The sequence below is a fragment of the Rhinolophus ferrumequinum genome, chromosome 23 (assembly GCF_004115265.2).
Source record: "Rhinolophus ferrumequinum isolate MPI-CBG mRhiFer1 chromosome 23, mRhiFer1_v1.p, whole genome shotgun sequence".
NCBI classification, from domain to species: Eukaryota; Metazoa; Chordata; class Mammalia; order Chiroptera; family Rhinolophidae; genus Rhinolophus; species Rhinolophus ferrumequinum.
Window position 1 is genome coordinate 38,288,175 of NC_046306.1, and position 63,143 is coordinate 38,351,317.

General features: G+C 41.9%; 2 protein-coding genes and 1 non-coding gene across 7 annotated transcripts; 1 reads left to right on the top strand and 2 right to left on the bottom strand.

Annotated features, from left to right (window-relative positions):
* Window positions 1-6,103: 6,103 nt before the first annotated feature.
* On the bottom strand, window positions 6,104-28,767 carry SNX5 (sorting nexin 5). Of its 4 annotated transcripts, none has more exons than XM_033094644.1 (14): window positions 28,630-28,767; window positions 28,311-28,393; window positions 19,158-19,262; window positions 18,075-18,185; window positions 16,999-17,120; window positions 15,577-15,700; window positions 14,783-14,878; window positions 13,637-13,742; window positions 13,476-13,551; window positions 12,694-12,733; window positions 12,515-12,601; window positions 11,067-11,226; window positions 7,633-7,718; window positions 6,104-6,297 (listed from the first exon to the last, which is right to left on the bottom strand). In XM_033094644.1, exons 2-14 carry the CDS (start codon window positions 28,359-28,361, stop codon window positions 6,247-6,249), a joined length of 1,215 nt encoding a protein of 404 aa, XP_032950535.1. In that variant the 5' UTR covers window positions 28,362-28,393; window positions 28,630-28,767; the 3' UTR covers window positions 6,104-6,246. The 4 variants fall into 4 exon arrangements, with proteins under 4 accessions (XP_032950535.1, XP_032950536.1, XP_032950537.1 ...); XM_033094645.1 differs by having other exon boundaries at window positions 28,661-28,679; XM_033094646.1 differs by lacking the exons at window positions 28,311-28,393; window positions 28,630-28,767 and adding an exon at window positions 22,115-22,357.
* LOC117016377 (small nucleolar RNA SNORD17) lies at window positions 23,447-23,681 on the bottom strand. The gene has a single exon (XR_004421900.1). It is a non-coding gene; the product is annotated as a small nucleolar RNA SNORD17 (small nucleolar RNA).
* MGME1 (mitochondrial genome maintenance exonuclease 1) lies at window positions 28,684-45,127 on the top strand. Of its 2 annotated transcripts, none has more exons than XM_033094649.1 (5): window positions 28,684-28,813; window positions 29,680-30,257; window positions 33,362-33,578; window positions 43,497-43,629; window positions 43,967-45,127. In XM_033094649.1, the coding sequence occupies exons 2-5, from the start codon at window positions 29,747-29,749 to the stop codon at window positions 44,126-44,128; spliced, it is 1,023 nt and encodes a 340-aa protein (XP_032950540.1). In that variant the 5' UTR covers window positions 28,684-28,813; window positions 29,680-29,746; the 3' UTR covers window positions 44,129-45,127. The 2 variants fall into 2 exon arrangements, with proteins under 2 accessions (XP_032950540.1, XP_032950539.1); XM_033094648.1 differs by lacking the exon at window positions 28,684-28,813 and adding an exon at window positions 28,911-29,035.
* Window positions 45,128-63,143: the final 18,016 nt, after the last annotated feature.

Below are 63,143 nucleotides of genomic sequence, written 5' to 3' on the forward strand. Positions count from 1 at the left end.
GGAGGGGCGTAGATGAGGGTAAGGGGGATCAGATATATGTTGATGGAAAGAAATGACTGTGGGTGGTGAACACACAATGTGATATAGAGATGATGTAATACAGAATTGTACGCCTGAAACCTATGTAACTTTACTAACAATTATCACCCCAATTTTTTTTTTTTAAGGAGGGCTCAGCTCACAGTGGCCCATGCACCAGCAACCTTGGTGTTATCAGCACCACACTCTCACCAACTGAGTTAAACAGCCACCCCTACACCCCAATAAACTTAAAAAAACTCGGTGTGGTGGGAATGGCTTGTCTGTTATACAATGTCTGGGGCTTCAGCTGGGAAACATGACTGTCTTGGGGTGACAACAATGACTGGATCTGGAATTCTCTAGAGTGCATTGTCCAATACAGTAGCCACAAGGTATACGTGGCTATTTAAATTTAATTAAACAAAATTAAGTGACCTCAATTACCCTAGCCACATTCCAGGTGCCAGACTTAGCAAATGAAAATGCAGAATGCCCAGTAAACTTGGATTTCAGGTAAACAAATAATTGTTTTAGCGTAAGTATATCCCAAATATTGCATGGGACATACACTAAGTGTTTATTGTTTATCTCATTCAAATTTACCAGGGTGTTGTTCCATGTTCTAAACCCTAGCTAACGTGACTAATGGTCACTGTGTTGGATAGCACAGATAGAGAACATTTCTCTCACACAGAAAGTTCTATTGGGCAGTGCTGATCTAGAGACTTCTAGCGTCTGGTTCCTGGGCTGGTATAACTTGAAGGTTAGCTGGGACACACGACCTCTCTTAAGTATGGTTTGGCTTCTCCCGGTGTGGCAGCAGGAGATTGGATGGATGGATGGATGGACTTGAGACAGCAAGGAGCACCAAGTCACTTGTCCCATTCTGTGGATTACAAATGTGTCACTGAATCCAGCCCAGATTCAAGGAGAGGGAACAGAAGAACACATGGGATTGAAAAAACTATCATGGACACCTTGGGAAACCATTCAAGTCAAGGGTGAACAGCAAATTGGTCAGGTCTTGTAGTGGTTGGAAGGACTTAGGGCTTTTATGTTGCAACAAATGGGGTCATGGAAGGGATTTTTGTAGAGAAGAGTCATGATCAGACTTAGGTTTTAAAATGAAACTTAAGGGGCAAAGATAGTGATTGGGCACTTATCTCGGTGTGGCTAGGCTGGAATCAGACCGCCCTGAACTGGTGATGCAGGAGTGCCATAACCCGTGTCCTGCCCCCTCCCTCTCAGCTTGCCCAACAGGGACACTGCAGTAGTCCCTCCATCTGGCCTCTCTGAGGTAAATCACATCCAGTCAGTTTCACATCCCCTGCCCCTCCTAGTGAGACAAGCACTTCCACAGTGCAGAAGGGGTAAAAAGTGCTGCCGAAACAAATCGAACTTTAGGAAAACCTTTTGTACAAGTCCTGTAGCATTCACAGCAGGCGTTCCCAGTATTTCCCTCTGGACCACCCAAACTCAGGATTTCCTGTCTTCTGGGGTGTTCGCTGAGCAGGCCCAAGTCAGGTTCACGGAAGGAGTGAGACTTCATGTATTGTCTGTTTGCTCACTGGCTCCCTCTGTAGTCCCCCGAGGATCCTTTTCCTGTATTCCTCCTCCTGCCACTTTCTGTCCCCAAATACATGCCTGGACCTGCTGCCTGCCTCCCAACATGACCGAATTGTGAGCTCATTATACCAATCAACTCCAAGGAGCAGAGAGGCCCTGGGAGCTGAAGCTGAGTCTCATAGGCTGACTCTAGCTTTGTTTCCACAGATTAGCCGCTTTGCAGAAACCTCCCTTATCCTGGCAGGACAGGGCAAGAGTTGGGACTTCCATCAACTATGCCAAAAATGACCGTATCAGGCCCGAATCAGGAGTAATTAGTACTAGCCTAATGTCCCAGCAGCACTGTTTTTATTTGCTGTTCCCAATCCTGCCTTGGCTTAGGTGGGGCATGAATAGTCCCTTCCGTGGTTTTGCAGTGTGGAAGCAACACGGCAAAGAACAGACACGATATCCATTCCATCTACAATTACACCAGAATGACAGGAAAGAATCTGCTACGTGGCAGTTAAAAAATAAGGCCAGTAATAAACAGTTCCTGAAACCTAAGCAGTTGGCCAGCCTTCCAGTACATAATCTTTGCAGTAAAGTTCAGCGGAAATCCTGCACCCTGCCCCCCAAACCCCCCATTAACTGAGAGTGTACTAGGTGAATTAACACTCATGGGCAAGAGCCGAAAGGCAACCGTCAGAAATAAAAATGGCTGTGGGCTGGGACCGTGGGCTCTCCTTTTCCTGAGTGTTTTGAACATTAGAAGTCCCACAGTTCAACAAGTTTCAAAGTTGTGTAAAGCATGTAAATAAAGATGAAACTAAGACACAATAGAAGGAGGGGGGCAGGTTTGCTGAAGGGAAGCCCAGGATACCTTCTGCTTCCTCCATTGTCTCCTGCACTTTCTGCTGGGATGGGCACTGATAAAATGCGAAACAGGTGTTCTAGCCTCCGGACCATGGAGACCACTCCAAGGGCAAAGACACTCAAGAGCTAGGAAACTCCAGAAACCAAAAACACCAATTTGGGCATCCTAAATCATTTTCTGTAAAAGATGCCACATATATGGATAGGGAAAAAAAAATTAGTAACTGATTTTATAGGATGTTAAAATAGAGAACTTTTACTTCCTAGTTTATATGTCTGTATTGTTTGAATTCCTTAAATATATATTGCTTTTATGGTTCAGAAATAAAGATTTTTTTAAATGCCTTTTAATGTTAACAGACCAAACCTCTAAGAAATCTTTGGGCGGCCGGATGGCTCTTTTGGAGCCATTGTGAGCACAAGCTCTCGATAAGATTGCCGGTTCAATTCCCGCGTGGGATGGTGGGCTGTGCCCCCTGCAACTAAGATTGAAAATGGCAACTGGACTTGGGGCTGAGATGCACCCTCCACTAGATTGAGGGATGACTTCGAGCTGATGGGCTCTTTAGAAACATTGTTCCACCAGGCAAGGGGAGGTCCCCCCAGCTTTCCTTTCAGATTTTGGACTTTTTTAGGAGGGCACAGCTCACAGTGGCCTATGCAGGGATATAACTGGCAACTTTGGTGCTACCGTTTCCCTGAAAATAAGACCTAACCGGAAAACAAGCCCTAGCATTCTTTTTCAGGATGACATCCCCAGAACATAAACCTTAATGTGTCTTTTGGAGCAAAAACTAATGTAAGACTCAGTCTTCTTTTCGGGGAAACACCGTAGCACCAGGCTCTAACCGAGCTAACAGCACCCCTCCCCACCCCGCACTTTCCTTCCAGGCATTTCACATGGACCAACTCTGAAACTCCATTCCTTTGCAGCTGTTTAACACCAATCCCAGAAGTTCCCGGAACAGGAGCCAGAGGTTGTCCTGAATCACCAGGAATCTGAGGCCTACCTGAATGCTGGAGGACTGGTCTGGGAAGACACCATCCAGAGTAACTTGAAACCTCAGATCCCATGACGTGCCTCTTCCTGTTCCGAGGCTATCAATCATTTGAGCAACTCTGCAGCGCCAGGCTTACCCTCAGTTGCTCCCCGAGGACCAAGCAGAGCACATGTGGCTGCAGTGGGGGCGTCTGCTGCCTACAGGCAGGTTGATGGTGCAAAGTAACCCCATGTCTCCTGGAAACAGCTTCCAGCAACTCAGAGTTGAGTCTAGGCATGATCTCAAATGAACCTCACCACTCCAAAACGTGGGCAAGACAAATGTTGAGTAAACAGACCCAAGAAGATGGTGGCGAAACAAGTGAACACATGGGCAGGTAGCTGGCCCACTGCTTCGGCTGTCACCACTGATGGCAATGAAGTCATGAGGTGACCTGGACTTTCTACCAAAGCTTTACAGACCAGGCCGGGGTGGTCATCCCTTTACTCACCTGTGTCCCCTATCTCCCTTTAGGGAAAATGTGTTACCTGTGAACTGTGGTTGTGTGTTACAATGCAACTTTCCTAGTATGTCCAGTTCTCGAGTCTCTCAAAACAATCCTCAACTTAATAGCACTCTTGCTGAAGCTTTAAAAGATATCCCGACAAAAGCCTCCCCGCATCATTCAAGTAGCCCTACTGGCTTTAGGGAAAACATTTCAAAATGTTTTACCTAAGCCCACCTGCAACCTTGGAAGCTTCATCAGCTGTAGTTTTCCGCTTGGCATCCTCCTAAAGGCGAGACGCCACCTTCCCTTTGATCTGCACTCCATCCACAGGCTGCGGCACTTTGGACAGGACAGCACCTAGTCTCACAAACATCTAGTGCCTTCCCATTTCAGGATGTTGGTTACCTCTACCTCTGCTGGTTTCTCAGGAACACAGAACAGAAAGGCAGTGGTTGCACTGTTAACTGACATGGGTAGGAAAGGGAAAGGACCAGTAATTTTTTTTAAGTAACTAGGTCTGAAGGTTATTCGTGAAACCCCATGTCATTCTGAGTGGATGAAGGATGTTTCTATCCTTGACACCAATAGTGCAGAAGGTAAATACACCTAGAATTGTGCCAAATTTGACACCACTGGTATAAAATTAACTTGTGGGGCACGTGACAGAAGGCTGTCTGGCTCAGAGGGGTACCTGCTTAGGCCACTCAGCAAGCAGGGCCAGCACTCAGAACACAGCACCCCTCTTTGACATCTGGCAACAGGCCTATTCCAAAGTGCAGCAAGGTTCCAGTCAAGGCTTGAAGCAAAGCAGGACTATCGCCAGCTCCTTGGACTAGCTGTGACCCAGGTACACTAGGAGTTGCTTGCCCCAACCACACAACGCCTCTGCTACTACAGACAATACGTATGAGCGTGACAGGAGAGCAGACAGAAATGCGGTCAGGAACTGAGAGCAGTACAACTTCACTCGTTTTGTATACCATGCTACCCAAATATATAACAAAGGGAGTAGAAGCTACTATGTCCAATCCATTTTAGTAAATTTTAGCTACCTATCTGGCTGGGGAGGTAAGACCTCAATATCACTTTAAGGAAAAAATGCTCCCTCAGAGCATTCAAAATCAATGTTTTACAACCCTCATACCAGTTACAACTCATTGTGATTAACTATTAGAATGATACTGAGACTGTAAAAAAATGTTTGTTTACCCACCATTTTAAGCCTCTATTCTTGTTTTAATCAGTTGAAGGTAAGATGTAAAACTTCTCAGGGGAGAAAACCTGGGAGGAGCACCTTAATTGCTCAGTTATTGCCAATGATGAGACAGACACATCCTGAGGACACAGCATCACTTATGTTATTTAAAGCCTGTCAAAAATGCAAACCAGAATCAAGTCAAAAGTAGACAAACCCAAATCTTAGGACCTTCTAAAAGACTGGCCTGCAGTCTTCAAAAACATTAAGACTAGAACAGAGGCCAGAAAGACTGGGTAGACGCTAAAGCACCTCACCACTGCCAAGGCTTAGCTGCAAATGCAGACTTGGATGTACTTGGTTGGCCTTGCTTTCCACAAAAACACTCCATATGGTATCATGGTTTATCATTTTATTATACACTTTATAAAAAAATCCAAACACTAACATCCGCCCCATTAGGGAGCATGATCATATCTTTATTAATGTAGATCTGGCCATTTTCTAAAGATGCCATATTGTTGGGTTTTATACCCTATCCTCTCTCAAATATATCCCAACTACAAAAATGGAGCTGCAAAGGGTGTATAAAGGTGAGACTTTCTTGCTCTTGTTACGTATAAACACTTAAGATGACTAAAGAACTATGAGTGTTAAGAAGGGGGGAAGTCATCTAATTAAGGAACGGAATGTCTGTCGCCTGTTAACAAGTAGCTGAATTTATTATAACTGGCACCTACTCTAAAATAACTGTATATGAGCACATGAAACAATGAGACTACATGTGCCAGGCAATTGCTTATACTTGTTTCCAGAAGGCACATGTTTCCTGCACCCTTTTTTAATAACTAAAGACAAATTACAGGAGAACCCAGTATTTAGATTCTACCCACTGTGAGCTATTAAATGCATAAGGAAAAGATTAGTTATGTCCAAGTAGCACGTAATAGAAAATTTTTAAACCAACATGGTTAAGTGTTAAGATTTTTAGAAATCAAAATATTTATTAACATAATTTTAAACTAAAGTCAAAGGTAATAAATCTTCTGTGGTAATGATTTAAGTGCAAGTGATGCTGGCTTTCTTTCACATTCGTGTCCTTCATTCAGAGAAAAGGCAGATCAGTTGTTCTTGAACAAGTCAATGCAGCTCTGCAAGAGGGAGACATTGTTCTGGAAGAAAAACAAAAGTCAACATAGACCAATGAATCGTGCTAGGTCTAAGACTTCCTATATAAGAATTAAACTCAAACCCACAGACCTAGCCAGAAAACTGGGTTGGTGCTTTTCTTCATTAAATCACTTCTGAACCATAACCTACACCCCTCACCCCATTTTTCATGTTGGTGAGCTCCTCTTAGAGGGTCTGGGGCTGCTGCACATAACAGGCTCCCTCCAGCACCTCCACCCCCCCCAGTTTGTTCCCTACACAGTCATGCCTATTCTGCTTACTGTGAGTTAACCTAAATATTACATAAACGAGTCCTTCTTTGAAGTTGAAGGCCTTGAAAGATCAGATAAAATGTTGCTAAAAATTAGTTATGGGTGAAATTTTTATATCAGATTACAAATGATAAATATTTAAATAGGACTTCACACAAATTGCTTTAAAAGTTCTCACTTTAAAGGCATTAAAAAAACTTAGAATACCCAAAACATTATGGGTATAATTTATGTATAAATGATACTTTAAAACTCCAATTGAAAGGGACTTGGGCTTAATCAAGAGGCAAGTGAATAAACACATCTATGCTGTCCCAATAAAGGAATTCAAAACATATACCCAATGTTCAGTCTTTCTGCTTTAACTAATGCTAATGGCTAGTGACAATTCCCGCCTCCAGTGGCTCCCTACTGACCCAAAGGCTGACCCAGCTGCCCTAGACCAGATAGCCACTCTAGCGGGGCTCAATCTCAGCTACACCCAGGAACCACTCAAAGAGCCACCCCCAGAAGTTCCGAGTGAATGGGTCTGGGCAACAAAAAGTCTTCAAAGCTCCGTACTAGATTCTAATGTGTATCCAGCATTGAGAACCACTGCTCTTCAACTTTTCTGTGCAAAATTAAGCTGGACAGTAAATATAAAAAGTTTTCTTTCTTTTCCAAACCAAAAAGGGAATATCAGAAGACACTTCATAAAACTAGAAAACATTTTTAAAAATGTTCTCCATGAACTCCAGATAATTAAGACCTTATAATGGTATGCTGGATGTGTCCCAATTATTAGAACGGGTTCTTCAAAGTGTGGCCTGCAAGGACTTTGAGAAGGAGGCAGGGTAGCTGCCACCAAGAATACTCTTCTCAAAAGCAGTATTTTATCAAGACATTCCAGATTTTTGGTTTGCAGTAGAATAAATACTCTAACAAGTAGCTCCCACCTATACTACAGGGGATTAAAACTATAGCGCAAACCCCTCTGCCTGATGAGGAAATAACTTAGGAGATAGTAAATTGGGAAATACCTTAGGAGAAAAAAAGTTGTTGGCTTAATTTGAAGAAAATACTTACCCTAGCATGCTTTATTTCCAGTTCAGACATTTCAATTAGATTTTTTCTAAATGCTGCCACTCTCTTTCGTTTGAAATTGCTTAGTTCTACAAAAGAGAAAGTTTACCAAGAAAAGTTGAATACTTTTCATGTTTAACTTCCAAACATCATCCCTTGATGCACCACCACATCTCACATTTTCATCATCTCTGCAATTGGTACACATACCATTTTACGGACACTGCAGTGATGTGCTTGTCATTGATGTTAAGTGAACAATACCACCCGCCCACAAAACACCAAAATTCAGAGAACGGCTACTGACTTGGAGAATCTGAGTTGAGTGGCTTTGCCTTAACCTCTAGGTTCCAGTGTTTGTGGAGAAAGCGCTGGGGAGGTGGTGAACCATACGCACTTTAACCAGTGACTTTTTTATGGATTACTTTTAAACTGTGAAAACCCTCCCTAGCTCAAGCTGGTGCACTAGGGTACTCAAACTTACCCTCCTGTATCCTGTCTATACAGCAATGACCAACAGAGATATAATGCAAGCAGCCACATTAAAAACTCACACAAAAAATTTTGTGCTGATGTGTTACTAACAATACCTTGGATATACGAGGCTAAATAGATCTTCCCCAGCTGTCAAAATAAGCTCGCCTCCTTCATCTGAGACTCGCACAGAAGACCAGGACTTAACATTAACGTCTCCCATGCTGCCTGCTCACGCTGTATTGTTTTACTATGTTCACTTGATTGACTCTAATCAGTTCAGCCACAAATTTTACAAAGAACTGGGACCAAAGGCAAACAGGTTAAGATCAGTTCACCTCTGTATTTTTCAGAATAGTTTATACTTTTAAATTATCATACATTCAGGCTCACAATTTGAATGAAGAAAATAAAATCTAGCAACATAGGGACAAATCTCAGGCAATAAGGATAGGCATAAATTGGCCCCATTTTAAAACTTGGTGGTTTTCTTTCATCCCCTCTAAAATTGTCAGAGCCTCTAAACTCTGACTATATAATAACCTAAGATTTCAACTCAATACTTTTGAAGTCAATTAAAATTCGCTGTTAAAAAATTTATTTTAATAGGGCAACAAGGAGGTTCCTTTGAAAGAATCCACATGACCATGATAGCCACATGAGCATGTCTGCATGTCATTTGTAAAGTTTTTGTGCAGAGCAGCTCTGTCCCTTATAGTTCAAACATTATAGTCCTAAATAGACACAAGCCAAGACAAAGGAAAACTCTACTGTCCATTGCTATTATTAGGATGTTTCCAGATATGCCTAGATTTTGAAACTACGGGGGAGAAAAAGTTTTTGGAAAACAAAGTCTTAAAATGAAATTGGGATTTCTCACGGGAACCTGAGTTTTGAAAGGGTGGGAAAGCGTTGTGAGGGTGAATCAAGTACAGAGTTCCTACTATAATTACATTTGTTCTGAAAGACACATTCTTTACTTTTCTCCAGCTTGTTCCATGGCCCCTACAAATTATCAGCAGTGAGGTCCCTTAAGGAAAAGACTATATTACATTCATGTTCAATGGAAATGGTGCATCATCTCCCTAAATCTAAGCTATATTAAAAAGGAATAAGGGAAGGCAAGAAAGAACCCTGTGGACATGGACTGGAATTGAATCATCATCATGGGACACGTGATTCCTTGGGAGAGAGAGGGAGAGAAGGAATGAGACAGAGAGGGAAAAGGAAGGTGGAGGAGAGGGAAAAGGGAAGACAAAGGGGGGAGGGGAGTGAGGAAGGGGGAGGGAAGAGAGAAGCTATGTGCACCTGCACATACCCCTACCATTTCCTCACTGTAAGCAGAAGGGCCCAGAAGCAGAGACCCCACAGGAGCAATGAGTGTATTTAGCACCCAAACCTTGTTACTAATCTTTTAAGTAACAAGAACCTGGGCTTCTGGAAGAAATGGAGACTTCCAGGCCAACAGTAGAAAAGAGTAGTAAGATTAGTATAGAACATCTAACTACTTAACAGAATGGGAAGTATGTCATAAGGGTAAGTCAGCTTAAAGATACTCCCCACTGGCTAAGTTTGGACAATTTGAGCACCAAAATAACTTAGTACAGTGATGAATTTAAAAACTATTTTCAAAAATAGGAATCCATGACTAATAAAAATAAAGAAGGAGAGAAGAGAAGGTTTGTGCTTAAAGAATAATGTCAAGTGCTGACTTAGAAAGGGAATGCGAAAATTGGGAGAGGAGGAAAATCACCTTTTTGCAACCAAGAGAATAATGGTTGGCTCAGGCAAGAATCATCCACACAGGCTATACTTAGGGAGAAAGTTGAAGAGTAGGAAACATGCAGTCTTAAATTTTCTCCCCATGGATTGCTAAGTAGTGGCATGAGAAAAAAATATTAACTATATAGTGGAGAAATCAGGTAACTCCTGATTGGGTAATCAAAATTAACACCACAACACTCTAACACTGCTTAGGCGAAGATGGACAACATGCCTTCAGATAGCATACCCTAAGAAGGATGCATTATTTATATAGTTGTTTGTTGGAAATGTGTATCTGGAACCGAATCTTCAGAAAATAGGCCAATCAAAAATGAGAAACATTCTATTTGTAAAAAAGAGATTATGGTCTTCAAAAGGGCCAACGTTGGGGCCACCCCAGTGTCTCAGGTGGTTGGAGCGGCGTGCTCCTAACACTGAGGTCGCAGGTTCGATTCCCACATGGGCCAGTGAGCTGCGCCCTCTACAGCTAAGATTGTGAACAACAGCTCTCCCTGGAGCTACAGCTGGGCTGCCGTGAGCAGTCGGAGGTTGGCCTGAGCTACCACCGCCCACTGCTATGTGCTGCGGCTGGTGACCAGGCCGGTGACCATCGTGAGTGGCTGGCAGCCCGGCAGGAGCTGCCATGAGGGGCTGTGAGCGGCCAACCAACAACTGGCGAACGACTGCCTCATCCGTGGGGAGTGCGAGGCTCATAACACCAGCAGGGGCCAGGGAGCTGTGTCCTACACAACTAGACTGAGAAACAACGGCTTGAACCGGAGTGGGGGGATAGGGGAAAAGGCAAATGTCATTAAAAAGAAAAAGAGGCTGAGAAGGGTTCCTTCCAAATTAGACTTAGGAGCTATGAAAACTGAGATTATTGAGACTAAGAATAAAGACAGTAGATTGTATTATATTGCATCAAAGTTACCAAAGTACTACTGTATAGAGGTAAGGGAAATGCACAACAAAGTTCTTAGAAATAAAAGGACCACGATATATAAAACTTACAGTTAAAAAAAAAACCCCAATGTGTTTATAAAAACACATACGGTAGGACATGTGCCAAGTGACAAAGCAGAAGGGTCAAGTGACCCCAAGTAAAGGATGTAGGAGTATTCTCTGGTATTTGTGCAACATCTCTCTGTAAGCTTGAAATTATTTCCAAATAGAAAGCAAAAAGAGCGACCCCGCTCGACCTTCTTTTGCAGACTCAGAAAGCTGTTCAAATTTCTGGCAGCATTCCTGCTGGTGTGCCTCAGCCAACTTGACGTCTTTGCTTTTTAAGCGGGCCTTATCCAACGCTTTATTTGAGTTTTCATAGTCAATGAGGGCTTTGGTGCGTCTGTATAAGAGATCCTGAAAAGAAAATTAACAGATATGACACAGTAATTCACTCTACCCTGAAAAATCTCTAGAGAACAAAATAGGAAGATTATCTAAAATACTCTGAAACATTTTTATAACCCTATCCTGTAAACCTGCCTCTAGGGATCTGCCCTGAGAATCTAATCTGAAATAGTCTCTGCAATCTTACAGCAAAATAAAGTTACCTCATTATCTAAAATGGGATATTATGATGCATGTATATGACAGATAGATAAGGTTCGGTTTTGTGTATACTCAAAAAATTTGTGTTTACCATCAGCACTTAAATCCATTATAAAGACAACAGTCTAATGTGTGTTAAAAAAAATCAAGTAAAAGACTAAGGAAACATGCCAAAGGACAAATTAAAATAAAACTAAACTATGGGGAAAATAACAAATTTCTACTTCCTGATGACATTTTCCTGTTACATATTTTCCCTATCTAATTTTATGTTGCCTGCTTCAGTATATTTCATATAAAAATAATTTAAACATTTTGTTCAGGGGATTGGAGATAGTGAAGAATGCATGTTTCATTCCAAAAGGTCATTCTGCTTGCCCTTTAGTCTCGCTTTTGGTAAGTAATGCTTTTATGATTCAAAGTCTTCAGTGACAACTGCAATTCAATAAAAACTCACAAATCCCCAAACCCTTTCTACCTCGGAAATAGACCTTTTGACATGTCTTTGGTTATGTCCCACATCCAATAACTGAGAATCCCCCAAACTAGTATCTGTACTCAGCACCACCCCTACTGCTTCTGAGCCAATACAATCTAAGTATACAATGCCACGTAAAGGCATGTCACCATGAAAAGATTTCAACCAAAATGCAATTGGAGGACACGAAATGAAGAACTTCATTATGTGTACGCCCTCAAAAAAATAGAACTTAAGAACTAAGAGGTCGATTTGCAGAAGACCCAGAAAAATCTCCTGACTAATGAACTTATGCTTGAATTCCGGCAGGACTTCAACTCTTTCTACTCCTTTGCCCATAAATACAGCCCACCCTGAATCCTCAACGGACTCACCTATAACTTGTCACAGATGCTTTTTAGAATTGTAGTTCTGCTATTCCTCAATAAACTCAATTTCTGGTAACTCAAGCTCATCTCAGTTTACACCTCTATTTATTTAGGTCGACATCACTTAAACAATCCTGACAAATTCCTATCTCCCTTCATTTTTATCAAGAATACATCTCTAACATCCAACCTCTTCTGGGTCATGGCCAGGTGGTCTTGCACTCGTCTGAGGACTTAAAGAACTTCTTACCTTAGCAGCCTCTATATTGAGCATGTAGTATCGAAGAAGCTCTGTCAGCTTTAAATCTTCGTCTGAGGAGACTCGACTCTCTACTTTCTATTTAAAAAATATAATAAAGATCACCATCATCTAAGCAGAAATCTACAGATTATAAAGCATTTAATGAAGATCAACATAAAAATCCTTACCCTAAGTTTTTCAAATAGCTCAGCAACCTTCAGTAGGTACCTGAAAATATACACATGATTTTGGTTTAAGGTCTTGAATCATGTATGATGTATGATTTTATAAGTACTCTAAGACATGAAAGCTGTGTTAACCAAAGTCAGGTTCTAATGAACCACCACCATGGGTGTCCCAAAGCAATAAACATGTACTATTGCATCTTGGTTCTGCCATTAGCCTGACTCCATTTTGAAATCAGAAATACTAGTACCTGTGATACCAAGCCTAAGTGTTAAGTAGAATACTATCTCACACTAAAAGTGGCCAGGGTAGAAAAACTATGAGAAATTCATATTAAAAAAGAGCTCCCAATAAATTAAAAAAAAAAAAAAAAAAAGCTCAAGATCAGACCGGGGTCATTACATTATCCTTATGATCACCTTAATCAAATCTCTTCAAGTCAGTCCAGGGTATTCAGGTAAATGACAAGCACCACACGCCAAAGAACACACAAGGCAAACTTCACTCAAAGACAACTCCAAAATTAAAATAATCTACAAGAAACAGACATGTAATAAAGGCTTTGATGACAGCCACCATGTTGGATACAGAAGTGCCCTCTGAGTGCCCTACAAAGTGTCTGTTCAAGGATGTGTAAGACTTGAGTTCCTGGAATCTATCGACTACCCTTGATGAGCTTGTACTCCAGAGCACAGCTGAAACTATGTAGTCACTGTTCATAACTTTAATTAATTAAACCACCTAGTTTTCAATTAGGGGAAATGCTTTTCCAACAAAAACTTACTTTTTGATGACTGTGGGCTCTTCTAAAGCCAGGCTATGTAGGCAGGCTGCAGTGTGGATATAGTCATCTGAAACATCTGCAGAAACAAGAACAGCCCTTTTTATATGAATATAGCTGGCACATTAACAAAGCTAAGTGGCTAGTGGGTGAATGGTATTTACTTTTATGCGATCTGGTCATTTTGTCAGCTTTTGCACATGAATCCTTGATCCTATTATAATAGTTAATGAGGAAATTCTTCTCTTGCTCAAAGAAGTCATCTACCTCCTAAAAAGGGAGGAAAAAAGAAATTTAAGACGCAAAACTTTTAATAAAATGAATGTGTATTTATTTTCTATTATCTAACAATTACGCTAGACTAGTGGTTCTGCCTGGTGGGTTGCTACCTAGCCTTGGGTGTAGGTGACGTGATGAATTTGGTCAGTTGCAGACTAAGAGGCAATACCAGTATCTGGTGGGCACCCCCAGCAACACCAAACAGGACCGTCCCACACACCTTAAAAGCGATGCCAATGAGATAGTTACAAAAGTTTCCAAATTTCTGACAATGCCCCCTCTACTCGGGTGCTTACTAAAGCCCTCAAGTGAGAAAGTTAGGTATCAAATAGTAGCTGTTGAAGTAACTCACTTAAAAAGGGAGTGGGGGGCTGAGGAGTGAAGAAATAAACTGCACCTATGAGGGTAATGAGAGACTTGTATATTAATTTGATTTTCTAGAACAGCACTGTCTAGTAGAAACGTGTGAGCCATATGGGCCATTGAAAATTTTTCTAGTAGCCACGTTATTTTTTTAAAACTAGGTGAAATTACTTTTAATATTTTACTTAACTCAGTATATCTAAAACAAAAACATCAGTAAGATATTTTACATGATTTTATTTGTATCCAGTACTTGAAATCCAGCATGTAAATCAAAATTTGGTTCCTTAATTACACACAAGTTCTCAACTGCTACTTGTGTCTGGGGCTACCAAAAGGGACAGTATAGTTCTGGAGAATGGCATGAAATACTGATCTTGTAGCTTATTTTCTGTTTAATAATAATCTAAGCTCTCTCCTTACAGAAAAGCAGAAAATGAAGACTTAAGTGTGGGTAGGTTTATTTCCTCTCAGGGAGAGAACAGGGTTATTTGGGGAAAATAAGTGAACATTAAATGAATATATAAAAATAACCAAAAATTTATAAAGAAATTACTACATTTCTGAGAAGTTACTACCATTTGTTTCACAAATATGTTTTCTGAAGAAATAAAAGTTCACATCCTCATGAAGTCAAGAATTTTCTTTAACAGCTAAAAGCAACTTACCTTAACTCCAGAAAAAAGGACTTCATCAGCACTTTTCACCACACTTTTGAAAAAGCCACCAAACATCTCTTTGGTATTCTTTCGCCTAACACTTAGCTGAAAAAAGAGAATTCCAAAAGAATAGTTTATGGTACATACATTTTTCTAGGTTCTTTTAAAGAAGTCCTGAATACATTCCAAGTAAGTGTTCAATTGCATAGGCACACACCTTAAATTCCATCCCAACCACCAGATTTAAAATATCCAATAAATGACTAAACCACAGGTCAGAATTCTAAAAGTATGACTAAAGAGATATTTTGAAAAACTAGGCACCAAAGTCTTAGTGGCTTTTAAATTCTTGGTAAAATTACTGTTCTGTTCTATTAAATTTCACTGGTTAGAAGACACTGAGGAAATTTCTAAGTCAGGGACTGCCTCATACATATTAAAAGAAAATTAACATGTTAGAGGGAAAAAAAGGCACGCAGGTATCCTTTCAACAAAACGGTAGCCAGGGAGAAAACAAATGTGGATCAATTCAAGTTCCTTCTAATAATCCCAAAGTAACTGAGGGAAGAAAACTAGTCTTTAGAATGGGAAAAGGTCAAAATCTTTAAGTAGCCTTTTATAAAAATGTCTTACATAATACATCTGTGGGGAAGGGAAATGGCATCTAAAAAAGGTTTCTGGTGTGTTGGTAAGAAATTCAGAATTTTAAGTCAATTTTTCAGAAAATATATCGAGTGCATTTTTAAAAAGTATAGTCCTGTACATTTTAAGTGGATCACAGAAATGGAATTAAAATGCCTTACATCCTGATCATATTCCAGGAAAACATGAAAGTTGCGATCCTTATTGAGAATAGGGTGAGAAGATAGCCGCTGAAGAAAGACTTCATGGGAGGATACAGTCTTCTTAAAGACAGCAAGATATTCACTGGAAGAGAAGCACACAAGGCATTGTGTTGGCATTGCTTAACTGATGACCACTACTGCTCCCGGTGAGCATCACTGTTCTGCTCATGCCTCTAAGCGAAATATCTGAATTGGACCAAAACATTTTGGTATAACCTCTTATCTAATTAGGTAGTAAGGTAGTTGTCATTTTGGAACCTGTGGAATGAGCAAATGAAAGGGGAAAGTGATTTTTAACTGGGGTTGATGGAGCAAGTCTGCAAAGCGCAAAACCTACAAGCAAATACTGCTGGTACTTGGCAGTCACAGAACACTGGTTTCTTTAAAATAATGAAAACCCTTTAATTCCGCACCTATGTACACAGCATTGAGTCTAACAAGACTTGGAATTGTCAGAAACTGTAAAGCAGCTTTATCTCCATCTGTATATTAAAGATCACTGTAAACTCCTCTTTTTTGGTAGGAACTTGAGTCTGTTGTGTTTGGTGCTTTATGCTCAGAGTTGGTCATGACAGGCAGTCAAGTGTGTGCTGAATGATTCAGGACCTGGAGGTACTTGAGCACTGGCCTAGATAATATGGTCTTGGGGGCAGAGCACTAAGAGAACTGCTGAAATGAGCACATGAATTCCAATACACTGATGGTGGAAGAGGGGAAGGAGCCAAGATGTAGTACAAGAATGGTTTCATAAGAAACTTTCATGCAACAAAAAACCCACTTTTGCTTGAAATAATTAAAATACACTTCCTACGGACCTGGGCTTCTTTCAAACCATCAATGTGGTTATTATTCATAATGCTTCTTTGTACCGCATTCACAGCAATCTAGTTTCAACTGTATTTCTAGTAATTAAACTTCAGGGAAGAAAGCTTTGTACATTACATTATCAGCAACCTGAAGAACTCCTCATATATAAAGACACAAAGGTTTACTTCACTATGCCAGACCAGCATCCCAAAAGAAGTATGATCTACACAGGGGAAAACAACTAATCTATCCCATGTTAATGGCCCCCAGGAAGTCAAAGCATAAAGTTCAAAGACTGTGCCCCACACTCTGCAAAATGTAGTTTTAGAAGACAGCGCTAAGGGATGGCCTGTTAGCTCAGTTGGAGTGTGGTACTGATAACACCAAGGTTGCCGGTTCGATCCCGGCATGGGCCACTGTGAGCTGCGCCCTCCTTTCAAAAAAAAAGACAACAGTAGGCAACTAATTAACTACCATACTTAAAAAAAATTAAATTAGTTGTCAGGTTCTTATTTCTGTACGTTACCACTTTTTTTCTCCACAGATAGAGTCCCATTAAAGACACCCACTTACGCTTCCAGCTCTTGCTTCATCTTGGCAAATTCTTCTTTGGTCATAGACCCTTCACCCTCTCCCAGTTTCTGCATCTTCTCTCGAGGGCCATCAAAGTCAGGCTTCGTAGGAGCAGGCGGAATCTGCAGCAGAGACAGGTAACTTGTGAGCATTCTCACCCAGGCAGTGATACTCTAGTTGGGGGCTGCGCCTGAGAGGTGGCCAGCCCTGCTGGTCAATCTGTTTTTCTCTTAACCTTAGTCCTTTTGGCCACTGAAAAGAAGTGTCCTGACCACAACTGGGCGCTCACTTTGAGTGTTATCACTTGTTCAGTTTACCCAGTCTGGACAATTAGCAGGGAGGGTACAATAGTATCTATCCTGCTTCAATGTCAGTTTAAAGTTTATATATTAATATTACAATCAGGGATAAAATGAAGCTGATGAAGAACCACCAAGATTATAGTCACTGACTACAAAAGGAGTTTTTAATTCCCGAGGATAATCAAAAGATTCTAATTTTGAGTGAAGAGAACATTCTTAAATACGACCTTCAGTACTAATTTTGTTTAATTATTTGGCCAGATTCTTCAGTCGGCCTGGCAGGACAAGCCACTTAATTCTCCTTTAAAATCAGCTAAGACTCTTCCTGCAGCCATACATTAACTCTAAAAATCTGAGCACAAAGACAACTACCTCCTTTACTTTGAGCAGACTAAAACCCTTTTGAGAAATGTACTGCATAACGTCACCAATACTGAGGTTTTCCTAAAAATCAATTCTACTTGATGCCTAAAGAAAAATGCCAGAAACGCCAAACCCAGAGGTAGGTAAGACTTAAATCATGAAACTGTTTATGTTTACCCTCTCATACTGTACAAAATGTAAGACTGTATGTTTCGTTTCATTCATAACTGTTAACACTATTCTCATATAGTTTAGACTAACAGTAATGGTTAACACATACTCTAGCTGGAAGATGAAATCAGACTATTTTCATAATCCATTTGAAAAGTGGGTAAAAGTCTCTTTGGACAAAATGAGCAGCAAGGTAGAAGAAACTAGCTTCAGTTATTTGATTTTCCAAAATGCACTTACAATAAGCCCAGCGTAGTCTGCAGTTTCAGTGAGAGTGTCATGTAGCCATACAAAGTCTTCATGTTGCCTTGTAACAGAAAACTCTGGGCTCTGAAACGTGGGCAGCGTGGTCTGTAAAGAAAAGTTAACCGTTAACAACCACTTTTAGATAAAAATGGTTTGAGTTTTCTGGGCTGTACTATGGGAAAATTCTACATAAAAAACATCACAATAAGATCCAATAAAGAACAAAAAGCAGCAACACATAATCTCCCCCATCACCATAAAGTCATAGCTAAGATTCAACACATTCTTTAAATTATTCTTTTCACAAAACTCCACCTTTCAGGTCAACTCAGGCAGGTATTATCATGTAGTCTTCACACTGCCTCCTGAATAACAGAGGTATGGTAATCAAGCCACCAAAATATTAAGAGAAAACCATGTGGGAGAGGACCTTTGCTTTATTTAAACCTGTGCCTCAGTTTCCTCACCTATAAAACAGGGATACTGAAACACTATAAGGTTGTTATTAAAAAAAAAAAAAAGATCAAATCCATGTAAACCCTTTATAACAGTGCCCGGCATAAGACAAGCACTCAAATACCTTTTAACTGGTATGGAAGGAGAAATGAGGCTGAAAAATGGTCCTGAAAGGACTAATTCTAAGAAACTAAACTTACTTTCTACATATTCCAGATTGCCGTATTGCTTTTGTCAAATTAAAAATTTGGAGAAGGAAAGTCTTTTTTATCACAAGAAATAAGTGGGGCAAAGGACAAGAACTTAGTAAACATGAGAAAGCAAGCACCTCCCATGCAGACAAATTAAAAAGACAAAGTGGAAGAATTCAACTGTAGGTTTAGCTGGCTCCCCTACAGCACTTTGCCTGGTTTTAACAGCAGCAATACCCACAGCCCTAGGGCTCCACCGTAGTGGTAAAAATCCTGCAACGAGTGAACTTATCTGAGTCTCACTACCAGGAGGATGAGGGAGGTGCTCCACTACAAGCAGATGGCAGTCATTTCAGTTCTGGAAGTCTCTTCTCAGAGCCAAGGCTGCAACCTAGCACTGTTTTATTACTGAAGGCATGCTGTCACTTACCTTGGTGTGTACTGTAAACTTGACCTTATCTCTCTCACTGAGTGCATCAGGTATGTCAATCTGAAGCGAGGGATCAACATTCAGGTCCACAGATACAGATCTCAGCTGAAATACATTATTTTTTTTTTTGGCTATTAGTCTCCAATTCATTTTAGTTCTAAGAAGTATCTTTCCAAAAATGGTAGCTAGTAAGTAAAAGCAGTCTATACAAGATCATTTAGAACAAAGTCAGCTGAGATAAATCTAAGAATCTAAGTTTATTTGAAACTGTGGGAAAATGTGCTCTTAAATGCATGAATGGGTCCAAAGTATTGCTGTAATTTGAACAAAGCAACTAGGATTCTAATATCATGTACATTACTTGTTTTATGTCACATGAAAAACATACTTAATAGTCGAAAAATTGTACTAAGAAGGCTTGAACTAGATAGGAAGAAATCTTGAACTTCTTACATAAGTGCCCAAACTACAAAGTACATTCAAGAGGCATTATCAACTAGACCATACATACCATACATATATCTGAAAGAAGTTAGAGGCTAGGAAAACAGAGAGAAGGCACAGAGAACAGTCATGTGGTGTGGGATCCTGGATGAAAAGATAAGAAAAATCCAGTTCAAGAGTGGACCTATTTATATTCAGGGACTGTTTTCAAGGAGAATAAAAAATCTAGACACAAGCGATGAATTGTAAAACTAACAATGGTCTTAATTAGTAGAATCCCACTATGGTCACACATAAGGGACAAGTGTGAGCACTGCCCTGGAAGCAAAAGTAACAGATTTTGTGAGTTAGAAATTCAGAGAATATGCAACTCCTTTTTTGCCAGTTTAAAAAGAATTTTTGGAAGAACTGGACTGTTAGGAAAAAGTAGTTAAAATTGTTTCGTTCTAAATTTAATACGACAAATTCCCTAATTCTTAAAATAGACAAGCTGACGATCAATCAGAAGGCCTGACCCAAACAAGACATGAAACCGCATGAATAAACATCTCGTCTTCCCACCCGCCTCCTTAAACAATGAGCCTATGCTAAAGTAAAGTTGTCCCAACACTCTAGATTACTGAACAGAGAGAATGCGAAGTGAAGACTGGAGTCAAGAAGATGAGAACGGAATGCTGAGGTTATTTTCCCTTAAATTTCACTTTAGATTCATTTCTTCAAAATAAAAAGTTCAAGACCAAGGACTGATGAACTTAACTATCGAAACTAGATAAACTGATTCAATCAGGTGTAAAAAGATTAACTACATTCATCACTAAAAATGCATGAATTACTTCTCTGTATTTTAGAAGCTGTCAGTACCTCCCTTTTCCCGTTAGCACTAAGAAAAAATTTCAATTGCAAAAACCAGAGTTAGCCCTGTTAACAATGGCTTTTCTCTAAGAAACATGCTTAAATTTCTGTCATCATAACATTAGGTATTAGTAAGATCACAATATCCTTATTAGTCCCTGACATCTCAACCTAAAGACTTCTCTCCCAAAGGAATTCTTGATGACTCCTATGAAATACTTGCTTGTTTGGCTTACTTTTCCTATGCCCATTTATGAGCTCTTTACAAAAATAAAGCTTCAAGGTCAGAGATACTTCATTTTATCATGTCCGTGACTCTAGCTCTGACATCTCTGATAAAAGCTTCCTTCCTTCTGGTAACTTACCACTGGGCAAATGAAGAGTTCAAAAAGATCTCAAAATATACACTAAAACTTGACTGCAGAGAACACTGAACACCCTACATATCTTATGTTTGTAGCTGCCAGAGTCAGTACAGGAATAAAGTGGGCAGGTGTAAAAAGGGTAACAGATACTAGTGGAGAGATGGGGGCAGCTTACAGGACAGGTCTAAGGTGCATTTCCCTGAGCTCAGCAACAACTTCCATGTTTCCTGAGATTCCATTTCCTAAAGAAGTCACAAATCCTGGTTTCTAGCCATCTCTCAATTTCTGAACATGCTGACAATTCCATTTTAGCTCACTACAAGCCAAACAAATTCAATGAGCCTGCGAGCTCCACATGGACTAGCTTTGGAATTAGGGGTTGGAGGATCCAAGGGGAATGTTATCTAGTAAATGGGCTCATTTAATAAGCACCGTAGTCAAATTCACAGCGAACTTTACCAACTGCTTTTTGTCCCAATGAACAATTACCTTCTGGTTTCCTCTTTTCCTATGCCCCCAACCATACAGAGGTAATAGCCCAGACTATTTACCGTATCACTAATTTTCCTTTCATGCCACCACAAAAATATTTTTTGGTGTAGTTTTTTGGTTTATCAGTGCAATGAGGATACATGTAACCCATACTGTAGCATAACCCTCCAGATAATGAAGCAGATAAATCATCAGAAAGTTAAATGTTGTGAAATGTTTAAAACTTCTAAGTCAGCACTGTATCCTTACTCAGGAAGCATTAAACATCAAGTGTGATTAAAAGCTCAGCTTTCCTTCTGCTTAGTCAACAAAACCAACACCCCACAGCCCCATGCCACAATAGCTGCTAAATAAATCACCAGAATGGAGAATATAAGGGGTGGGTTGTATCCCTCCATATATTTTTCCCCATTCACCCACCTCTATCCCCACCCTAAATAAGCATCCAGAATACTGCTTAGCACTGCTGGCCAATACTGTGAGTCTCTGACTTGGGCCACAAGAGTCAAAATGCCTAGAATGGCTGTTTAAATCAGTGGGGAAAGGCAGGCAGGTATCAGAACGGAGTCATGTTAATTTTTCCATTGTAGATTTCTACAGAAACCACTATATCACATACCCAAAGTTTTAGGTAGAGTTTCAGTCCCCAATGTACTTCCTGTCAGATTAATCCTTATAGTAAAGATTACAATGATCTTTGTGACAAGAAAAAAAGTAGGTGTGGGGGATAAACATGCACTGCTTCATTTAGAAAGCAAAATTTTGACTGTTTTACTGATACAGAATCCCTGCGCATTTTCTCACCTGTTCATCAGCCTCCCAACTGGGGCACATGACAATGGCTGCAGGACAACTGTAAAGCTCTGAACTGAGGTTTCCCACTTTTGGTCCAAATCTCACTTATGACTCGCTTTGGTACTTAGTACCATCTGCTACGCTCCCTCTTCAAAAGGTTTAATGGCTCACGGATGGCAAAGGACACAACACAGAAGGTTAGGTTCTCAAATTCAGAGCCCACAAGGGAGAACAGAAAAGATATATACAGAGGATGTAAGTGCTGTTATGGTGAATACAGACTCCAGTTACACTAGTGCCACACAGCCAAAATAGTAAGACACAATGAAAAGAAATCTCCATAGTAACTCTAACCTGCTAGAATGTGAGCTAGTTGAATAGCCATGTAAGTTTAATCAATTTTGTATGCAATGTAAAGAAAAATTGAATATGCCCACCCCTATATTTCCATCTTAATTTGAATGTTGCAAAGAAACAACAGATAGAAAAATACTAGTTTATTTTTAAGTAATTTTCTGGTTTCCATTCCCAAAGCAGAAGCAATGTACTTAGTAGCCAGCACATGTTAGTTATATCAGTGAGTCTTGCCTTCAAAGTGTTTCTCTCCTCTCTCTCCTACGGATTTTTGCTTTGTTATCCTTCATCCCACTGCCTAAGGAACTAAGAACTCTACCAGGGACACAGCCAATATGACAAGTCATCCATGAATGGTCTGTTGACAGCATAGAGCCAAAATAGGCAAGAAGCCTCCCACCCGGATCACATTTTCACTTTGATCACAGGAAACAAGAAACAGCGTATTTCAGTTAGAAAGGTATACATCCCTTGCCTAGTCAAACACTCATTAGTGAGGAAATAAACCCACAAAGGTTCTGCTGCACACACTAGATGAATTTCTGAAACCAAGACTCACATGATACATACTTATGAAACATGTATTACTTTGTTACTGTTTCAACTCACAGGAAAAGAAGTGCCGTTTAGAAATTCTAATAACTATATCCTTCTTCAAATCCCTCTTTGTGGTCCCAGACTGGTGTGCATTATGTGTTAGTTTTCTCCCATCTCGCAGGTAACCAAACCCTGTTCCGTCCCAGCTTTTGTTGTGGCACCGGTGTACGAAAACCGAACAGACTGCAAGCAGTGTATTTGTTTCTCGTGTCTTACCTCCCCTCATCTCGCCCCTCACCAATTGGTTCTTCCCTTCCTGTAATTCAGGCCTGCCAATATCTTAGTCTTCCAGGACAAAAGAACCAAAGGCTTCTGAAGATCTTAGTCTACTAACATAGGTAATAGTTATAGAAGTTAGTCATAAGCTTCAAAACTAAAGGGCTACAGCATGTGATCAGATTTCCACCACTCATCTTGGCGAGACAGGACCCAGAGGGACCATCTCTGCCGACACCAACCCCTTTCCGGTAGTCCACCAAACACACCAGCTGTCCACGATAGAACACCACAGACTGCAGGGCATTTGGAGGCTACATGGCCCCAAGTTCCTAGAACAGGAACAGAAGCTTGGAAGAAGGTCAGTGCAGCGCACTCAGCGAATGGATAAACTGAATCATCATTTCACAAGGCTGCAAAGCCCATGAACTCATGAACTACCAACACAGAACCAGAAAGATTAAGTTGAATTACTGGCTTAAATATTATTCATTTTGGAGAACTGACTCCGGGTGGTGAACACACAATGGGATTTATAGATGATGTAATACAGAATTGTACACCTGAAATCTATGTAACTTTACTAACAATTGTCACCCCAATAAACTTTAATTAAAAAATAAAAAATAATATTCATTACAAGAAATCCATCTAATTATTAGATACCTCGATTACTTTCAAACGAATTCACAAAGTGAAAGGGTTGAACTGTATGATCTCTAAGGATCTCCCAGCACAGAAGTTCTACTGGGAATCAACAAAGCACTGCTACAGAGGAAGGGCTGGAACAAATGGAAAATTTCTTCCACTCAAAGCTAAAGCCCTTCATTTACTATCGAATCCCATCAAGGCTCCCTCCCAAAAGTTGCCTGGTTTATCAAGTCCACAACCCTCTGCTAACAAACAAACCTGCCATGTTACACATTACTCAGGTTGAGGGTATTTAAGAACATCCACTGCCTGACCTTTCTGAGCAAACCAAATAGAAATAGGTTTGGAAAAAAAAAAATTACCTTCACCACCAACAAAGATTCAGCAACATGGAGAACCATCTGAGCTTAAGCTTGTGTTATCTGAGACAATGGCGGCACGGAGCAGGCTGCCTGCTTCATGGTGAGGTTTCTTCTGCTTTGATCCAGAGGTTCCACGTATTTCCCAGCTCACTGAGATGTAAATATTCCAGTACTTCATTTCATCACTCACCAGCAGCTTTGAACTGCTTTTCAAGAAAGATCAAGTGAAAGCCAAGAGGTTGGCTTCTGCACACTGACTAGAATGAAGATTAGGGGTCTGCCCCTCAAAAATAAGTAAGACATAAACTCTCTTCCTCAGGCAGAACATGTATTCCACAGGTTAATATAAGCAGCTGTTCTAAGAAAATTACTCCTCTTCATACTACATAGTGGTGCCTGAAAAAGTTTCACCAAATTTGTAAAAGGGAATGCGGGAAGGTGACAAGCCAAGGACCCAATATCTGAACTGAAGAAGTTCAGGCCTTTCTAACTGCAACTTACACACTGCTCCGTTATTTATGGTTTGCCTTTGGGGTATGAAACAGTTGACAAGTTCCATGTCCCTCTTTTAGAAGGGCCATCTCTTAAGAGTAACTGAATGACCAATCAGAAAATAAACAGATGTGGAAGTGAAAAAGTAGCTTTTTAGAAAGTAAGATCATGCAGAGAAACTTCTCCATTTGTATTTGTAAAAATCAACTTTGGCACATTCTTGTGAGACAAGATGTCCTCCTGCAGCCATCTTCCTTCACTCCTTCACAAAGAAAAGGTAGAACTTATAATGCTCTGAAAATACTTTCCTTAAAATAATTGGGTTCATTAAAAGGTTGTTTCCCTAAATACTACCTAACTTCACTGCATGCACCCTCCACCACTATTTGAAGAGTACTAACCTGCAGAATTATTCGTCTCATTTCCTCAAGCAAGGCCTTGACAAAAGAGAGCAAACTGAAAAGCAGGATTTTAAACCAAGTTCTACCCTGTGGCACATTTCTTAGTGAGCTTCAATTCTAGCCCACAATGTTTTGAATGCTGTGGCATCAGAGGGCACTGAATTCCAACACAGTAAGTCTTTTTGTAATCCTAATTGCCCAGAATAAAGGTTCCTCAATATTGGGGGGGTGAGGGGGGCCTAATTCCAAAGATAGTCAATGGTGCTTATGTTTTATACAGCATGTTATTTCCTTACAATTCATCAATCATAGATTTGAAAAATATTGAAATACACGGGCACACTCAAGATTAGCCTCTGTAACACAACCTGACCCACACATCACACTTTAGAATGCAAAATGTAATAAACCAGTGATTTTCAACCAAGGAACATCTGACAATGCCTGGACATATGTATTTTTGACTGTCACTACTGGAGGGAAGAAAGCTACCGTTATCCAGTAGAGACTAGATATACTGCTAAACACTCTACAATGCACAGGACAATTCACAAATTAACAAGCCCAAAATGTCAATAGGGTTCAGATTGAGAAACCCGGGTTTAAACTAAAGCTCTACAATAGATGTTAGTCACTTACTAGGTCTCACACCAAATAATCTCAGAATCTAGAAATTTCTATAAAAGCCTCCCTTGGTCATTTCTTCCTACAGCAAAAAAAAAAGTGACATCATGACCTGTGCTAAAGTAGTACTCACAAACGTTGGGATCTTACAATACTGTGCACAAGTTACTGATCCAGAACTAAGGCTTGTGGGCAGCTTTGTAAATCGTACTTCCAGAGTTTAAAAAAGAAAAATGAAGTCGAGCTATCAAATGTAGAAAACGTCAGTACACAAAAATTTGTAAACTTGGACTTGCTGCAGTATTGGTCAAAGTTCAGGACTGTTCCTATACTAATTGTAGACTTCCACCAAGCTGGTGGAGTCAAGTGTCCCTAGAGACAACTTCCACACCAATTAACAAAAAAAAGCAAATAAGAACAGCGGCTCTTAAACATTATATGACTGGCTCTGGAGACACCATCTACCCAAAGCCCACCTACCCAACTAGTGAAAGTTAAGGCTAAGTTGTAATAGCACTAGGCTGGGAAGGGCTACCACCTAGTCCTTGCAAAGCTTTTCCCATGAGCGCAACTTACTTCAGTCTATTAGGAATTTAAGAATCATTTAAAAAAAAAAAAAGTCCTAGGAGGCAATCTGGACTCACACTCAATTTGTTGTAGGTTTGCTAGACTAATGGGATGAGACTCATCATCATAGAAAAACACACATTGAATGAGTGGGAACCTAAACAGGATGCTCAGGAGAACCCAGAAGGTGCAAAATGACTGGAGGCCAGGGAAATTTTTATGGGAACAAGTTCTGAACAATCTCCAATTATTTCCCCCCTACCCACTAAAAACTCTGGGGGGGGGGGGGCGGGGGGAGACACAGGGGCAGCACAGCAGCAGTTTATCACGAGGATGGGCCCAAATGGTGTTAATGCTTTAGTTAACTTTTTCAGAGGCCAGACTTGGTAAAACCCTACTTTTCTAAATTTAAAGATCCAAATACAATCTTTCCCATCAGGTTAACAGCAAAAACCATCTAAGCGATCTATTAAATCAGGAAGCAAAATGAAGCTATGTATTAGGGTAACATTTTATTAAGTTTTATTATTTCCTTATTTCTGTAATTAAAAAAATCAGAAAAAAAATAATTCTATATAATCCTTTCCTGTAGCCACTAAATCCAGGAGGCCTTCACAAGCCTCCAATTCTGGAGGAACAGAATGTTGTTATTTTAAATACCAGCTACCACATACTGCATTAACAAATAAGGCCTGCTAAAGCAGTAAAGTCCTTTAAAATAGCTAAAACAGATTCTGATCAAGAAAGTAAGTGCATGTGGGGGGTAATCAAATTGCTATCAAAATTCCTAGTCAGCATCTAAATTTGAAAAAAGTACCTTTGGAACGTTCTAGAAAGAATAGTCTCAAGTTCCCACTTTCAGTGTTAGTAAAAAAATTTACTTCTCAACTTTCAAGTAAAAATACTACAACCAAAACCCTAGTCATGCACAAAGTTGCATTTCAATAACTAATACAGCAATGATACCCCGTATTGGAACAATCCAGGCATGCTGTGCGTGAACTTTGGTACTAGATGAAAAACAGTCTCTCCAAATAAGACTTCCAAATAGTTCTTTTTAAGACGCCTTCCTTCCAGGTTACTTAAATTTGAGAGCGCCCTGCATTTTTAGATTACGTGGGCTTTTTTCCCACTTTCTCGCAAAAAAAACTTTCCTGTTGAAGATTCTGCACATGACGTTGTGGTTCAGACCAACCTCTCTGAATTGTGAAACTTACTCAAATGTAAAGGAGCAATAAAAAAGCGGAGGGTGTCTCTAAATCTTTGTCTATGGTAACCTGAATTTACTGCATTAGTTTACCTTCTAGACCTGAATACTTAAGCGGCATGGGGATAATTTACATAAACACCCAAAATAAAAGTAAAAACCGAGTTCAACAATTATTTGATCACCTACTAAAAATTACAGAACCCCCGCAGTGACGCATTTAGATTTATAAAGTTGTAAGGAACATGCTTCAGATTTTATGGAATTTCCCCAGTATTTGAGCCAAAAAGTTTTCTCAAGTGGGGGGCAGTTTGGAAACAACAAAACCACTATTTATTACATGATAAGTGGATTTCATGTTCCCCGTCCAGTCTTCACGAAGTCAAGAAAAGTTTCAAAAACTTTTTACGGAAAAACATTCTCGGGTCTCCAGAAACGCGCTGCGCGCCGGTTCGGTACTGGACACCGGGCCGCGCGTGGTACTAGCAACGGTCCAGCGTCTCTGGTTCTCTCTTCCCAGGGTCCGCAGGGAGCTCCCAGGGCAGTGCTCAGAGAGAAGAGAGCATAGGGCGCTCGGGGTCCGGCAGGTGCTTCACACGTGGGGGAGCCCCTCGTAGCAAGATATGGGTGCACGAGAAGGCCCAGAGCCCCCGGGGGACCGGAGAAGGAATGTGGGGCTTCGGGAGGTCGGCGGGGCCTCGCAATCTGGAGCCTGACAGCGGGGATGGCCTCACCTTGCTGCGGTCCTCCTCCTGCTGCTGCAGCAACTCAGGAACCGCGGCCATGGCGACGCGCACCTCGAGCGGGGGCCGCCTGGCTGTGCGAGGAAAGAAGAGGCTGGACCGCCGCCGCCAGGGCACTACTCAGGGGCGGCCGCGGCCCCGCCTCCGCTAGCCTCCCTACCCGACAGTGGCAGGAGGCCTCGGGACTCCGCCACCATCCCAGAAGCCCCGAGAAAGGAGACTGGCGTGCCACGTGCTCCCCCGCAGCTGCCTCCCCAGGACCCACTGCCGTCCATCTTGGAGCCGGGCAAAGAAGCTACGCGGAGCCTACCCTCGCTCCGGGCCACGCGGAAACCACTGACCGCAGTGCCACACAGGAACGACAAACCAGGAAAACTCCCAGCGAGGCGCGTCTCAAGAAAGACCGCGCTCTCCTGCGGGGGAATTTATTACTCAGCCAGGGTCCAAGATGGCGACGAGCTGTGACGTAAACAAGATCTCGTGAGAGCGATAGGGTACGATTTGCTGGCGTCCGCTCTACTGGCGGAGGGGAGGGACTCCCCACGAATCGCGTGCACCAGGGACTAGGGGCGGGGCGTGAGTGCCGCAGTGCTTGCTGGGGCCGCCGTGCCTAGGGCGAGGCCTAACTCGAGACGAAAGCGCGGGATCGGTGGAACTGTGCGATCCGAGACGTTGTTCGGGCTCTGGGAGTTAAGTGAAGGGTGGTGGTCTCTGAGGTACATACCCCTGCCTTGGGTTAGGCTACTGTTGAAGCCGTCTCTTCCCTAATCCTGACTCCCACCCGAGGGGCCACAGCCGTCCTGTCCCCAGCAGAGTTCCACACCTGCCGCGGGGCGGGAAGCTGCCTTCTGGGGATCACGAGAGTGCCCCTTGCTGAAGGCCGCTTGCCAGCTCGGGTCTGACGTGACCCTTGAGAAGCTCGATTTCCACGTCTGTAAAAAGGGTCGCAATAGTACTCACGTTACAGGGTGTGAGGATTAAATGAAAAAACTCGTAGATTACTTAGCAAAGAACCTGGTGTTTAGGGATCCGTGATTAATTGTTAACTGACTCCTGGCCGTTACAGGATGGGCTCTAGGGTTCTGTTTTTCTGTCTTACATATCATCCTTCCTAGGCGTCCCATTGTTTCAGATCGAATACTGGGGACGTCTTGCCCCAAACTTTTTGCTATTTCGCATTTACTAAGTACTGGTCTTCTGGTATTGATGAGAGTCGGTCTTCGGAAAACTCTTGTCCAAATATGTCGCAGAAACTTACTGAACACGCTTTTAATGTGCAATATCATACTGATGAAGCTTTCACTTCATAGTTCAAATGTTTAACATATCTGGTACCTAACACCACTTTTCTCTTCAATAGGAATGCAAAAATTAAAAAAGGCCCTCGGCGTTGCAAGGAGACTAGAGTGAAGTGAAAAAAATCTAAGATGAAGGCGGTTCAGACCATCTGCAGGCAGCTTAGAAATTCAAAGGGGTTTTTTGTAGAACGAACCCCTTCTGTGGGTTTCTCCACTTCTTATTCATGTGGCCGGAAGAAAAAAATGAACCCTTATGAAGAAGTGGACCAAGGAAAGTACTCTGATTTAGTACAGTCTGTCTTGTCATTCAGAGGCCATGCTCAGACTCCAGAATCATTGTTTGAGGAAGATACTTTACTCTATGGACCTGTGAGTAAGTGTAAACCCCCAAAGCAAGATGAGGAAACAAGAGTTACAGAAAACTGGTTTCCACTTTTAAATCCAGAGAAAAGCTTAAAACCAAATGCAACAAATGATGCTACAATTCCTTTGAAAATTCCTTTGCAAAGGAATAAGATACCAAGTGTGACCCGGGTCCTTCAGCAGACCATGACATCAGAACAGATTTTCTATTTGGAGAGGTGGAAACAGCGGATGATTCTGGAACTGGGAGAAGATGGCTTTGCAGAATATACTTCAAGTAATTTTCTCAATCCTGTTTCTGTATTGTTAATTTGTTTTCTAGACTGGTGTCATTTTTTTTTAACTTTAGTGAGGAACTGCTTTCAAATAATTATCTTTAAATAGCACTTTGTGTAGTAATTTACTTAATCTACTGTCATCACCATTTCGCAAACAAGCACAGAGATCAAGTACTTTGACTAAATGATGTATAACATTCATTTATAAGCTACAAATTTAAGTGTTAGAATTGCCTGTTTTCTTTGATTATGAAAGAGAGTCAATCACCTGATAATGGAATTCTAGTTGTTTGCTAGGCATTCTGTTCAGACTCTAGTAAATATCCCTTTGTTCAATTTATCAACGCAGACGGACTCGCAAACAATAAGCCAGAACACATGCTCTGTATTTAGATCTTGGTAAATTGAGATAATCAGATGCTCTGAGAGTAAACTTTAGCTTTCAACTCCTAACTTACTAACTTCTTAAACAAATGAGGAGAATAGCTTCCTTGAATCAGATTCCATTCAAAAGTAAGATAAAAAGAAAGACCATTGGCACAGGTGAATTAGCTGGTTCCCATCAGGATTATGTAGTTGTCTTTTGTTAAAGCTAAGTGTTACATTCATCATTCATTAGCCCAGGCTTCCCACAGAGCACTATATGTACCTCTAGTGGTAGACAAGCACTTTTAAGAGTAATGCACTTTTTTTGAGTCATCTTAGAAAAAATTGTGTGTGCGCACACAACACAATAAACAAGTGGTCACGAGTTTTAAAGAAAAATATTAAGTATATAAGTGGCACCTAGATATGGCAAAAATGATGAAGGCCATACCCCTTTATAACATTCCTCAGGTGTGTGGGCCAAGAAATACATGCAGGGGCTGCCTTAAGAAAGTTCATTAGTACCAACCAAACTACGGACATACCTCGTTTTATTGTGATTCACTTTATTGCTCTTCACAGGTGTTGCAATACAAATTGAAGGAAAAAGATTATAGCTCACTTTATTTTGATACTCGCTTTATTGCGGTAGAACTGAACCATCAATATCTCCAAAGTATGCTTCTATTCTCTGCTTTCTAAACAAGCAGCATAAAAAAGTCATTTAATGGCATCTTACTTTTTTTGTCAATTTCTCAAACATCAGTTTATCTTTTGAAGATTGCTGAGGATAAGGAAGTCTGACTTTATATATGTGTCAATCATAGTGGAAATGGTTTATTTTTTTCAGTTTTTTGCTACACTGATTTTTTTTATCCTAAAGTATCCATCCTGCCTATTCTATCAATCAGAATACTGGAGACTCATGAATTTTTTATTTTTAATATCCTTTATATACTGGGACATGAAAACATTTCAGTTTCATTCCTTTAACTCATTGAGTGAATACTCTGACTTAATGCTATCTGCAATAAATCTTGAATCTTTTAAAATTTATTTTGACAAAAATTGAATCATTTTTAATGTTCTGAGACTTACAATCTAAGGTATCCTGTATTCTACAGTTCATGTTCGTTGCCTCTTACATGTGAAGAACCCTAGCCAGAGGCCAAGTCTGCAGTGGGTAATGAGTTGTCTGTTTGCTTGGCGGTTGATAAAGCAGTTTTTTCTTCCTGCTTTTAACATGTTTGTGTTCTTCATTAAACTAGTCTGTAGATGAACACTACACCTGTTTTCCTAGGTTTTTATCTACCGGTCTTAAATCTCTTACAGGCCTTTCTTTCATGTGCTGACATTAAGTTCAACTGAGCCAAGTAAATTTGGAATAGAATAACGTAGTTGCTCAGTTGAATTTCATTTAAGTCTCCAAGTAATTTCCTGGAAGCGATTCCATCTTTTGCCAGTGGTAGAACTGACCTTTCAAAATCTTTGTAAAAAGACCTGACAAACGTAATAGGGTTTGATATTACCTCATTAGGTGAGATTGTTTTCCTCATTTTCTATGGTTCTGTCTCCAAGCATGTATATTTTTTACACTGTTCCTATGTGTATCTAAGTGATGGTCCCTGAATTTGCCTTCCTAGCTCTGCTGTGTGGTGATCTGGAATGAATAGGCTGCTGGTCCAGCTTTTTTCTTTTGGGCAAATTAACAGCTCTGCCTAGGTCTCTCTCATTCACTGAAATGGGGGTAATGATCTTTATCTTGCTGGTTGTCCTATTTGAAAGGTAACACAGTATTTTGAAAGCACCAAGGCCACTGCTTAGCACAACACCCCCTCTTTCTTCCCTTACCAAGAGTCAAGTGAATATGTAGTACAGTGGTACCTTGGTTTTCGAACGTTTCAGTACTCGAACATTCTTCCGGAATAGATTATGTTCGAAAACCGGGGTACCACTGTACTTCTTGTGTTTGGTGAATATGTTTGTGGTCTCCTTTCTTTCTTTTTTTATTTTATTTTTATTAGTTTCAGGTGTACAAAACAATGTAATATACACCCCTCACAAAGTGATAACCCCCTGCCCCCATGTGTTCTCCTTTCTTAAATGTATATAAGGAAAAAAATTCAGGACAGAGCAATTATCTTAGGCTGTTCTATTCCTTAAAAAAAGTGCAGGAGAAGAATGTTACATGTTTTCTTCCCCTCTCCCTAAGTCCCACACCATCCCCACAACAATTCATTTTTTTTAATTTGTGCCTTGATTTTCATTTCTTGCCTGTCATTAAGCTGGTTATTACAAGGATTCCTCCATCATTTCTATGTACATAATTAAGTTTTGGTTGTAAAAAGAAGTGTAAACAGAATCAGTTTCCTAAATTTCTAAAAATTATTTATCACAACCCGTTAATTTACTAAAATGGATACTTAAATTCAGAGTACCTTAAATTAGATCTGGTTCTGTAGCGCCCAGATCTTCCAATTCTAATTTTGGCCTGATGCATTCAGAAATACTTTATTTTGATCCATTTTATTGTCTAAGCTATTCTAGTCCCTTTGGTTTTCAAAGTGCATTCTTAGGTGTCACAAGAAGCTGAAATGTGGTGTCTCAGGTTGTCACTTAAAGGTAAATCTCGTGTGATTTTTAATTTTATTACTGAGTTTTTTAGAGTATTTGTTTTTTAGTACTAGTTTGGAATTTTTTGTTTTATTTTTCCTTTTTTCCCTGATTTTATCTTCAGACATATTTTTACAAGGGAAACAGTTCCATGAAGCCTTGGAAAGCATACTTTCACCCCAGGGGAACGTAAAAGAGAGAGATGAAAATCTCACATCTGGCTACATTGAAAGCATCCAGCATATTCTAAAAGATGTCAGTGGAGTTCGAGCTCTTGAAAGCGCTGTTCAACATGAGACCTTAAAGTATGTAGGTCTGCTGGACTGTGTGGCTGAGTATCAGTAAGTATTGTTTCCATCAAGATATGGAAGTGAATTAATTCAGGGTGGGACAGATGGCGCCTGTCAAATACTGCTTTTTCCTCTTAAATTGTGCTTAAGTGCAGCTTTTGTAAAGTCAAAATATCAATGTGATAGGTAAAAGAATTGGGTAGTAGGCAGGAGGTAAGGGTGGATACAGAGGAAGGGCCACATAATCCTGTGTTCCAAAATCAAAATATTTCTTGGAGGAAAGGTATAACTTTTCAGTGTCCCTAGGATGGCCTTTTTTCCAGCATATACCAGCAAGGTACTAGCCATAAGATCCAATTTGATTCCTACATTTTCTTTCCTGTTTCCCTAAAAATAGCACCTTGTTAGCCCTAAAAATCAACTCTTTCTGGTTTCCAGGTCGTGTTTGACATGGATAGGAACTCTGAGCTTACTACAGCTTCCTTTAATTTTTAAATAGCTCTTTTTACTGTTTTTCCCACTTACTCCAGATTCCAAGGGTTGCTGAAAACTGCAGATACTCCTATTCCAAAAAATAGTATGTGAGCACTATAGTAGGATGGGGGAGAAAAAAAAATCTGTGAGTGTAACCCTTGGAACTGTAGTTAAAATTTAAATTTTAAAAAAATTGACAATATTTATTACTCTACTTTGGAAACTGTGTTTAGGCCACCAAGTAGTTTTGTGCCATAGTTGCCTCTTATCTGAGAAGTGTCCTGTGTGCCTAGAATTTTTTTTTTCCCTTTGTTCCATACCCCACCCCCCACTCCAGTTCATGCTGTTGTTTCTCAGTCTAGTTGTAGGGCACAGCTCCCTGGCCCATGCTGGTATTGTGAGCCTTGCGCTCCCCCTCATTGAGGCAGTCTCGTCCCCAGCTCACAGCCGCTCACACTGGCTGCCGGCCACTCACGCTGGCTGCCCGCTACTCATGGCAGCACATGGTAGCTCACGGCAGCACACAGCAGCCCACAGCCACTCACGTCGGCTGCTGGCCACTCAACGCTGGCTGCCGGCCGCTTGTGGCAGCACACAGTAGCCCATGGCAGCACACGGTAGCCCACAGCAGCACACAGGAGCCCATGGCCGCTCACGTTGGCCACTGGCCACTCCCAGCAGCACATGGTAGCCCACGGCAGCACAGTAGCCCGCAGCAGGACACAGCAGCCCGCGACATCCCATGGCAGCTTATGCTACCTCTGGCTACACACGGCAGCCCAGCTTCAGGGAGAGCCGTTGTTCACAATCTTAGCTGTAGAGCAGGGGTGTCCAAACTGCGGCCCACAGGCCAACTGCGGCCACAGTTTTTAATTGGCCCGCAGCAAATTCCAAAAATATATTTAGTTTACTTAAATAAACCAGGTGAGGCAATACGTACTTCACCTCGAGTGAGTGGCCCGGCTGTTTATGTATTTTACCACACATGGACTTTGGTGAAAAACGTTGAAAAAAGTTTGGACACCCCTGCTGTAGAGGGTGCAGCTCACTGGCCCATGTGGGAATCGAACCGGCAACCTCAGCGTTAGGAGCACGGTACTCCAACCACCTGAGCTACTGGCCCGGCCCCTAGAAATTTAATTGACTATTTTTGGCTGCCCTTTTGATTAACCAGTGGAGCTATACAATTAAAGACCTACAAGAAATTGACACCAGACACATTTCATAGGGATTATAAAATATAATAAACAGTACTGCTGTTTATTTGTTTTTTGTTCTGCACATAAAGAGCATCAACATTGAGAATGTAACCATTGAATGTTTTGAAACTAAGGTTTTAGAAATTTAAGATTTTAGAAATTTTGATAGGTAATATATGCACCTGAAACTACTATAATATTGTATGTCAACTATAATTGAAGAATTACCCACCCTACTTTTTTAAAAAAGTTTTTAATGTGGTAAAATACACATAGAATTGATTTTTTTAAGCGTATGGTTAAATACATTCATAATGTTATACAACTCTTACCACCATCCATCTCTAGGACATTTTTCATCTGATAAAACAAACTCTATACCCATTAAATAATAACCTCCCTATTCCCCACTACTTCCAGCCCCTGGCAACTACCATTTTGCTTTCTGTCTCTATGAATTTGACTACTCTATAAGAACCTCATATAAGTGGAATCATAGTATTTGTCTTTTTCTGACTGACTTATTTCAATCAGCGTAATGTCCTCAAGGTTCATCCATGTTGTAGCATTATGTCAGAATTTCTGTTCCTTTTTAGGCTAATATTCCACTGTATGTATATACCATATTTTGCTTATCTGTTCATCAGTGGACACGGGTTGCTTTCATATTTTGACTGTTATGACTAATGCTGTTATGCACATGGGTGTACAAATATCTCTACAAGACTGTGCTTTTAATTTTTTGGATATATACCAGAAATGGCATTGCTGAATCATATGGTAATTCTATCTTTAATTTTTTGAGGAACCATCATACTGTGTAATACAGGGGCTATACCATTTTATATTCCCAATAGCACACAAGTGTTCCAGTTTTTCCACATTCTCTGTAACACTTGTTATTTTCTGTTTTTGGGTTTTTTTGTTTTTTGATAGTAGCCATCCTAAGGTGTGAGGTGATATCTCATTGCAGATTTGATTTGCATTTCCCTAAGAGTGATGTTGAACATCATTTCATATGCTGATTGGCTATTTGTATATCTTCTTTAGAAAAATGTCTGTTTAGTCCTTTGCCCATTTTATAATTTGGTTGGGTTTGTTGTTGTTGTTGTTGTTGAAGTTTAAGAGTTCTCTATATATCTTGGATATTAATCCTTTATCAGACATATGATTTGAAATATGTTCTTCCATTCTGTGGATTGCCATTTTACTCATTTGATGGTGTCTTTCGATGCACAATTTAAAAAATTTTTCATGTAACCCAGTGTGTCTATTTTTTATTTTGTTACCTATACCTTTGGTGTCACACGAATAATAAATCATTGGCAAATCCACTGTCATTAAGCTTTGGCCCTGTATTTGAAGTCTTATTTTTAGGTCATGGATCCAATTTGAGTCAATTTTTGTAGATGATGTTAGGTGGGAGTCCAATTTCATTCTTTGCATGTGGATATCCAGTTTTCCCTACACCATTTGTTGAAAAGACTGTCATTGAATGGACTTGGCACCCTTGTCAAAAATCATGAGAACCATATAGACAAGGTTTTATTTCTGGGCATCTCTATTTTATTCCATTGGTCTATATGTCTCCATTCTTAGGCCAATACCACACGATTTTAATTATTGTGGCTTTGTAGTAAGTTTTGAAATCAACAAGTGTGAATCATCCAGCTTTGTTCTTTTTCAAGATTATTTTGGCTATTTGGAGTCCCTCAAGATTTCATACGGATTTTAGAATGGGTTTTTCTATTTTTGCAAAAAATGTCAATGGGATTTTTATACACATTGCATTAAATTTATAGATCACTTTTAGTCATATGAACACCTTAACAATAATAAACCTTACAATCCATGAAATGGAATGTGTTTCCATTTATTTGTGTTTTCTTTAATTTTTTTCAGCAATGATTTATAGATTTCATTCCTTGGTTAATTACCAAGTGTTTTCATTCTGATGTTATTATAAATGAAATTGTTTTTGTAGTTTCCTTTTCAAATTATTTGTTGTTTGTGTACAGAAATGCAGTTGATTTTTGTGTGTTGACTTTGTATCTGACTACTTTGCTGAATTTATTTATTAGTTCTACCAGTTTTTTGGTAAATTCTTTAAGGTTTTTGACATAAAAGATTATACTATCTGTGAACAGAGATACTTTTACTTCCTCCTTTCCAATTTTCATGCTTTTTATTTCTTTGTGTTGCCTAGTGCTCATCCAGTGCTTTCTTGAATAGAATTGGTGAAAACAGACAGCCTTGCGTTGTTCCTGATTCTAGAGGAAAACCTTTTGCTCTTTCATCATTGAATATGATGTTTGCTGTGGGTTTTTCATATGTGGCTTTTATTATGTTGAGGTAGTTTCTTTCTATTTCTAATTTGTTGAGTGTTGTTATCACTTAATTTTTCAAATGCTTTTTCTGCATCAGTTGAGATTATTCTGTGGTTGTCTTCATTCCATTAATGTGGTATATTACATTAGTTTTGTACATTGAACCATCCTTGTATTACACTAATAAATCCCACTTAGTCATGGTATATGCTGCTGAATTTGGTATGTTAGTATTTTGAGGATTTTTGCATCCGCATTCATAAGGAATATTGGTCTGTAGTTTTCTTATAGTGTCTTTGGCTTTGGTATCAGGGTAATAACTGGATTCACAGAATAAGTTACAAAGAGGTCATTACTTTTCAATTTTTTAAAAAAGTTTCAGAAAGATTGGTATTAATTCTTTAAAATGTTTGCTAGAATTTACCAGTAATGCCATCAGGTCCAGGGCTTTTATTTGCCAGGATATTTTAGATTACTGATTCAGTCTTCTTATTAATTGTAGATCTATTCATATATTTTATTTATTCATGATTTAGTCCTGGTATGTTTGTGTTTCTAGGAATTTGTCTATTTCATCTAGGTTATCCAACTTTTTGGCATAAAATTTTTCATAGTACTCTCTTTTTTCTGTAGAATCAGTAGTAATGTCCCCAATTTCATTTTCAATTTTTGTAATTTGAGTCTTCTCCTTTTTTTAAGTCCATCTAGCTAAAAGTTTTTTAATTTTGTTGATCTTTTCAAGGAACAAACTTTTGGTTTCATAGATTTTTCTCTATTCTTTTTCTATAACCTATTTTATTTATCTCTGCTTGAATCTTTTATTTCCTTCTTTCTGCAAACTTTGGGTTTGCTTCTTAATTTTCTAGTTCCTTAAGTTGTAAGATAGCATTGAATCATAAGCTATAAATATTCCCCTTCACACTTTTCACTGTGTCCCATAAGTTTTGGTATTTTGTGTTTTCATTTGTCTTTTATTTTCTAATTTCCCTTATGATTTCTTCTTTGGTTAAGAGTGTGTTGTTGTTGTTTAATTGCCACAATTTTGTGGTTTTCCAGTTTTACTTATTGTAATTTCTAACTTCATCCCACTGTGATCAGAAAAGATACTTTGTGTGATATTTATCTTTTTAAATAAATCTTGACTAATTTGTGGCCTAACTTATGGTTTGTCCCAGAAAATGTCCCATATGCACCTGAGAAGATTTGTGTTCTGTTGTTGGGTAGAGTGTTCTGTATGTCCGTTAGATCTGGTTGGTTTACTGTGTTGTTTTAAGTCTTCTATTTCTTTACTTATCTTCTGTCTGGTTGTTCTATCCATTATTGAGAATAGGATATTGAAATCTCCAACTATTATTGTGGAACTGTGTTTCTCCCTTCCATTTTGTCATGTTTTGCTTCATATATTGTGCTGGTCTGTTATTAGGTATATATGTTTATAATTGTTTTATCTTCTTGGTCTGTTGAACCTTTTATTAATATATAATGTATTTCTTTGTCTCTTTTTACCTTTTTGGATTTAAAGTCTATTTTCTCTGCTGTTAGAGTCACACTTGCTCTCTTTTGATTACTATTTGCATGGAATATCTTTTTCTGTCCTTTTACTTTCAATGTATTTGCATCTTTGGATATACAGTGAGTCTCTTGGAGATAGTATGTAGTTGATTCATGAGTATTTATCCATTCTGCCTATCTATTCTTTTGATTGAAGTGTTTAATCTATTTACATTTAAAGCGATTGATGATAAGGAAGGACTTACGTCGTTTTGCTATTTGTTTTCTATATGTCTTTTTTGTCTCATGTTCCGCATTTTATTGTCTTTATAATTTTATTGTCTTCTTTTGTAGTGAAATGTTTAAATTCCTTCCTCATTTCCTTGTGTATATATTCTATATATAGTTGTTTTCCTTGTGATTACCATGAATATTACACTTAACATCCCAGTTATAATACTCTAATTTGAATTTATACCATCTTAATTTTAATAATATACAAAAACTCTGCTTCTTTAACAGCTCTGTCCCCATTGATCCCTTTCAGTTGTTGCTGTCTTTCTACATTGTGTTTACCAAATCATAAACTAATAAGTTTTTAGATTCATTAGTCTTTTAAATTATGTAAAAAACAAAATGTGGAGTTACAAACCAGTTATAGTAATATTTTTAGACTGACAATTTAAAAATATATATGTTACTTTCAAATCATGTAGAAAACAAAAAATGGAGTTACAAAATATTATTACAGAAATACTAGATGTTATAATTGCTCATGTATTTACCTTTATTGAGATCTTTGAGCATCTTTAAGATTCTAAAAAAGTCTTTGGTAGATCTGCCATCAAATCTTTTTCAAGGACAGTTTCTGTTGAATTTTTTTTTCCTTTGAATGGGCCATACTTTCCTGTTTCTTTGTGTACTTTGTGACTTTGTTGTTGTTGAAAACTGAACGTTTGAATTTAATATCATGGTAATTGGACATCAGATTTTCCCTTTCCCCAGGGTTGGCTGGGTTATGTTTATTGTTTTGGATTTATTACTGTTTTAGGCAATGTGTGTGCCAAGCATCAGCCTGAGGTATAAACTTAAGGTCTTCTCAGGTCTTTTCTGAGCTTGTGCCTTTCCCTGGATGTGCTCAATTACTTTCTAACTTCCTTCATGTATGCTGTTACATTTGCATGTCATAGTCTTTGATGTCTGACTCCCAGAAGAGAAAAAGAGAAAAAAAAAGAGAGTGGTGCCAGCCCTTTAAGTCCCCTGGAACTCACATCAGCTGGAGGGAGAGCGGTTTGCAACAATGGGGGAGGTATAACAACAATGTCCACTGTCCTCTTTGTCTGCACCTGTGTGATCAGAAACAGCAACCAGTGATGAGAGCACAGATCCCTGATTTGGAGAACATGGTCCTTCTGTCCACTCTGACTCGCACAACTGTGTACAAGCTACTCTAGGAACATGTGCACAGCTGTCTGCCCCATGAATGAGGAGTGGGGAATGATAGCTACTTTTGTGCTAAGAGCTGAAAACTGACAAAAACTAAACACAATTCACCCTCTAAGCCTTCAGTAAACTATATTTCCATAATAGTTATATCAGACAGATTCTGCTGTTGCAGTTTTTGTCTAGGTGGGCAGACAGATTCCTGGTACTTCCTACTCTGCCATCTTCCCAGAATCCTTCAGCCCCATTCTTTTTTCAACTTCTGTTTAAAAAGTTCTTGTGATTCTGTAATATGTACAATTATTTGTCCCCACCCCCACTTACTAACAAAAAAATGCCAAACCGTGCTTGTTTTCACCTGAAAATGTATCTTGGAGATCTTTCCTTATTAGCTTATATAGATCTGCAACATTCTTTTCTCTTTTAATTATTTTCCTCATAATTAACAGCTGTTAACACTTTGTCTCACTTGCTTTAAATTTTTTTTAAAGAAATATAATAAATTAAGCTCACATCACCTTTAAATACCTCTTCCCTTCTCTTACAATCCCCTGGCCAAAGACAGTCACTGCTGTAAGTTTGGTATTGTGCCTTGCTAGTCTACTTTCTGTACTGCTTACCCTACACAGAACTAAGTGTAATGCACACACAACATAATCCCAGTCTACTTTCTGCACTCTCACACACATGTGCGCACACACTCAGCACTATCTGTAATCCACAAACATAACACTATGTCTTGTTACATATCTGAAATTCAGAATATATAGAAATCTCTAGATCATAAATCTCTAGTATCACAGAACTGAGATATTGGGCTCTAGAGCCAGGCTGCCTGACTTTTCATCTTAACCTTAGGCTACTTACCTAGCCTCTGTGTACCTAAATTTGTTCATCTGTAAAATAAGACAAATAATAGTACCTTCCTCATAGAGTTGTTATGAAGAATAAATGAGACATTCCCTATACAGTACTTAAAATGCATACTATCTAGTCAATAAACGTTAGCATTATTATTTTGATCCTGTTCTCTCCTTTTACTGCTGTTTACTATTCCATTGTATGAATGAACCATACCCATTTCCCTATTGGAAGCATTCAAGTTATTTCTAGTTTTTCAAATTACAAACTGCAGCAGTGAATGTCTCCTTGTATACTACTGTAAGAGTTTCTCTAGGCAGATACATGGGTTCGTTTGTTTGTTTTGGTGGTGATATATGCAGTTAGGGTAAATTCAGTTGATCTGAAGTAGGCCTGGGCACGAGTACTTATTAAGTTTTCCAGAAACTGTCACTTGCACCCAGTATATCAAACCATTACTCTCTTCCAGTCCATACCTAAAGGAGAAATTACTGGGTGAAAGGGTATGTGCATTTTAAGTTATCACATATGCAAGTGTGCTTATTTGTGCACACCTTTAACAATACAATGTTAGTAATTTTATTACCATTGTATCTTGTAATTTCAATCTGCATTTCACATAAATTAAGCTGAGCATCTTTTCATTTGTTTAAGAGCTATTCGTAGACTGTCTTGTTGCAATTTTTATTGGGTTTATACTACTAAAATTTTTTTTTTCCACATTAGGTTCTACAAGTTATAGTACTTGCTAGAAACAGTGGTCCATGGGAGAAATCTTTATTTTTAGGGTATTCTGATTTATTGAAGGAAGAGAACTAGAAATAGCAGCTAGATTTCAATGTCTTAATATAAAAATGTAAAATAGCCCACTGATAACTTTTTAATTTTGATTATATGTTGAAATGATAATATTTTTATATGTTGGGTTAAATAAAATATTAAAATTTCACCTGGTTTTTTTTTTCCTTTTTTTGATGTGGCTACTAGAACATTTAAAGTGATATATGTAGCTCGCATTTTACTTCTAATTTTTGACAGTACTACTCTAGACTGACTTTATAAATACCTTGCATAAGTTGTAACTCTAGAGCTGTGTGACAGGTAGGCCACATACATTGTACAAAATCTCCCTTTGAACTGCTAATTTTGAAATTGAAGTCATGAAAGACAAATTAAACAAATAGAGCCTTTTGAGATTCACCAGTTGTTAGTCCATTCACCCACCCTGTGATCCTTTGACTACAGTTGACAAGTATAAAATCCTACCAAGATGGGGAGAGTGGGGAGGAATGCACTCATTTTTTGATTTTAAAGAAAGGGGGGGCAGGAATTCCCCTCCTCCCCCCAATATCCCTAATAGTAAAACACCCTACCGTGTGTGTAATCTTTTAGGGCAGGGACCAGGTCTCCTTATTTGTATTTCTGCATATAGTCGTTGCCTATTAAGTGTTGATGGATTTGTATCCCAGCCATGGTTTTTCTGTTGTTGTTGTTGTTTGTTTTGGTTTTTTTTCGTTGTTTTTACATTTTTATTGGGGAACATTGGGGAACAGTGTGTTTTTCCAAAGACCCATCAGCTCCAAGTCAGGTCGCTGTTTTCAATCCAGTTGAGGGGGGGCGCAGCTCACTGGCCGATTTGGGAATCGAACCAGAGACCTGGGTGTTAAGAGCACTGCTCTCTAACCAGCTGAGCCAACCGGCCGCGCCCAGCCTTGGTATTTGAGGAAGAGAATTTCTGAGACACTATGATGGTTTAGTCTTTTATGATGGAGACTTGGCTACTGGTCTGTTGTGGTTCATTCAAAGCAAAATCAATTAAGATAAAGGAAAGGAGGCCATGGAGATCCAAACGAATTTCAAGATAGTGTAGAAACTTGAACTGTGGAAGTCATTTCCCATTTCCCAGCATTCCCACACATTTAGGAAGCATTTTCTATCAGACCTCGGACAGGCTCATTTACTGAATAAAGGGCTCAAAGGAAAGAGAACATCAGCCCTTTCTAATCCTAAGAAGTAAAACTCAGGGGAGCTGTGTTTTTGGAAAGTGGAGAATAGATGCAACAGTTATTGGGTGACAATAGTAAACTATACGTGAGAGGGTTAACCTAATAGAGTTTTTTTTGTTTGTTTGTTTGAACTACTACCTACAAAGACTTCGTTTGGTTTCTCTTTAGGGACAAGCTGTGTGTGATTGATTGGAAGACCTCAGAAAAACCAAAACCTTTCATCAGAAATACATTTGACAACCCACTGCAGGTTGTGGCGTACGTGGGTGCCATAAACAATGATGCCAACTATAGCTTTCAGGTCAGGGCACTGAGCCTCTGCTTAAAGCTTTGTTCCATGGTTTGTAGCTACTTAATTCCTTATGGTTCTTACTCTGTATCCCACTGCTTACTCTGTTTCTTGTCCATCTACCACTTTAAAAAGCCCTTTTCCCCCTCTTCCTAGGCTGTTTGTTGTTCCAGTCCATTCTTCAGTGTCTTACCTGTCATCTTTGTGTTCTTGTGTATCCTGGTGCAGTCTTTTACCAACCATCTTAGAAACTGAGTTAGGAAATATTACTGTAGCTTGTTTTGTTCTGTGTTTGCCCTGGAGTAAGAAGGAAATGAACCTAAACTCTGATCCTACTGTTTCTTCTTAGGTTCAATGTGGCTTAATTGTGGTGGCCTACAAAGATGGATCCCCTGCCCACCCACATTTCATGGACACACAGCTCTGTTCCCAGTACTGGGCAAAGTGGCTTCTTCGACTAGAAGAATATACCAAGAAGGAAAAGAAACAGAATATTCAGAAACCAGATTAGGGACAGGACACTGTTTGGGACCATTCAGCACTTTTTCACAGTGCTGGGAAGATATCTCTCTTTACTATAACCTAAAATGGAAGTACCACAGGATCTGAGAGCTATATTAGCACAGCAGAAGTATTAATTTGTTGAAATTTTTGCAAACAAAAGACTGAAAAGCCAGGAAAGTTTAGATTTAAAGAATTGGACTTCAGCATATAAAAGAGCAACTATGCTACCTCTGACTGATTTACCTGGAAAAATGGCCAGCAGAATTAGCATAGCGTTGGTGGCTCTTGAACCCCGATGACCTTCCTGTGTCCCAGGCAGGATGCCCAGTCTTTGAACTGAAATTGGAGGTCAGTGAGGCTTGGTGTTCCAAACATATCCCCAGGGTACAGCAGGAGTGAAGGGGCCATGCACCCCCAGGGTGTGGAGGGAGAATTCGCATCAGCCAACTACTACAGCCAGTGCAGTGCAGTTTCCTAAAAGTTGTTGTATATATTGGGGTTCTCTATATTTTTCTTTGAGGAAAAAAGCTTCCATTTAATATTTTTGAAAACTAAATATGTGGTTCCTTAGCCTTGAGTAAAAATTGCTCTCTTGAGCATATTCACCGTATCATTAGCAATACCCCTTGGTATACCATCAAATAACCCCCAAAAGTAGCCAGACTCCAGTCTGAGACTTGTAATTATAGGTATTTTCGTAGTTGTATTCTGGTTTGAGTGAATGAATCATGTCCCTAGAGAAAATGTATCATTTGTGGAATTTTTTTAACTATGGGGAATAATAATACAATTTATTAATTTTTTTGTGTTTTGTAGCTAATAAAAATTATTAGTTGTCACTGGGTTTGGGAAACTTAAATAAAACCCCACTATAGCCCTGGGGGAAGATTCTTTGTTTAATGGAGTGGGTTAGCATTTGAGTTACAGTTACTATCTTAAAATCACAGGGTGCTACAATTACTTTTTTCTTTTGTTAGCCATTAATTGTAAGAAATAAAATACAACATGTGAGTAAAATGATGAGGCTTTTGGTTTTGTCTTTATTTAAATTTTTTGTGTTTATAGATTAATTTCACAAACCTGGAAATTGTTTAGATTTTGTTTTTAAATTCAGAATTTTACCACTGGCCCAGTAGAAGCTTTGGTGTGTGTTTTATGTAAATGCATACAAGGAGGTGTCCTAAACAATAGTCACCTGGTAAGGAAAGTAAGGTTCAGGTAGGAGAAAGCGGATATAAGGCAACCTTTTATTGACTCTACACACATCTGAATTTTTTCAAGCGGCATATATTCCTGTAGCTTATAATTCCCAAAGTCAGAAATCAAATGAGAAAATTTAAAATTGTACCACCAGATTTTGCCACATTGCTCTAATAAGCCTCACTTTAGAATTTAGGAGACTAGACCCAACAAGATTTCATTTTAATACAGTTCTGTTGGGTTAATATAAATGTGCCTTGGACCTGACACTTTGCACCGAGAGTCTCCCAAAAGAATGGTGGCATGAAGGGTTCCATGAAGACCCTCAGAATCTGACCAAGAAAACATGGTTGGTAGGAGAACAGTGAAGGTAAGTCCCTGGGTAGGTGTCCCTGAACCCCACAAGGGCACCCCAATTTCTCACTACAATCATGATAAATAATACTCAGATCTCACCAATTAAAGAAGTCTTAATCTGAAAAGGAAAAAGAAATGTCAATGAAAAAAAGTTATTTTTCCCTAGGTAGTAAGGCATAAGAGGAGAAAGCCAAATCTGAGTTTCTAAATGAGTCAAAATTTCTCAAGAATTAACATGTATATTACTAATTTTTGGACACTACCTGTTCCCCTAAGAGATACATAGCATGTAGTAAACTCCAGTGAAATGAAACAGGATTTGTTATGAGGTTCTCCAAACGAGGTAATTAAAATACTGTTTAAAGCTGATGTACATGCTCTTATGAGGGGCTTCCTCACAGAAGTACAAAACGTAGACTTACAGTCATGAGCTTTGAGAATCCATTAAATTCAAAGCTGTCTGCATTCTCTTCTGCAATTCTACACATTCTTGTTAATGCACTTAATAAGAATGCATTTAAAGCAGCTGACAAAAGCTCCATGCTGGCACTAAAAGTCAATTTTTTCCAAAAAATGAATGCCTTCTTTTCCCCTTAGACCTGGCTTCTTGCTTAGAGCCATTAGCGACTTTTAATCTGAGAACATTAACCTCTATAAATCTATTACAGTTCTAGGAAAATGTGTCAACATTTGACTTATGGTTTCGTATTTACTGACTGGTAAATACAGGAAGAGGGTTAGTCATAAGTCTTTGTTTCTAGGTAACCAATTTGCCTACCAGCTTTAAAAGGAGCTGTAGAGGGGTAATTTGTTTTAATCACTGCATCTTTCCACCTGAGCAATTAAACATTTGATTATAACCTACCCTTCCTCCTCCACACACAAAAAGTTAAGCAAGAAAATAATTGGAACTTTTTTTAAAAAAAAACTTCAGTTTGGAGCTGGTGCCCTAAAGAGAAACAAACACTGTCTTAAACCAATCAATTACTAAGTAAAAAGCAGAACTGAATCTCCCTGACTCCCTCCTCCTTCCCCACCCTTTTCTCCCTTCCTTCCTCAGAGGCCTACAGGTTAAGCAAAGAGATGTGCTGTTGCTGGAAGTATAACCTACCGAATCTCTTAAGTTATTTATACTATAGAAGGGAGCTTGAGAAATCTCTCTGGGGATTTCTCCAGATAGATGCCCGATTAAGCAAAAGACTTGTATGTTGCCTTGACAAAAACAATTGTCAGGTTTGAGCAACGCATTTGTGCAGATCCAATCATAAAATGATCTGGATTACGATTTCAGTGTTTTCCTTTTTGCTCAAGAGGTAGAGGGCTAGAGAGAGGGAGGGAGTGGGGAGAGAATAATAGATCACAGATAAACTTTAAAAGTCCTTGTCTTTGTTTCCCTAGTCCCATTTCTTTCTCCCCTGAGACAAACACCATTCTACATATGGAGGGTATCTTTCCAGTGTATCCTTTTATACTTTTACCACCTGTGCTAGTCTCCATGAATAATATACAGTTCCGCTTTCTGTGTTTGGATTTTACTTGCTTTGTCTCAACATTTGTTTTTGAGATCTCTCCAGGTGACCACTTCCAGAGCTAGCGCATGGCTTTTCACTGCGCTGCGGTACTGCCTCACACTTGATTGTCTCATCAATGGGCTGGCAGGCTAATGTTTCACTACTATTGACAGTGCTGCAGTGAACACCCTTATGTGTGCGTGTTTTCTGGCACACGGAGGTACATGCAACGTGGTGGAAGAAGGGTTTGGATCATGGCTCTGCCACTTACTAGTTCTGTGAAGCTAAGACAAGTTACCTGACCTTTCTGTGCCTAGTTTCCTCATTTGTAAATTGGGGGGAATAATAGTACCTACTAACTATTATGGTAGTAGTAGAACAGTGATATAAGCACTTACGACTGTGCCTGGCACATTGTCATGCAGGGTCTCTGGTCCCACTCCCGCTCTCGGCAGGTGGACACAGAGTATGGTGACACCAAATAGGAACACCAACAGAGCCATGGATGGGGGGAGTCATACCACTATATTCTTGCTGGTGGCTGGGTTGGAGACACAGGAAGCAGGAGCCACAACGATCCGCAATCCGCAGTCCACTTCTCTGCCAACCACCTTGACAGCATAGCCATGGCAGTTATATTAGTGGCTAATGGCTAACCAGTTAACAGTTGATGGCCAACCAGCCACAGTGGATGGCCATCTAATAACCGAGCCAGCACCTTTCCATGTGAGGCCAAGAGCCTGGAAACTGCTCTCCTGGCTCTTTACCCACACTCTACCCCTCCAGGGTCTTGCCTCACAATCTACGCAACAAGCGTCTTCTGCGAGGGGCCCTGTGTGAGAAACCAAACCCACGAGAAAAGGTTCCAGTTCAGTTCAAGTAATGCCCCAGGGGGCTGTCCTCCGATGTCTACTTATACAGTCGGTGTCTTATACCGAAGCAGCGAATCTTCCATGGCAACCCGGGGCTGTACCAACGTGCCGATCTGACAAGATGACAGTTTCACCACATCAGTAAAAGTGTGGGCCCAATCCACTATTGCATTAGCCCATAGGCACCTACGGGCGGAAAGAAACAGTAGTCATGGGAACCAACAATGGCAAATCCCTTCCATCTGGGAGGATACATGCTAGCTTTTCGTCCTGAGAAAGGAGGGTCACTGCCACTGGCACCTTTCCTGGTTTGTGGTACCACACATTTATGGCAGTGCTTGGGTTCCCTTGCGTAGTTTCAACATGTAGCAAAACAGGGGACCCCATAATAGGCCATAGCGAGAGCACATAGGTTCCCCGCAAAATTGTCCCAGTGTCGGGACCTCCGTATACCACAGGCACTTGCGGTGGCCACTCAGCCACCACCCCTGGCGTCACTTGTAAATCATGGGTCAAACCAGCCCTCCATGGGGCTATCAGGCCCAACCACCAACAGTGGGAGCTTTTGACCCGCCAGGGCCAAGTCCGTTGCTGCCGTTCTGCTTTCAAGCATGTGGGTGCTGGCAGCAAAATGTTTCCATTTCTGCCATAGCCTGGCTTTAACAGAGTCTCACTTGTGGTAACTTGTAACTGAATGGGAATGTCCGTTTGATGTAGCAGAGCTTCTACTGGTGCAGGCCCTCCCTTCCGTGGTCTCTCATTCAGGATTCTCAAGACGTCCCACAGACGCGAGGCCCAGTCACGCATAGTGGGAGGGTGTTTTGACACCCGGAGACCTTGCTTCAAAAGGCCGTTGTAGCGTTCAATCATGCCAGCTGCTTGTGGATTGTACGGGGTATGAAACAACCATTGCACGTCCATCCTGGCAGCCCAGCGCTGCACTTCTTGCCCCGTAAAATGGGTACCCCTGTCACTTTCAATGACTTGGGGGTGCCCATAGAGGGCACACAGCCCTGTAAGAGCGACCACTGTAAGTCGCTGATCCGCAGCCAGACACGGCCAAGCAAACATCAACCCCATAGCAGTGTCCACTGCTGTGAACGGGTACACAGCATTGTGGGCCTTAGTCAGGGGTCCAATGTAATCCACTTGCTAGTGAGTGAGGGGCGCCCTCCCTCGCGTAATCTGTTGTGTCTCTAAGGGGAGACTCCGCCATTGGGGCTGTCCTGGGCACAGACCGCACAATCATAGCAGGCATCTGCTGTCTCCTGCCATTTCAAAGGCAGACCCCAGCATCTGCTCCCTGCCACATGGCTCAGCTTCCAGCGTGCTGCAGTTTCCTATGCAGCCAATGGGCCACATCAGTGGCAGGAGCCCGTTCTAACCATCGGACCCGTGCTAGGGCATCTGCTTCATCATTTCCTGGGGACACTAAGAGGGAGTGACCTGTGACACGCATTAGGGTCACCTCCTTTCTCTGCCCTAGGTCCCAGAGGTCCTGCCACATGGCTTGACCCCACAGTGGACGTTGTCCTACCAACCAGTTTTGGTGTTTCCACGTAGGGAGCCACAACGTTAGGCCCCGGAACACTGCCCAGCTGTCAGTACAAATAACTAGGAGCCTGGGCTCGTGGCTGATTATCATCCACACAGCCCATAACTCAGCCCACTGGCTACTCTGGCCTGTCCCAGTATCAAACCAAATGGTGTCTGTTTTGGGCTGCACACCAATAGCCCTCCAAACGGCTGCAGCTCCTCGGCTAGAACCATCGGTAAACCAGGCATCCTCAGGTACTGGGGGCTGTCCTTCTGTGTAGGGCGAGGGCTCCAAGTCCTCCCAAATGGGTGGAGCATTTGGCATGGCCTAGGCTACAAGCCCAGGCCCCAGGCCCCAGGACCTGTTGTAGCTCTGTGCTCGAAGGGCTTGAAATAAGGGTGCTACATTGCTCCAAGTAGTCCCCCCACTTGGCGAGGGTAGTGGTCTCCACCACCCCCGTTTTGGGTCCCTGGGTCCACGTACGGACCCACCCCTGGACGGGATAGGTTGTGCAAACCAACACCTGTGCCGTCCCTGTGATGGCTTCTGTGGCCACTAGGGCTGCTACATAGTAGCCAGTTGTTTCTCTATCAGAGAGTAGCGGACTTCCGCTTCTTTCCACAATTGGGACCAAAATCCCACTGGCGACCGGAGACGCTCCTGCCATTGCCAGAGGCCCCAACTGTACCCCTCTTGGGTTACATGAACATCAAGTCCAAACGTGCGACCAGGGTCCACTACTTGTAGAGCCTGTGCCTGCTACACTGCCCGTTTTGCGGCAACGAAGGCCTTGCATTATAGCCTCTGTGCAATCCCATGAGGCCCCCTTTTTTATCATGTTATACAAGGGCCTTGTCATTTGTGCTAAATGTGGTACAAACACCCGCCAATACCCCAGCAGACCCAAATACGTCTGCAGTTGGGAGACGTTGGTCGGTCGGGGAAATGCTTGTATCTTATCAATAATCGCTTCAGGTATGACCTTTGTCTTACCCAACCACACAACACCCAAAAACTTGACAGATAAGCCAGGGCCTCAGACCTTTTCCCTGTTCACCGCCCAGCCGCGTGACTTCAGGTGGCGGAGAAGAGAGGCAGTTGCTTGCTGTAAATCTGAAAGAGAATCAGATGTTAGTAAAACATCATCAACATAGTGAAACTGGACCACAGAGGATGGGTGATCCCACTGTGCCAAGTCCTGGGCTACGAGCCCATGATAGACAGTAGGGATGTGCAAGTATCCTTGCGGAAGGACTTGAAAAGTCCACTGCCGCCCGTCCCAAGTAAAAGCAAACTGCTCTTGACACTCGGGTGCAATGTCAATGGAAAAAAAAGCATTGGCCAAGTCCACTACATAGTGATATGTTCCCAGGCGGACAGTCAGACGATCCATCAAATTGTGAATTGAAGGCAATGCAGCGTGCAAAGGTGGTGTCACCTTATTCAACTCCCTATAGTCCACAGTCATTCGCCAGGTCCCATCTGGCTTCTTGACAGGCCTTACTGGGGAGTTAAAGGGACTGTGCGTTGGCCTCACAGTATGTGTCTTCTCCAATTCCAAAATCGTACGACCAATCTCTTCCTGTCCTCCTGGCAGGCGGTACTGTCACTCTGTAACCATGTACCGGGGCTTTGGCAACACTTGAGGAGGGTGGTGAGCATGCCCGCGTGTCACCGCTTTCACCACCCAGATCCGGAGACAGAACTCTCCTACCGTCGTCTGTAAGCTGAGGCCATGTAGCACGTCCACCCCTAGAATATACTCTGGAACGGGGGAGACATAAACCTTGTAGGTACGAGGGGGAAGCCTTCCTATACCCAGTGGTAAGGAAACAGCTTTCACAGTCACAGTCTTTCCCGCGTAGCCATCAATGCAGATTGCTGGTCCGGGGAACAGTTCTGGGTTCCCGTAAATGAGACTGCAGTCTGCGCCGTGTCAGCTAGGGCCAAAACCCTCTGCACATTAGAAGGGGACCAATGTATGGATATTTCCATGTGGGGCCTCCAGTCCCCGCTTGTCCCCTCTAACCGGGCACCTTGCCCCCCGCCCCACCCCCCCCAGTCAATCTGAAAGGAGTCGGCCTCAGGGGACCCCATGAAGTCCTGGAGGGAAGTGGGTCACACTTTCCCGGACTTCTCCTTTAGGCTTTGCTGGAATTGCAGTTCCGGACACAGTTGTTTCCAAAGTTCCAACAAGAGTGCGTTGGGTCGTCGGTCTATTTTTTCCCTGATCGACCCCTGCTGCCATGAGATCACACCACATCTGTGGGCGTGTTACTCTCTGAGGCCTATGACCTCGCCCCTTTACTTTTGACTTGGGCTTCCAGGCCTTAACTTCTCTGACCTCCTGTCTTAACTTTCTTTGCCTCCGGCTTTCAACATCCCCTGGGGTGGCCATGCAATGGTAACTTCATGGATCCGCTGCCCCACATAGGACGTAAGAATGGCAACTAAGGATTCAAAAGCACTCGCAGGTGCAGTATCCAAAACCAGATCTCTCATGCTGGCTTTAAAACGCTCATCATCCGGCCCCCGCATATTAGGGTTGAACAGAGCATGTCTCATACTCATTTCACAGATGATTTGAGTAAGTTCCGTATACGATTGCCATTTACTCAGTGTCTGGCAGCTCGCCAGCCTCTCCCCATAACTGTGCGTACCACAGCTGTGAGCTACTCCATTAGAGTGTGGTTGCCCTGGTCGTGGGCCAACCAACAGCAGTTCTGCAACCCCTGTTGCAGGGACAGATGCACCCTCACGAAGGCTAGCTTTTCCATTTCGCCTGGGGAGCAGAGAAAGCTGTCTGCCCCCTCATCCCATAAACGCAGCAGCTAAGCCGGGAGCAGCCCTCCAGGGCGCTGTCGGCATCGCCTTCCCCAGCTCCTGCAACTCAGTGGGAGTGTAAGGGGTGTAGGTTGTGAACTCAGTCACTGCTGGGTTGCCAGCAGCAACCCCCCGGGGCCCAAAGGTTGCTCATGCTTTACCTTTTGCTGCACGATGGGCTACATCGGGAGCTACATCGCTTCCACTCGTGTCGTCTGCCTCTGCCTCAGAGTCTCCACTGTGCAGCTCCTCCTCTAACACGAGGACCCAAGCTTCCAGCATCTCCCCCAGGGACTGCAAGTCCTGTACCTGAGCTGCTTCAATAAGTGCTTCCCCTGACTTATGACACAATGTGGTGAGAAACTCCTCTAACTGGTGGTCCCGAGCTTCCAGCGCTTCCCACCGGGGATGATGGTCCTGCACCTGAGCTATTTCATTAAGCGCATTTTCCATGTTGAGACTCAAGGCCGTGAGGAACATCCAACCCACACAGCTGGTTGTAGCCTTCGCCTCCTCCAGCAACTGCTCAGCTAGAACCTGCAGGGCCCTCTCCACACTGGCCCAGGAGCCATCCACATCCTCCCATCCCTCCCCAGGGTTCCAACTCCTGAGAACACTGGCTACCTGGTACCACACACTGTGTGGGGGCCACATGTCCTCCTGCCCAGAGTCAGACACCATTCCTACCTGACCGGAATCCTGCTCACCGTGCCAGGTGTCCGAGTGGGTGATGGCCTCCGTGTAAGATGTCCACAACCCTCGGAGCCTACAGCAGCAGCAGACCACCAAAAGGAAGGTGACGCCTTCTACGGCCAAGAGGGTGGTGTGCCATCCAGACGCTCGAGTCTCCCAGGCAGACCGCGCCTCCCATTCCTGGCACCGCTCCTCATAGGCCTCCCGAAACTGAGCTTTCATACGTATAAACTGCTCCATTACCCCTTTGAAAATTCTGGCCGGCACCATGAATATTCTGTGCTATGTGTCATGCAGGGTCTCTGGGCACGCTCCTGCTCTCGACAGGTGGACACAGAGTATGGTGAGGCCAAAAAGGAACACGAACAGAGCCATGGATGGGGGGGTCATACCACTATATTCTCGCTGGTGGCTGGGTTGGAGACACAGGAAGCAGGAGCCACACGATCCACAATCCGCAGTTCGCTTCTCTGCCAACCGCCTTGCCAGCATCGCCATGGCAGTTATATTAGTGGCTAATGGCTAACCGGGAACAGCTGATGGCCAACCAGTCACAGAGGATGGCCATCTGATTACAGCTGATGGCCATCTAATAACCAAGCCAGCAGCTTTCCACGTGAGGCCGAGAGCCTGGATACTGCTCTCCTGGCTCTGTCCCCACACACATCATGGAAACAAAGTAAATGTTAGCCATCATTATCATCATCAAATGATCACTCATGGACATGTCTTTGCTGGCTGCAATATGCACAGCTTAAACATTACTGCCAAATTCCTCTCCCAAATCAACTTAAGCTCCCACCAGTGGTGTCTGAAATTTTCTGCTTTCCCACATATTAACACAAGAATGTTAAGACCTTTTTTGCCAACATGATGGGGTGAAAACAATTCATTTTTACTTTTTATTTTGAACAGCATTGCTTGAATAAAATCTGCTTTAAAACGGGATTGCCATCTAGTGGTGGGAGAAGTAGACTGTAGTTATGGGGCAGAAGCCAAATATGGGTGGACCTACATGTATCTCAAAGGAACTGGGGCATTTTACCGTTTCCCGGAAAATGCGGACAACCTAGTTGGACAATCAGCTCTGATGCGTCTTTTGGAGCAAAAATTAACATAAGACCCAGTCTTATATCATGTAAGACCCAGTCTTATATCATATAAAACCCGGTCTTATAGTAAAGACCGGGTCTTATATTCATTTTTGCTCCGAAAGACACATTAAAGCTGATCGTCCAACTAAGTCTTATTTTCTGGGAAACAACGGCAGTCCCTAACACAGATCTGGTTTGAATTAAAGTAATTGTGTGAGAGTTTTTCTATTATCTTCTCACCATTTTTAGGCAGCTTGTGATTTTCTCCTCACTTTTACCGGTACAGCGACATGGTGACCTGTCTGCACAGCCCTGTGCAGCTTCCTACAGCTGAATGAATCTGGGTCACTGGCTCAGAAAAGAGAGATGAGACAAATTAGGAACAAGGCTATTTACAAACTGGCAGGAGACCATGGTTCCAAGCAGGGCAGGATTTTCTTGAGAAATCCTAACTCACCAGTGGAGAGATGGTCAAGTGCGTGTATCAGCGCCACTCCCTCAAACTGCCACAGAGGGCTGAGCTGAGAGGCCCAGTTAGTTAATTTCTTTCCAAATTAGGGGCTTGGAGTGTCTGCTGCAAAGACTTCTAAATTCATAGTCTAAAACGATTTCAGGGTGCATGAAAATGTTATATTAATCATCAAAGACATACATTTTAAAATATCTGTACAAAAATGTTCCATGAAAGGGTGTAAAAAAAGCAATGTTGCTGAACTCTGTTATATAACATATTTTTAAATAAGTACAGTCACTAAGTTAATGGGATGTTAAAAGTTAAGAAAACAGAGTCTCAACCACAACAAGCAAAGGTTAGCTTTGATTAGAAACATCCATTCAGACCAATCTCATCTGTCCCATAGCACCAGGCTCATGACCATTTCTAAGCTGTAGTTTGTGGTGATGCTTCCACCTAACATAACTTCCCTTCATCCCCTTGTTCAGCCAAATCTTAATTTTCTAAGTGCTTGGACCTGCACCCCACTCCTACCTGATGTCTGGCACAAGTCTTCTCAACTCTGCTGGAAAGGAGATAGTACAGCGCAGAAAGCAGGAACCTCAGAATCAGGCAGACCAGGGTTCAGATCCCAGCCCTGCAATGTTAGGTGAGTCACTTCCCTCTCCCATACCTGTTTCCTCACCAGTAACTTGGGGATAGTACTGACCCCAGTGTTGTCGGGAGTCTGTGACAATGCTGGAAATGGAGTAGGCACTGGGTAAATATGTAGTCCTATTTCCTTGGAACGGATCCAACCAGTACGTGACGATTCCACGCTTCACTGAACTCCTAAGGGGGCAGTATTTTTACCACTCACTTTGATTGTCGTTGGTATTCTACCTTTTTCAGTCACTTAACCATTTTAGGTGTGTATATCATCTCCCCAGTCATTGGGATACATCAATAGTGCGGGACAAATGTGGCATTCAATGCGTATACAGTGCTTGTTAAGCAAACTGTCCTACACATGAATCAAGAAAGTGCAAGAAGTAGTCAAAGGCCATACAGAACAGTTTTTAAGAGAGGTAAATGAAGGGACAGACAACAACAGGAAACTGCCCTGCCCCAGATAGCAGAAAAAGAGTTGGGGATCAGACTGGACCACCAGAGATATTGTGCTTAGTTCTGGGCAGCCCTTTGCTAAGAGGCTGGGGGTTCCCTTGTGAGCTTAGTGATTTGAAAAGTAGATGCAGAACTAGAGAAGCCAGACAGTGAACTGACACTTGTAAAATGGGACTTGGGCAGCAGTACAGTGAAGGACAGGGTGGTACAAATGCATGGGGTCATGGGTTAGAGGTTAATTCATCCCTTCATCCCATAGATTGAGTGTCTGTTTTGTGCCAGCTTATACAAGACACTGAGGATCAAGACAGATATGGAGTTTACAGTCTAGAGGAGGGGCAGGCAATTAGCCAGTGAAAAGGCAGTAAGACAATTTCAGATTGACAGGCACCAGTAAGAGCCATAATCACTGAGCCAGTGAGGGGATTGCAGTTTTGGATTGGGTGGTCAGAGCGGGCTCCTCTGAGAGGTGACATGTAAGATGAAACCTGAAAGATGAAAAGTGCTCAATGTAAAGAGTCCCAGAAAGAGTATTCTCCAAGCCTAGAGGATAGGCAGTGGTGAGAAGACAGGGATGGTCAGGAAGCAGTGAGCAAAGGGAAGAGTGATGCCAGATTCAACGGGCCATGAAAGGACACTGGATTTATTCTAAGGAAGATGGAAAGGTGGGCTAAGTAGGGGGGTAAAGCCATCCCATCCCCTTTCAAGATCAGTTTTGTTTGGAGTGCAGAAAGCAGGGGCTAGACCTGAGGCAGAGACCCGCTGGACAGCTACTGCAATAGTCTTGCTTAGGGGTCAGCAAACAGTGGCCTGTGGACCAAATCTGGCCTGCTGCCCATTTTTGCACAGTCTGTGCACTAAGAATCGTTTTCGAATGTCACCCGGAATTGACTGAGAGGCCTCTGCCCCCTTCTGGTGTAACTTTCTTTCTGATTGCCTGGCGAACATTATCGTAGTTAGGAATTCTACCTGCCCAACATCACAGCAGCCACCACACGAGTGCAGAAACTCTGTGACTTGTTAGTGACACACATATGACCCTCAACTAGTATCTGGCTCTCAAGACCCAGCTTGTGTTTCCTGCCCTGTGAAGCTTCCTGGTCCCTTCAGTGGTGCTCTGCCTCCCACAGCATTTGACACAGCCTCTGTGTTAGTGTCCACCACATCTACGTAGTTGTACATCCGTCTCCCCTACGATGAGCAAGGATCTGGGTTTATATTTCGTCTGCACCCAGTGCTAGCAGCACAGGGCCTGACCTGAGGCAGACACACAGGCCATGCTGGTCCGTGTAGCAACATTGTCCTGTCCTGTCCCTCAGCACTTGCTGCTCCAAATGATGGTGCAATGGACTGAATGTGTGTGTTTCCCCCAAATTCATGTTAGGCCCTAATCCCAATGTGACGGTATTAATGGTTGTTGGGAGGGTGGAGCCCTCAGGAATAGGATTAGTGCCTTTATAGGGAGAAGCCAGAAAGCTAGCTTTCTCTTTCCACCATGTGAGGACATAAGTCGGTGGTAGTCTGCAACCTGAAAGAGGGCCCTCACTAGAACCCATACTGGCTCCCTAATCTCAGATGTCCAACCTCCAGAACTGTGAGAAAAAAATTTCTGTTGTTTATAAACTACCCAGTCAATGGTACTTTGTTGCAGCAGCCCACAGCTGACAATGACAGATGGCTTCTTTTAAGAACCCGAGGACTGCCTGAAGGTTTTTTCTAGCTACAGGGCAGGCCAAAGTTCCATGGAGTAAACTCCCCCAGGGACAACCCTTGGCCAGTGAAATACAGGAGTTGTGGCTGAACAGCCCAGCTTCCTCACCTCTTGGGTGGGACAGCTCTGGGGCATGTTCTGTGTCGCTGCCCAGAGCTCCCCAGTAAACTGCTCACTCACACACCCTGCGCTGGCTTTCTTCTTTTCCCTGTTTCACTTCCCACAACCACGTCAGACTCCCTGGGGACAGTAATAAACCACTGTCTCAGGGTCTACTACTTCTGGGACCGTTGGTGAGATGGTTGATTGGATGTATGGATGAGGATGCTTAGTAGCAAAGAAGGAAATGGAAGGCAGCTTGCCCACTGCCCCCTAGTATCTGCTGCTGCTTCATAGTACATCCAGACTACGTTGGAGCACGTGCACAGCCAACAGTTCCGGCACAGGAAAAAGCACTTCTCAGCTGTCCTTACCATCGTGCTATTTGTCATCCCATCCATCTGCTGTCCCCATGAAACACTCGCCCACACTAGCTAAAATGGTGCACTGGGCTTAGAATTAGTTGAGAAAACGTCAGGCCGATGGAACAGAGAACTGAAATAGCAACTGTGTAGACCATGGTGGTAGCCGCTCAAATCTGTCCCTTTGCATAGAACGCAGGACGAGCAGAGCCCAGAGGCCTCTCTATGGAAACTGTTAGGTAGCATGTGTGCGCGCACCTGCACACGTGCACACAGGACAGACCCTAGCGGTCATGAGCAGCTGGTCCAGTATCCCCCATGCATCTCCTCCAGTACCTGGTGCTCTTCACCCCTTCCTCCAGCTGGCTTTGCAGCAGCGACTGCTTCTTGCCCTTTGGGGACATGGGATTTCCCAAACATAGAACTGGATTCGTTTAAAGTTGCTACCGTGTTTCCCTGAAAATAAGACCTAGCCGGACAATCAGCTCTAAAGCGTCATTTGGAGCAAAAATTGATATGACTTGTTATTATACTATTATACTATGTTATGTTATATTATATTATATTATATTATATTATATTATATTATATTATATTATATTATATTAAAGGCCCGGTCTTATATTATAGTAGAATAAGACTGGATCTCGTATTAACTTGCTCCAAAAGATGCATTAGAGCGGATTGTCTGGCTAGGTCTCATTTTTGGGGAAACACGGTATTTATCTTTAAATGTTTACCTGTTAATTTTCCAATCAATTTTCCATGTGGCAGGAGTTTAATAAAACGTGTGGATTTTCATGCCTAAGGTCAGTTGCAGGATGTTCCTCACGGAACACTGTGTGTGACCTTATGAGCTGGGGATTAGATGTTTTTTCTCAGAGGAAATGAGCCATTCTAAAATCAAGGCTATTTGGATCTTAAAAGCATGGATACTTATATATTCATTCATTGATCAAGTACTTATTGAGTGTCTATTAGGACCTAGGCACTGTCCTAAGCTCCAGGAATAAAGTAGTGAACAGAACAAACAACATTCCTCACCTCATGGAAATTATAGTCCAATGGGAGAGATGGACAGTAAACAAATGCATGTTAAATGTCAGGAAAGTTTAAGTGCTGTGAAGAAAAACAAAGCAGGGGAAAGAATATGGACAGAGGATGCAATTTGAGTTGAGGTGGTCAGAGAAAGTGTTCCAATTAACTACTGCTGTATGACAAAACACCTCCAAACCAGGTGATTAAAACAACAATTGTTTTATGATCTCTCAAATTCTGTTTACTGACGGCTCAGCAAGGTGGTTCTGCTCCCCAGATTTTCGCTGGGGCTGCAGTCATCTGCTACTTGACTGGGTGGGAACCTCTAAGGTGACTCATTCACAGGTCTAGTGTCTTGGGAGGGATGGCAAGAAGGCTAGGCTCCTCTGGGATGTCAGGACAGCTGGGCCCCTCTCTCCAGGTAGTCTCAGGGCCTTTCCCTCTCGGGGTGGCCTGTCCATGTGGCCTCTCACATTGTCTTTCCAGCAGGGTAGCCAGACTTCTTACACGGCAGCTCAGCATTCTCCATGTTCAAAAGCAGACGCGGCCAGACCATGTTAGGGCTTACGCCTGGAGATGGCCCAGCATCACTTCTAACACATTCTGTTGGTTAAAGTGAGTCACAGGGCAAATATAGATTCAGTGTGGGAGGGGACTGCATAGGAGGTGAGCACTTGGAGGCAGCCTTCACTGGGGGCCAGCACTGACAAGAACTCATTGATTCTGTGACATTTGAGCAAAGACCAAAATAAAGTGCAAGAGTGAGACATGCAGCAATAAGAGGGGGTGCAAAGGCCCTAAGACTAGAATGTGCTTGAGGTACGTGAGGAAAGCAGAGTCCATTGTGGCCAGGCTGAGCAGTGAGGGATGAGGTCAGGAGGCAGCCAGGGGCCAGATCCCCTCAGTGCTGGAGGCCATGGAAAGGGATTCGGGAGTTATTCTTAGTGTGATGGGAAGCCCTGCACCTGCCAGGATACACAGCCACCAGCTGATCTCGATGCTGCTGAATCCTGAGCTTGTGGGTCTAGACGCCCCACGTCTTCTCATTAAGGCCTCCCAGGATCACTCTATTTAAACTGCAACCTCCTCTCCCTCACACTCCATGTGCTTTCTCTGAATTGATGACTTCCCCACAGCACTTAGCGCCACCTACATTCTCATATTTTACTAATTTGTCTTCTCTATTGTCTACCCTCTCCCCTAGAACGTAAACTCAAAACGGGCAGCATTTTTGTGTGTAGGCTCACAACTAATATTTGTTGTATGAATGAATTAATCAGTCACTCTGTGTAGCCCCTGCTGGGTCTAACACAATGTTGGGGACAGGGTGTGCCTAGTAAATACTGAATGACTGATTAATTTGGCAACAAAATAACTTTTACAGTTACATTCCTCTCATCCAAAAGTTACCTTACAGTAAGCAATTACCCAGGGAAAGTGAAGAGGAAAAGAAACAAGACTTCCAAGCAGCCTAAATAGTGACTAACGGTCACAGGACAGCCATTCACTTCACCTACAATTCTAGTGTGCTGGATAAGCCGGTTATGAAACAACTGTAGCCTGGGAAGCCATGGAGTAAAGGAGGAGGGGCTGCAATAGGATAAGAAGGAAAGTGACAGCTGCCAGCCAAGGGGAAGACAGAAAACTCAACACACAAACAGAAGGTTCAGAACAGTCTGGGCTGCAGGGCAGGCACAAGCAGGCCTTGGGGTCTCACAGGCTTCCAGAAACCATACCTACAAGTGGTATGACCACAGGCGGTATTTCTAGTCATGACTAAGTCACTCTTAATAGCAGATTGTGTTCATTGTCCTCTGTTTAAGATGAGGAAGTATACATATCTAAGAAAGATTTTCATTCAAAGCAAAGAGCAGGCACCCCGCTGGTGACAGAAAACACCTCTGAAAGGGCGCTAGCCCCCACAGCCTACATGTTCCCTGCGGTTCTATGGCAGCTCTTTCCTGTTCTTCACGCTGCTGCATCTTCACTGCCCAGCACACCAATGTGCCCAGGGCTTTTCTCATTGCTGCAATGTGATTGCCTCGGCCTCTGGCTTCATGCTTTCTCTGGTCCAGCAACACTCAACTCCCTATCTCCGTCTCAGACCTGATCCTAGAACTCCCACCTCCTACTCAACTCGTCCTTGTGCTTACCAGACACTTGGTGTCTTCTAAGCAACTTAAAAAGATCCAAACTGGACTCCTGATTCCTCCCCTCATCCTACCCAGCTCCTCAGGCACCCCAATTCTTCCCGTTGCTCAGGCAAAAAAACTGGAGCCATTCTTGATTTCTTTCTTTTTCTCATCACCAGGGGGACCATGTCATTCATTATATAAACTGGAATTATCCCAGACAAATAAGGATGTAAAGTCTGTCCAGTAACCCACATCCAATTCATCAACAAACCCAGCTAGCTTTATTTATAAAAACATATCCAGCATCCGGGTCTCACCACTTCCTCCACCATCACCCTGGCCCAAACATTCATCATGTCCTGCCTATTTTTGCAATGGCCTCCGTACTAGTCTCCCCACTTCCACTCGTGCCTCTCACCTCCAAATCTGTTCTCACAGCAGCCACAGCAAGCCCCTTAAAACATAAGTGACATCACGTTACTCTTCTGCTCAAAACTCTCAATGCTTTCCTCATTCATTCAGAAGAAGAGTCTTTACAATAGTCTGCTCCCTCTGACCTCTGACCTCATCTACAATGACTAAAAATGACCATAGCAATTTGCATGGTCCCATAGCTCTTTGAGAACCACTCCTCCCATCAAAGGGGAGTCTTATTTTCCTTCGATATGGGTCAGTCTTAAAAACTAACTCGCTTCTAACAGATAAAAGTGGCAGAAGTGACACTGCAGGACACTGAGGCAGGCTCTTCATAGGTGATATAGCCTCCTCCTAACTCTCCAAGGACATTCTCCCTCGGAACCCACCACATCAGAAGAAGCCCAAACTAGCCTATAGAGCGACTATAAGGGGAGCCCCAGGTAGGGGAGAATCAAGGTCCCAGCCAACAGCCAGCATTAACCACCAGATGCATCAGCAAACACACCTTCAGATGGTTCACAGGCCCCAGCCTTCAAGTCTGCCAGCTGAGGCCCCAGGCATCATGGAGCAGAGGAAAGCCATCCCCTGTGCCTCTGTGCTGTGCTCCGTCCAAATTCCTGACCCACAGAACCACTAAGTTTGAGTACAATTTGTTACACAGTCATAGTAACTGGAACACCAATGTGATTTTTCTTTACAGTAGCTAATACTATATATATTTACTTGCTTATTTCTTGTCTGTCTCTCCCCCAAGAGAATGGGAGCTCCTGGAGGAGAAGGACTTGTGTCCACTTTTTCCTCAGTATCTAGAAAGGCAGCTGGCACGCAGTGGGCCCTCAGTAACTATCAACTGAACAAATTAATCTTTGCTAACTAAGAAAACTGCTCCTTACTATGATTTTCAATACCTTTTGCTGAGGCACATGACCTTTTTCTGAAGAAAGCATTCTCTGTGTGTTTTGGACCAGCTCCCTGTTAAAAAATATCTCTTTGTCAGTCATCTGGAAAATGATAAAGTTGGATCCATACCTCCCACTATACACCAGGAAATAGTCCAAAAGGATCAAAGATTTATACATGATAAAATGAAACCATTAAAGTCCTAGAAAAAGGCATGACAGAATTCAGATGTAACGGAGTGGGAAGGCCTTTCTAACTGCAACTCAATCTCCAGCAGCTATAAAAGAAAAGGATGGATCAATTCAAACTTCATAAAAATCACAAAACTTCAGCTTGGCCAAGAAAAAAACAGCACAGCATGAGCAAAATCTAAAGATAAATGACAATCTAGGAGGAGAGGGGCACTCTCACACATTGCCGGTGGGACTGCAAAGTGGTCTATCTCTGTGCCAAAGAATTGGGCCAAATCGATCAACGTTATAGTGAGCGTACCCTTCGCCCTCACAACTGCCTCCCTAGGGCCTCCCCCAATAAATCACTTATCCCAGAGTCTCTGTCTCAGGCTTTGCTTCTAGGAACCCAACCTAAGACATAAACCAAATAAACCACATTGATGGATAACAAGAGCCCTCTCTGCAAAATGAACCACCAGTAGGCACTTCTGACAAGGAGGAGCACCAGTTTCCACACTGTGCTGAACTAACACCAGCCAAAA

Coding starts and splice junctions, on each gene's coding strand:
- SNX5 (XM_033094644.1), bottom strand. CDS start 28,361: ATGGCCGCGGTTCCTGAGTTGCTGCAGCAGCAGGAGGAGGACCGCAGC. Junction 12,734..13,475: donor GAGCCCACAGTCATCAAAAA/GTAAGTTTTTGT, acceptor GTATATTTTCAG/GTACCTACTGAAGGTTGCTG. Junction 6,298..7,632: donor TGGAAATAAAGCATGCTAGG/GTAAGTATTTTC, acceptor TTTTTCTTCCAG/AACAATGTCTCCCTCTTGCA.
- MGME1 (XM_033094649.1), top strand. CDS start 29,747: ATGAAGGCGGTTCAGACCATCTGCAGGCAGCTTAGAAATTCAAAGGGG. Junction 33,579..43,496: donor GACTGTGTGGCTGAGTATCA/GTAAGTATTGTT, acceptor GTTTCTCTTTAG/GGACAAGCTGTGTGTGATTG. Junction 43,630..43,966: donor ATGCCAACTATAGCTTTCAG/GTCAGGGCACTG, acceptor GTTTCTTCTTAG/GTTCAATGTGGCTTAATTGT.